Source organism: Urtica dioica, chromosome 11 (genome assembly GCF_054948205.1).
Source record: "Urtica dioica subsp. dioica isolate 48M chromosome 11, U.dioica_male_clone48M_v1_H2, whole genome shotgun sequence".
Classification (NCBI taxonomy): Eukaryota; Viridiplantae; Streptophyta; class Magnoliopsida; order Rosales; family Urticaceae; genus Urtica; species Urtica dioica.
In genome coordinates, this window is record NC_142766.1 from 23,879,101 (window position 1) to 23,943,975 (window position 64,875).

General features: G+C 40.2%; 13 protein-coding genes and 1 pseudogene across 21 annotated transcripts in view; 7 read left to right on the plus strand and 7 right to left on the minus strand.

The window, feature by feature from the left end:
* Positions 1-446, plus strand: part of LOC149382734 (leucine--tRNA ligase, cytoplasmic pseudogene) — a 2,901-nt pseudogene extending 2,455 nt beyond the window's left edge. The window contains exon 3 of the transcript XR_016293793.1: positions 1-446. This exon is cut by the window's left edge and continues 232 nt beyond it. The product of XR_016293793.1 is annotated as a leucine--tRNA ligase, cytoplasmic pseudogene (transcript).
* A 507-nt stretch (positions 447-953) lies between these two features.
* LOC149382735 (Leucine-rich repeat protein kinase family protein) lies at positions 954-3,913 on the plus strand. Of its 3 annotated transcripts, none has more exons than XM_089600964.1 (11): positions 954-1,278; positions 1,350-1,482; positions 1,545-1,616; positions 1,694-1,837; positions 1,922-1,993; positions 2,079-2,144; positions 2,231-2,301; positions 2,371-2,517; positions 2,593-2,934; positions 3,015-3,409; positions 3,509-3,913. In XM_089600964.1, exons 1-11 carry the CDS (start codon positions 1,182-1,184, stop codon positions 3,806-3,808), a joined length of 1,839 nt encoding a protein of 612 aa, XP_089457090.1. In that variant the 5' UTR covers positions 954-1,181; the 3' UTR covers positions 3,809-3,913. The 3 variants fall into 3 exon arrangements, with proteins under 3 accessions (XP_089457090.1, XP_089457089.1, XP_089457091.1); XM_089600963.1 differs by having other exon boundaries at positions 965-1,278; positions 3,494-3,913; XM_089600965.1 differs by having other exon boundaries at positions 966-1,278; positions 1,331-1,482; positions 3,494-3,913.
* Positions 3,914-3,967: 54 nt separating this feature from the next.
* On the minus strand, positions 3,968-6,223 carry LOC149382736 (MACPF domain-containing protein At4g24290-like). The gene is made up of 3 exons (XM_089600966.1): positions 5,552-6,223; positions 5,059-5,477; positions 3,968-4,968 (listed from the first exon to the last, which is right to left on the minus strand). Exons 1-3 carry the CDS (start codon positions 6,040-6,042, stop codon positions 4,121-4,123), a joined length of 1,758 nt encoding a protein of 585 aa, XP_089457092.1. The 5' UTR covers positions 6,043-6,223; the 3' UTR covers positions 3,968-4,120.
* A 172-nt stretch (positions 6,224-6,395) lies between these two features.
* LOC149382737 (Small GTP-binding protein) lies at positions 6,396-9,176 on the minus strand. The gene is made up of 12 exons (XM_089630213.1): positions 8,661-9,176; positions 8,288-8,593; positions 8,145-8,216; positions 7,903-8,057; positions 7,777-7,834; positions 7,618-7,698; positions 7,440-7,526; positions 7,278-7,349; positions 7,073-7,207; positions 6,931-7,004; positions 6,765-6,852; positions 6,396-6,691 (listed from the first exon to the last, which is right to left on the minus strand). Exons 1-12 carry the CDS (start codon positions 9,156-9,158, stop codon positions 6,401-6,403), a joined length of 1,917 nt encoding a protein of 638 aa, XP_089486339.1. The 5' UTR covers positions 9,159-9,176; the 3' UTR covers positions 6,396-6,400.
* A 5,993-nt stretch (positions 9,177-15,169) lies between these two features.
* LOC149382738 (ENTH/VHS/GAT family protein) lies at positions 15,170-17,269 on the plus strand. Of its 3 annotated transcripts, none has more exons than XM_089600781.1 (10): positions 15,170-15,283; positions 15,391-15,515; positions 15,603-15,681; positions 15,743-15,844; positions 15,921-16,034; positions 16,109-16,212; positions 16,292-16,367; positions 16,426-16,511; positions 16,584-16,730; positions 16,802-17,269. In XM_089600781.1, the coding sequence occupies exons 2-10, from the start codon at positions 15,415-15,417 to the stop codon at positions 16,995-16,997; spliced, it is 1,005 nt and encodes a 334-aa protein (XP_089456907.1). In that variant the 5' UTR covers positions 15,170-15,283; positions 15,391-15,414; the 3' UTR covers positions 16,998-17,269. The 3 variants fall into 3 exon arrangements, with proteins under 3 accessions (XP_089456907.1, XP_089456908.1, XP_089456906.1); XM_089600782.1 differs by having other exon boundaries at positions 15,279-15,297; XM_089600780.1 differs by lacking the exon at positions 15,170-15,283 and having other exon boundaries at positions 15,317-15,515.
* A 253-nt stretch (positions 17,270-17,522) lies between these two features.
* ABCD1 (peroxisomal ABC transporter 1) lies at positions 17,523-24,006 on the minus strand. Of its 2 annotated transcripts, XM_089600773.1 has the most exons (24): positions 23,621-24,006; positions 23,327-23,546; positions 23,033-23,257; positions 22,769-22,966; positions 22,229-22,683; positions 22,018-22,156; positions 21,867-21,945; positions 21,547-21,785; positions 21,174-21,478; positions 21,009-21,099; positions 20,781-20,942; positions 20,540-20,639; positions 20,367-20,475; positions 20,106-20,196; positions 19,725-19,849; positions 19,494-19,643; positions 19,348-19,420; positions 18,844-19,183; positions 18,616-18,759; positions 18,347-18,544; positions 18,135-18,280; positions 18,004-18,056; positions 17,844-17,922; positions 17,523-17,777 (listed from the first exon to the last, which is right to left on the minus strand). In XM_089600773.1, exons 1-24 carry the CDS (start codon positions 23,680-23,682, stop codon positions 17,691-17,693), a joined length of 3,870 nt encoding a protein of 1,289 aa, XP_089456899.1. In that variant the 5' UTR covers positions 23,683-24,006; the 3' UTR covers positions 17,523-17,690. The 2 variants fall into 2 exon arrangements, with proteins under 2 accessions (XP_089456899.1, XP_089456898.1); XM_089600772.1 differs by having other exon boundaries at positions 20,781-21,099.
* A 1,813-nt stretch (positions 24,007-25,819) lies between these two features.
* LOC149382740 (RING/U-box superfamily protein) lies at positions 25,820-29,073 on the minus strand. 2 transcript variants are annotated; one of them, XM_089600777.1, is made up of 15 exons: positions 28,727-29,073; positions 28,515-28,662; positions 28,333-28,430; positions 28,081-28,252; positions 27,897-28,014; positions 27,744-27,830; positions 27,586-27,673; positions 27,409-27,510; positions 27,243-27,334; positions 27,100-27,165; positions 26,928-27,015; positions 26,803-26,863; positions 26,665-26,728; positions 26,466-26,593; positions 25,820-26,345 (listed from the first exon to the last, which is right to left on the minus strand). In XM_089600777.1, the coding sequence occupies exons 1-14, from the start codon at positions 28,782-28,784 to the stop codon at positions 26,468-26,470; spliced, it is 1,368 nt and encodes a 455-aa protein (XP_089456903.1). In that variant the 5' UTR covers positions 28,785-29,073; the 3' UTR covers positions 25,820-26,345; positions 26,466-26,467. The 2 variants fall into 2 exon arrangements, with proteins under 2 accessions (XP_089456903.1, XP_089456902.1); XM_089600776.1 differs by lacking the exon at positions 25,820-26,345 and having other exon boundaries at positions 26,399-26,593; positions 28,727-29,072.
* PDF2.5 (Scorpion toxin-like knottin superfamily protein) lies at positions 26,058-26,364 on the plus strand. The gene is made up of 2 exons (XM_089600787.1): positions 26,058-26,135; positions 26,198-26,364. The coding sequence occupies exons 1-2, from the start codon at positions 26,063-26,065 to the stop codon at positions 26,362-26,364; spliced, it is 240 nt and encodes a 79-aa protein (XP_089456913.1). The 5' UTR covers positions 26,058-26,062.
* On the plus strand, positions 29,037-29,666 carry LOC149382742 (uncharacterized). Its single transcript, XM_089600786.1, has one exon. It carries the CDS (start codon positions 29,065-29,067, stop codon positions 29,572-29,574), a length of 510 nt encoding a protein of 169 aa, XP_089456912.1. The 5' UTR covers positions 29,037-29,064; the 3' UTR covers positions 29,575-29,666.
* A 67-nt stretch (positions 29,667-29,733) lies between these two features.
* LOC149382743 (uncharacterized) lies at positions 29,734-31,406 on the minus strand. The gene is made up of 4 exons (XM_089600784.1): positions 30,655-31,406; positions 30,129-30,591; positions 29,965-30,063; positions 29,734-29,883 (listed from the first exon to the last, which is right to left on the minus strand). The coding sequence occupies exons 1-4, from the start codon at positions 30,840-30,842 to the stop codon at positions 29,857-29,859; spliced, it is 777 nt and encodes a 258-aa protein (XP_089456910.1). The 5' UTR covers positions 30,843-31,406; the 3' UTR covers positions 29,734-29,856.
* Positions 31,407-31,593: 187 nt separating this feature from the next.
* On the minus strand, positions 31,594-34,025 carry SGS3 (XS domain-containing protein / XS zinc finger domain-containing protein-like protein). Its single transcript, XM_089600778.1, has 4 exons — positions 33,857-34,025; positions 32,178-33,384; positions 31,970-32,109; positions 31,594-31,900 (listed from the first exon to the last, which is right to left on the minus strand). Exons 2-4 carry the CDS (start codon positions 33,369-33,371, stop codon positions 31,711-31,713), a joined length of 1,524 nt encoding a protein of 507 aa, XP_089456904.1. The 5' UTR covers positions 33,372-33,384; positions 33,857-34,025; the 3' UTR covers positions 31,594-31,710.
* Positions 34,026-34,305: 280 nt separating this feature from the next.
* On the plus strand, positions 34,306-35,650 carry LOC149382745 (Peroxidase superfamily protein). Its single transcript, XM_089600783.1, has one exon. It carries the CDS (start codon positions 34,387-34,389, stop codon positions 35,290-35,292), a length of 906 nt encoding a protein of 301 aa, XP_089456909.1. The 5' UTR covers positions 34,306-34,386; the 3' UTR covers positions 35,293-35,650.
* A 453-nt stretch (positions 35,651-36,103) lies between these two features.
* LOC149382746 (Got1/Sft2-like vescicle transport protein family) lies at positions 36,104-37,664 on the plus strand. The gene is made up of 6 exons (XM_089600785.1): positions 36,104-36,563; positions 36,660-36,713; positions 36,779-36,852; positions 36,917-37,034; positions 37,103-37,161; positions 37,247-37,664. The coding sequence occupies exons 1-6, from the start codon at positions 36,375-36,377 to the stop codon at positions 37,323-37,325; spliced, it is 573 nt and encodes a 190-aa protein (XP_089456911.1). The 5' UTR covers positions 36,104-36,374; the 3' UTR covers positions 37,326-37,664.
* A 1,743-nt stretch (positions 37,665-39,407) lies between these two features.
* Positions 39,408-42,885, minus strand: LOC149382747 (DDT domain-containing protein). Of its 2 annotated transcripts, none has more exons than XM_089600775.1 (10): positions 42,721-42,885; positions 42,162-42,281; positions 41,913-42,085; positions 41,389-41,819; positions 41,280-41,307; positions 40,807-41,144; positions 40,385-40,722; positions 40,251-40,299; positions 39,924-40,174; positions 39,408-39,858 (listed from the first exon to the last, which is right to left on the minus strand). In XM_089600775.1, exons 2-10 carry the CDS (start codon positions 42,272-42,274, stop codon positions 39,714-39,716), a joined length of 1,866 nt encoding a protein of 621 aa, XP_089456901.1. In that variant the 5' UTR covers positions 42,275-42,281; positions 42,721-42,885; the 3' UTR covers positions 39,408-39,713. The 2 variants fall into 2 exon arrangements, with proteins under 2 accessions (XP_089456901.1, XP_089456900.1); XM_089600774.1 differs by having other exon boundaries at positions 41,271-41,307.
* Positions 42,886-64,875: the final 21,990 nt, after the last annotated feature.

A 64,875-nucleotide genomic window follows, 5' to 3' on the forward strand; every position in this document is an offset into this window, starting at 1 on the left:
TTGTGGGCTGTTTTCTGTATTTTTGTTAATCTTGCTTACATGTATTGAATGGAGACTTGTACTTGTTTTTGCTGGTTCTGAACAAGAAAGTGAAAATTGAGTGAAATATCTTTGCGATATCATACACTCGCAAAGATCTACTACTTTCCCAATTATATTCCAGGATTATATAAAAGAAGTTCGACAGACGAAGTTAAGATTTTAGTGTTTTGTTTATATAAGGAAAAAGGAAAGTGGTTTGACATTACCCATCTCCTTTTGCCTGTTGAGAATTGAGATGAATGTTTCACTCTGGAATTGCCAACACAACTCAACTTTACTACGCACTCAACTTCATCTTTCTTTCTTTATTTTACGATTGTCTTGTTTTCTTTTTTATTAAAGCAAATGCACCAACACAACACTGCCTCTTTTCTTTTCTATACCAGCCTAAACATGTGCACTTATTTCCGTTTCCCTCTTTTGGTAAACGTACTCTTCACGCATATACATATATGTAGAATGCTATTCGTACGTACGTACTTCATTGGATTGTGTTGAGAATATATATAATCATGAATTTAAATGCTGTTCATCGATGTTGGGAATCAATACTATTTCCTAATAATTTATGAAAGAGAGAGAGAGAGAGGGTAGTGATTCTCCGCAAAAAGCATATCGTATAATTCTCTCTCTCCGGAGACTCTACATATATATATGTTTATTTTATGCCGAGTGAGTGGGATTCTCATTCTCATTCTACCACCATGTATATTAATATCACTGGATACCCTACACCTACAATACACGTACATGTTGATGATATATATCAGAAACATTTCAACTTTGTCTCGTCACTCTCTCTCTCTCTCTCTCTCTATGAATATATACAATATTCGTGCCACTACCGTCTATGCTCAGTGGGACCTGACCCATCAAAGTCAGAGTTTTAGTTGATGTGGACTCTCACGATGAAGAAAGGTGTGAATATTATTGTCTTCTTCTTTTAAGCATCAACTCTTGAGCTTCCTTTTTGGTGTGGGACAGCAAAGGCCATTGAGCGTATACAAGGTTTCCAATTTTTTTTGGTCTCGTTCCTTGTTATCATCAATTTCCAGTTTCAGCTACACACTTCATATCTGTACGTATATATAAGTGGAGAGGCGGTTATATAGTTGTAACAAGTAAGTTATTAGGTAGTCATGTTGGGGCTCAAGCTAAACAGAAGAACCTGGATTCTGATATCTATGGTGTTGATAATCAGAAGGAGTGACGAATCCACCGAACCTGATGTGGAAGGTATGTGGTCGTAAATATCAAGGCGACTAATTTATGTTTGTGACTTGTAAAGCACGTAATAAGATGTGCAGGGGAAGCGTTGCTGGATGTGCTGAGGGCGCTCAACGACACGTACGGCCGCATTACAGACTGGAACTTCAACTTTGTCAGCCCTTGCTCCAGCTGGTCCCACATCACTTGCCGCGATTCACATGTCATCACTTTGTAAGTGCACAAAATACATATGATGATGATGATCACTACTCATTTCGTGCTTGCGTTTGCAGGAGCTTGGCTTCCATCGGCTTTTCGGGAACCCTTTCGCCAGCAATCACAAGACTTGAATTTCTGTCCAGCCTGTGAGTACTAACCTTGTGACCATTATGATTATATGTGTGTGTGCGCATATAATAGAGTTAGAGTTGAACGTGCGCAGCGACTTGCAAGACAACAGCTTAACGGGTAGCCTGCCCGATTACATTGCCAACATGACTCATCTTCACAATCTCAATCTCGCCAACAACCGTTTCACCTCCTCTATTCCCACCTCTTGGGGTCAACTTTCTTCCTTGAATCATTTGTAATAATCCCCTTTCCTTTTTTTCACTGCTCTCTTTCTGCCTGCAAGCATCATCAACCCCAACATATTGACCTTTCACTGCAGGGTCCTCCGTGAGAACCCCATCACTGGAATCATTCCCGATTCAATCACAAATATCTCTGGGCTGACACACCTGTATCCACTCTCTCTCTCTTCCTATCTATCAACTCACTCGCTCCGTTTCTCTGGGTTGACACCAACCTTTTCTGTATATTCACAGTGACCTCTCTTCAACTGGCTTGAGCGGAACCATCCCGTTGCAGCTCTATTCAGTTCTGAATTTCAAGTAAACTCACTGCTCTCTACAACTCCGTTTCTTTTTCTCTTTCCTTTCCTGGTGAGATGCTTACAAAAACATCATGTTGTGATCAGTTTTACAGGAACACGCCTTTCTTGCGGCGCAAGCTTGAGCCAACCCTGTGTGTCCAACTACCATCGTCAAGGTTTGTTCACTTCATTCAACCATTTTTTTTGCAGAGAGGGTGTTGTGGCTAATCTTGTTGTCTTGGCAGTTTCAAGCAGCAAAACAAAACTTGAAGCCATTATGACTTCTGCAACTTGTGGCACATTACTTGTTCTCTTAGTTGGGGCTGTCATCGCGTATCGCTACCATCGCCATTTGAGCAAACTCAAACATGATGTCTTTTTCGATGTTGCCGGTATTTTTCTTTCAATCTTTCTTTAAATGATGTCGTCGGACAGTGGTTGTTGGAAACTGAGCTGTTATGTTTCAGGCGAAGATGAGTGCAAAATCTCACTGGGGCAGCTGAGGAGATTTTCTCTGCGAGAAATCCAGATTGCGACAGACAACTTCAGCGAGGGCAACATAATTGGGCAGGGAGGTTTTGGGAAAGTGTACAGAGGAGAGCTGTTAGACAAGACGGAGGTGGCGGTGAAGCGTCTCGCAGATTGTTACAGCCCCGGCGGCGAGGCTGCTTTCCTCAGAGAAGTCCAACTCATAAGCGTCGCTGTCCACCGGAATCTGCTGTGTTTGATAGGCTTTTGCACAACCTCCACTGAGAGAATCCTCGTGTACCCTTTTATGCCCAATCTGAGCGTGGCGTACCGGTTGAGAGGTATGCACGTTCTTCTTTCTTATACGAGCAGTGCACAGCAACATGTTAATTATTCAAGGTAAGCGAGTTTGCAACGACAGATTTAAAAGCGGGGGAGAGAGGGTTGGATTGGCCAACAAGGAAGCGCATTGCCTTTGGGGCGGCCCACGGCTTGGAATATCTTCACCAGCAGTGCAATCCCAAGATCATACACCGCGACTTAAAAGCTGCAAACATCCTGCTTGATCATGACTTTGAACCTGTTCTCGGAGACTTTGGCCTTGCAAAGCCGGTCGATCCTAAAATGACCCACGTCACGACTCAAGTGCGAGGGACAATGGGCCACATAGCGCCCGAGTACTTGTCCACCGGAAAGTCGTCCGAGAAGACCGACGTCTTCGGATACGGGATCACGCTTCTCGAGCTCGTGACGGGTCAGCGCGCCATTGACTTCTCGCGGCTCGAGGACGAAGAGGATGTTCTCCTGCTTGATCACGTAAACTCTCTTCTAAAGTAGCAGTTGTTTCTTCTTGTTGTGTGAATGTTTAAAGTCGAAGAGGTGATTGTAATGGTTGGACAGATAAAGAAGCTGCAGAGAGAGAAGAGGGTTGAGGACATTGTGGATGGGAACCTGAAGAGCTACGACGGGAAAGAAGTGGAGACGGTGATTCAAGTGGCTCTGCTGTGCACCCAAACCTCGCCGGAGGACCGCCCGACGATGACTCAGGTTGTGAAAATGCTGGAGGGTGTGGGGCTCGCGGAGAGGTGGGCCGAGTGGGAGCAAGTTGACCAGCTCAGGCCTCCACCACACTTGTCTCTCTATTCTCACCACTTTGCCTGGGCCGACGACACCACCCACGACCAACAACCCATTCAATTGTCCAACCCGAGATAGCCTCTTGCTCTCTACATTCATAACTATTGTATATATATAGCTTGTGACAAGCTACAGAAATTTCAACTAGACAGTATTTATACTATTGTGCCAAGTATCACAGGACTTGCCTAATCATCCAAGTTATTCTTGAAAATATATAATAGCACTAGAATCAAATTTCCAGCAAAAGAATAAACACGCAAGTTGTCTCTCACACAAGGCCAACAATAAGAAACGACAAAAAAAAAAAAAAAAAAAACTGTGGGAGCACAACAAGAGCAAACTCTACAAGCAAAAGAAAAATTTACACATATACATGATTTGGTGGCTTCAGAAGTCCTGTGACGAGGACACGTCTTCATCGGGCAAGACGAGGGTGAGCAGCGAATACCTGACTCGAATGGAGATTTTACCCTTGTCGACCACCAGCCTTGCCCCCGAAACGGCCCAATATCCAGGGGAGTCCTGTGGGCCTCTGGTCATCTCTGTGGTGTCGACAAACTTGAGGAGCTTGGGCGTTTGGGTGTGGACGGGAGGGCCTCCCGGGTACACGGCGGAGTTGATGTTGACGTCGGAGGGGTTGGGAGGAGGCTTGTGAGCCGTGGAGAAGTGCGTGCTGATGAGCGTCGAGATGATTCCGGACTTGTGTGCGAGGCCCGGAGAGCCATCCCACTCGGGCCGCTTCACGGCGGTCGCGCCGGAGACTTTGGAGAAGTGGAGGCGGAGGACAAGGAGCTTGTTGAATGCGGAGTCGGAGACCTCAAAGTGGGCCCCGGTGACGACGGAGAGGTCGTCGGTGGGCTCGACGGGGGCGGTGCAGACGTGGGAGAAGCTCTTCCACTGCACCTTTTCGTAGTATCTGCGGTCGTTGGAGCGCTGGGAGACGGTGACGTGGGTGCTGAGCTGGAAGGTGGTGGGCATGGAGGAGAGGTGCTGGAGGTGGACGGCGAGGCAGTTGCTTCTTTTGCCCTCCAAATACAAGCGCAGGCCGGTGACTGGCCTGTTGCCCACCTCCACGGGGCTCGTGTTCACATACAGCTTCGGCCCCATGAAGCTGAACTGCAGCGACACCGGCCCCTTTTTGCTGGGCCCCACCGCCAGCTCCCCGAACACGGGCGCCCACTGCCGCGGCAGCTGGAAGTCCAGGAACTGGTGGAGCTCCTCGATGGGGGGCTTATCTGCCACCAGCAACCAGGGGTCGTCAGGTCAGTGTTCAGAGTTGTATATACATGGCATATGGAATGAGTACTGAGGAGTGAATGACTTACATCTCATGTACAGGTTGATGGCGTGGCTGAGAAAGCCGCTGCCGTTGATGCCGCTGAGCAAGGAGGAGATGGGGACGAGGGAGACGGAGATGAGGTCAGGGTCGGAGTAGACCGACTGACACCACTGGTCGTGGGACAGGTTGTTGCGCAAGCTTCCACCTTTGCGCTTGCACACGAACTTGGTGTCTTGGAGCTCCGTGGAAGAGTAGGAGGAGGAGGGGAGAGAGTCCATGAGACTCCAGTTGGGGCGCGACTGCACCGATTGCCGCTCCGAGAACATGCCGTCCGCCATCTCCTTCAGCCGCTGCTGCAGCACGTGGGGCGGGAGGCTGGACGAGTGCGCCTGCTTCACAAACACCGTGTCTCTGCCGCCCATTTTCAGGGCCACGATCACGTGGGTGCCGTACGTCTCGATGAACCTGCGCCACCAAACCACGAATGAGTGAACCAACCAACCAACCACATATGTCTGTATGTATGTACGTACAAGTACCTGGCCAGCGCCGGTGGGTCCCACGACGAAGGCACGGCCTGCCTCACGTGGTCGCGGAGGACCAGGGTGGGGTTGCGCAGCGCCACCGAGAAGAGCGTGAACGACACGCCGTCGAAGGCCAGGGCCTTGGTGGACGCCGCGTCCTTCTGCCACGCGCCGCTGAAGTCGAAGGCGGAGTTGAAGTGCCCGCTCGGGATCTTGCCGGACAGGCCCAGCTCCTGGTTGAACCGCTCCGACATCTGCTGGAACGACACCGCCTCCGCCGACGCTCTCACCCGCTCTCCCTTGTCGCAGTTTATGCACTCCGGCACGCCGCGGATGCAGATCCCCCCCGGGATCGAGATGTCCCTCACCACGCGCCGCTCCATCCCGATCAGCGCCGGTGCTTCCCGCTTGCAGTACTTCAGCCGGAGGTCCATCGTCACGTCGTATCCCGCTCCGATCGCCGATATCGCCGCCTCCGCCGCCGCCTTCTGAGCCGCAGCCGCCATGCTTGCTTGCTATTTGGTTGGTTGGTTGAACAAGAAGAAGAGAGAGGAAGGAACAAATGGAGTTCCGGAGTCGAGTCTCATATTTATTTTATTCTATTTAATAAAAAGCACGGAATGAGTCAAAGTCAAAGGTTGAGTGCTGATGGTCTAACTTGGCCTCGCAACAAACTTAGTTGACTCGCTCCCTCCTCGATAGATACCACTTACAATGTTTTGAATGTCGTAATTTCATATTGTTTCCTGAATTTGCGTCGCATTCATAATACTGGTGTGTATGATTAAATGTTTGAATTTATGGTCCAAAACTTGATCCGATAAATAATACAAAAAGAAGAAGCAGTGAAATGAATGAAGGTTGTCACAAGACTTCCTTTTCGAGTTTGAGCACAGCCATGAAAGCCTCTTGGGGAACGTCGACTTTCCCGATGGACTTCATTCTTTTCTTGCCCTCAGCCTGTTTTTTGAGCAATTTCTTCTTGCGGGAGATGTCTCCGCCGTAGCATTTGGCCAAAACGTCCTTCCTGATGGCGGACAAGGCTTCACTGGCAATGACTTTGGCACCGATGCACGCCTGGATCGGCACTTTGAACATCTGTCTCGGTATCAGCTCTTTCAGCTTCTGCGTCAGAGCCCTCCCAACCGCATACGCCTGCCCATACACACACTCCTTTTATCAACTCTCTCTCCCAAACTCGTCTTCCCAAACATCATCACTACATTACCTTGTCTCTGTGCACAATCGTTGACAAGGGTTCCACCGGATCACCAGCAATCTGAATGTCCAGCTTTATCAGATCACTTTCCCTGTACCTGCACTCACACACCACACTCTCTTTCTTTAGCAAATCAATCACTCGCTTCTGGCTTTCCATTCACGATTCCGCGTACCCGATCACATTGTACTCCATGCTCGCGTAGCCTTTGCTTCTGGACTTGAGCTGGTCGAAGAAATCACCAACCATCTGCAACACCCAACCATTTGATTACCCATTTGCAACTTGCACGATAACCACACAAAAAGGGAAACAACCTCTGCAAGAGGTAGTTCATAGGTGAGCGATGCCCGAATCTCCGTAATGTATTTCATTTCTTTGAACTCCCCTCTTCTTTCTTGAGCCAACTCCATGAGTGGACCAATATAATCCTTGGGCAGAAGCATCTCAATCTGTGCACATGCAAGTGCAAATAATATCATTGAGTTGAGACACAACCTTACTGCTGTAGAAGAGACTTACCTTGACATAAGGCTCTTCGATTGATTTTCTTTGTCCAGGTTCGGGTAAAAAGGACGGATTTGAGCACTCCACCTTCATCAAATCCAAGAGGACATTAGCCAAGGTACACGCATTGAATGGAACAGAAGAAAGCACGAGAGTCAAGGATTGAGAAGAAATTACAGTATCACCATTTACGCAGTTCACCCTGTAAACAACACTTGGAGCAGTAGTTATCAGGTTGAGGTCATATTCTCTTTCAAGTCTTTCCTGCGCGTTTATGAACTCCAACATGTTTGGTTAAACTGAATCAGCGAGTCAATGGGTTTGGGAGTAAATTTAAATAAATAAATAAAAAAACCTGAACAATCTCCATGTGGAGAAGACCCAGGAAGCCACATCTGAAGCCGAAACCCATGGCACTTGAGGTCTCGGGCTCAAACTGCGAGAAGGAGAGCAGATTAGAAAAGCAAGAGTAAGTATCACAGATTATGATGATAAGAATACAAGGATAGGTGACCTTGAGAGCGGCATCATTAAGCTGCAATTTCTCGAGAGCATCACGCAGATCGGGGAACCTGGGAATTACAGAAGAAGATGATTAAGATGCAGATTGAGGGGATTGAGGAGGAGTTGGGGTGGTTACTGGTCGGCATCGACGGGGAAGAGGCCGCAGAAGACCATTGGAGTGGCTTCCTCGTATCCGGGCAATGCCTTTTCTGCTCTTCTATTTGAGTGTGTGATCGTGTCCCCAACGCGCGCATCTGCGACCGACCTAATCGACGCAGAAAGATACCCAACCTGGCACACACACACACACACACACACAATCATCATTCAGAATGATATTCTCTGCAATGCATGAATGGGCGTACAAAGAGGCAGTACCTCGCCGGCAAACAACTCTTCCACTTGAATTTGGCCGGGGGAGAGGACTCCGATCTCATCCGCAAAGTATTCCTGACAAGTACAAATACAAGAGTGAGTGGAGTGAATGAGTGGAGTGAATGAAGAAGAAGATGAAGAAGAACCTTGTGACTGGCCATGAAGTAGATGCGGTCTCCTTTTCTGATGGTGCCGTCGATGACGCGGAAGTAGACAATGACGCCTCTGTAGGGGTCGTAGTAGCTGTCGAAGATCAAGGCGGCCAAGGGGCGGTGAGCAGTGTCGGAGGGCGGGGGGATCTTCTGGACCACCGCGTCCAGGATCTCAGAGATGCCGATGCCTTCCTTGGCGGAGCAGAGAAGGGCGTCGGAGCAGTCGAGGCCGATGACCTCTTCGATCTCGCGGACGACGCGGTCGGGGTCGGCGCCGGGGAGGTCGATTTTGTTGAGGACCTGAATCCAAGTGAGAGGAGTGAATGAGGAGCGAAGTGAAAGTGAAAGTGAAAGCAGAGGTGGTTACCGGAATGATCTCGAGGTCACTCTGGAGCGCTAAGTAGACGTTGGCCAAAGTCTGGGCCTGGACGCCCTGGGAGGCGTCGACGACGAGGAGGGCGCCCTCGCATGCGGCGATGGAGCGGGAGACCTCGTAGGAGAAGTCGACGTGGCCGGGGGTGTCGATGAGGTTGAGGCAGTAGGCGTCGCCGCCCGGCAGGAGGTGGCGCATGCGGGCGGCCTGGAGCTTGATGGTGATGCCGCGCTCGCGCTCCAGCTCCATGTTGTCCAGAAACTGCTCCTTCATCTCGCGGCGCTGGACGGTGCCGGTGCTCTCCAGAAGCTTGTCGGCCAGGGTCGACTTCCCGTGGTCGATGTGCGCTATGATGCAGAAGTTCCTGATCTTCGAGCTCCCCACCTTCTCCAGCCTGCTCGACTCCGCCCTGATTCCCGCCCGCCGCCCCGGCGCACCCATCGCCGGCCACACTCCGCCACACAACGCCATCCTTCCCATTCCCAGTGCCATATCCACTCCCGCCACTTTCACTTTCACTCTCGCTTCTCCCTCTACCACCTATTTCAACTTCTATCCACCCTTTTTACCAAAAATACCCCTCCATCATTCCCTTCTAAATTATAAGTTTTTTTAACAGACTAACCCACTTCTTCTAACATACTCGTTGGAATTTTCACAAACGTTTCGAATAAAGAGAAACACCGATCGCAGATCGGAGTCCGTCTCGGCCTTTTTTGAGTCGATCCTCAGAGCTAACTCGCTCAGAAACAGGTATCTAATCCGTTTGTTGCTTTTGGTTTGAACTTTGTAGTGCTGAGGATCACTTGTGAGTGTTTGGCTATGCGTTAGGATTTATGGCTTTTGAACGCTGTTGAAAATGAAATAGCAGCATGTGGTGTCAGCTCTTTTGTGCTCACATCGTTCTGGCTTAGGGTTTTTATTTATTTGTGTTTTATCTGAATTCTGATAGGAGGTTTCGATTCTGTGATGTTTTGGATAGTTCGTTTTTGTTGTGTTTGTAGAGTAGATAGAATGAGATTTGGCTACGTGTGATTTTTGTGTATGCAGTTTGGCGTGAAATTCATGACACACGTAGAATTTTGTGTAATGTAACTGTGATTGAGCATAAAGAACTACTCCGAGGCGCTGAGAATTTTTCAATTGGTAGTGTGTTATTTCACCTAGTATATGATAATGTTGATACAACTTTTGTAAGGCACAGTAGTTTTTCTCTACCAGCCGACGACCAAAACAGATTGCTCGTCACCAGTGTCATGCTCTCAGCCAAGTGCATGGACGACTTATCTTTTCTGCTAGGCATTTCGTCGAACAGGTAGCGATCTATCAGAAAGACATTGCCGTGAAAGTAAGAAGACAGCATTAGATTCATCACTACATATGATTAAAAACCCAGGTTCAATATTCTAACTCGTTATTTTTAGCAACGATATACATATATGAATGAATCCAGTTTTTGTTCGTTGATTTGTCTGTTCCATGGTTTCTTTCAAGATCTTTTTTCGAGTCCATCTAAGATCGAGCGTTTCATTTCATGTTTTAGTCTGACAAACGTATTTATCATTACTTTTTTTCAAATTATTTATAACCAACATTTTCTCTTTCAATTACGCCTTTTGACTTTAGCCATAGAGATCAGAATGCCTTCTTCTGTTTGGGGTTTTTTAGAACCTAGAGACCGGAAAGTCTTCCTCTACCCTTGACCTCTGAGAAGCCCTTTTCTTTACGCTTATCTATTTGGTTAGCTTTTTATCAAATTGTTCTATTTCCTCAACTGAATACTTTTTTTTTCCATATGAACTCTTTTTTGTACCCTCCGAACAAAGTTTAAAAGTGTTTATGGCTTTATCCTTTTGTTTTTCAAAGAAATATAATCACACAGTACATTAATCAATAGACTTCTTGAGAGATATGTAGAGACTTTTTTTCCGCTTTCAATTGCTTTGTCTTCTTTCCCTCTTTCCAGGTTTAACTTAGAAACTCAGCAGAATTTTTTAATTGTTTAGTTTAATTTATTAGGTTTCTTGAATTAGCGTCTTTCTATGTTTTTCTTGATTTGTTCTGTTTGTTTGAACCAGGTATCTGCTCAATGTTTCTGTAGATTATAGTTTTAACATTCTAGGATTAGTTTTTTTTGCCAAAGCATGTGCTATGCTCGTTTTTCTTTCATAAACTACTCTGGATATATGTAATCATGTTTCTTTAAGTTATTTTTGTCGAGAAATTTCTTTGTTACTCATTTACATAATTATATAAATATAAAACCCGAGATATACATTTTCTATTTTATCGGTTCAATTTGTAACCGCTTTTGTCTCCCTTTGTGGTAGTTTCGGTTCCTTATGTAACTGCCTCAAATTAAAATACCATTCATATGTCATTTAAAGTTTTCCTCAATTTCTTATAAAACATATGCAGTTATTGCCTATATAATTAATATAGTCTCTATTTTTTTTAAAAACTTTATACAGTTACACAATGTTTATCTGAAGACAATTATTTTTTTAAGATCGTGGTTGGTTACGAACTTACGAAAAGAATAACTACTGATATCAACCATGCAGTCCTTTTTTTTAGTTATAAATAAGCTTGCTTGCTTTATATAAACAACCATACATTTCATTGCTGACATCTTACATTCGGTCCAAAACTCTCTTGATAAAAAAGGCTTCTCTTATTCATTTGTATCTCATGGTCTTTTTGGAATGTTAGGAATAAAAGGCTCTATGAAAAATTAAGAAGGACCCTTACCAGATTACCTCGTGGACGTCATTTTTCTTCTTGAATTTCAGTCTGTCCAATCCAGACGGTCATCTACATATAGTTTGCCGAGTGGTCCTGAACCCAGACAGGACCACCCCCAAGCAAGATGGATACCTCTAAGTTGCGACCACTACAAGCTCAACGTCGATGCTTCATTTGCTTTGGAGTTGGAGCCGTGATTCGCAACTCTTCTGGACTGGTTATGGCTGCAATGGCTCAAAATCTTCCAGGCAAATTCACGGTCAAAGAAGCTGAAGCTCTTTCTCTACGCTATGGCTTATCTTGGGCTTTGGAAGTGTTTTTGCCTATTCACTTTGTGGAGTCAGATGCTACGACGGTGGTACAAGCTCTCGAGAAGCACGCTATCTTCAAGAATGAGTTTGGTTTCATTTTGTCGGATGTATCTAGTTTATTGTCTAACTTTCCAAGAGTAAAGTTGCCTCATATCTTTAGGGATGCCGACATGGTAGCTCATTGCTTAGCAACTTACGCTCTTTAGATAGATGATAAACTCATTTGATTGGAGGATTTCCCTCCTTCGATAGAGTCCGTAATTAATCAGAAACGCTGCAATTAATAATAGATTTCTATTTTTCAAAAAAAAAAAAAAAGAGAAACACCGATCAGACTCCCATTAAACTAAGGAAAATTCATTTTGTTCGTCCCTTGTCAAAAATCAATCAAAATTCAAATATTATATATCAATTACGAAGTACAATCACTTCATGATCAATGTGTCACACAATTAATTCGTAACCAATTTAATACTAAATATGTTAATATTTGAGTTTTGTATGAACAATTGATAACATTGATATCAATTTCCTTTAAACTTAACTTTTTTATCCTTTAAAAAATTGGATTTCGAGAAATGCCTTATCGAATCAAGCTGGCGTAAAGTGAAACACTCAAACGGACTCTGTCGAAGCTACACAATCTTCCTCTCGAGCTTGTCGTCCATGCAAATGGTATTGAGTCTGTCTGCAATGTATGTTTTAATTAGCAACTAAATTGAAAACTTAGCAAAACAGACTCCCTAAAATCCCGAACTAAATTTAACTACGTGAGACCATTACAGATGTAGCGCATGGACGTATTTGGCCCACTGATTGCTCGAAGATCCGAAAGTAGAATTACTTCTCGGCCCACCATTTTTCTTTCATCAGAAAACCTGTAATAATCGATCTCCAAGGTTTCCACGATAAGTAATAGGTACCCTGGTGGTGAGCATTCTTCTTGGTTGTTACCAACCTTATCAAATCCTTAAGGTACCCGGTGGGTGCTTAAGTGCACGTCAAGGAAGGCCATCTCTGCAAAGTTATGAAAGTGGTCGAGGAAGTTTGGTACAAGGTGACGCGCCTCGATCGCAACAAGAAAGTGATTGACACTTCTACTCTGATTGCCGATGATCTGCCGCATAAGAAGCGTCCTTTCAGCAAAAACTTATTCAAAACTTTTATCCACGTTACCTAGTGTTTCTCATTCTTCTTCTTTTTTTCTTCCCCAAAAGCTAGATATTGTTTTTTTCCATGTTGTGTTTTGTGAGAAATTTTATGATGATGTATGTTTTCTTCAGATAACCCTCATCACCTGGGCCGAATACTTGTGTGATATGTTACAAATGATAAAAAGTAGTGAAATAGGGGATCACATATCGACAATTAAGAGGGGCATTATGGGATGTTAGATGCTGAAGCAAAGTTAGGAATATTGCGAGAGTTCGTGAAGCTTGCTGTGGAGAGTTATATATTTAGAAAGAAAATGGACGAGTGCATTGAAGAGAGGCATGCGTTATTGTCCACAAGGCGCGGGGAAGCCATAGAAGAAGGCAGGAAGAAAATGGAAGAGAAACAACAGTCGAAAGCCGAGTCATATGGCATCGATGATGCAATAAAAGTGTGAGTGAGTTTAGCCCACCCAAAGTGTGAATTCTTTCTCTTTTTTATTTGTATGATAGTGAGGGCAAGAAAGCAGCCACGTCGTCGAACAAGGCAGAGGAGAGAAAAGTTTATCCGGAAAAAAAAAAGCAAAGAGCAAATAGTGAGTGGGTGGTGCTTGCATAAATACAACGTAAGGGGATGCCTCTCCCTTGCTTTCCATCAATTAGTAACTAATACCAAGAAATCAAACATTGCTACCCAATTTTGGACCTTCAATTTCATAATCATATCTCCACTTACCTCTTAATGTAGAAATTATACGCATTTTTTATTAATTATTTTGCACAAGAACAAGTTATAATAATTTATATGTTCTTTTACTTCCTTCTATTTTCTCCCTCTCACCGTCGCTCTCTTACTATTGGAATATTAAAGAGGAAAATGGACAATATTGAGTATTTATTGTCTATTAAGCGATTGTTTAGGCAAAGTCTTGAGTGAGGTCCACTCAATGGAATTTGATAACTCTTTCGTATTATTCTTCCTTGCGGAATGAGGTATAATATCGATTATAATTTTGCCAAAAACGGAGCTAGAATGAATGAGAAATTGATGTGTGGAGTATGCTTTATGTCACATTGAGAATGGACGAACTGACTAATTCAGTCCAGCTCGATTGGACGAGGCGAGCTCAATTGGATGAGCTCGACTGGACGAGGCGAGCTCTACTAGACGAGCTCGACTGGACAAGCTCGACTGGACTTAGTGGCAAAGTCAGTTCGACTGGACGAGCTGGACTGGAAGAGCTCGACTGGTCTAAGTGTCGAAGTCATTGGACGAGCTGGACTGGAAGAGCTCGACTGGTCTAAGTGTCGAAGTCTCTCCAGCTCGACTGGACGAGCTCAACCGGACGAGCTCGACTGGACTTGATGACGAAGTCAGTTCGACTGGACGAGCTCGACTAGACGAGCTCGACCAGACGAAGAGACAAAGCGTACGTTTGAGACTTAAAGCCAACAGTTTGGATTCTTCAATCCAATGGTTCTTTGAGCATTAAGTATTCTTTATGGCTGTGTAATAATGCCATTAAGGCTGAAAACGTTTGACTGTTCATTTGGCCGTGAGTTCAAGACCGTGTATTAAATGGTTGCAATAACCTGCATGTAATTGCCTTTAAGGCTGGACAGTTTTGGAACCTCAAACAACTCAGCCTTGGCCTTTATATATTGAGGCTTGATTTTCTCATTCGAAAATACAGAAAATTCACAAGTGTTTTTACTGCTCCTCTCAGTTCCTTATCTCTCCCAGAAATTGTTTTTTCTTTTGTAGTCGGTGTTCAGTTCTGTTACAGGTTTAGTTCGTCGGGGAAGTTAGTTTGGTGCAACCTCTTCTCATTCCGCCGTTGTATATTGGGAGGTAAATTGCTCGTCGTTTTCGGCACCCACGGGGAGGGCAATTTTACTTTAAGGAGACCGTCGAACGGTCCTCGGCGTGGCTTCCTTTTGTTTGTATTCTTTATTCATAATAGTGTTGTGTTGTATTTCTTTTCCTTTTCTTCAAGCGGTCAGTTTTTTATTTTCCAGAAAAATAAATATTTTTCTAGTAATATATCTAACACTTCCTTCCAAATGTATTATCGGTTCAATAAGTAGAGTGTATTATCGGTTGCTTTCTAATACACGATGGTTGGCGACAGTTTGCGACTTAGAATAGAATAGAAGAGAGGGTCCGACTCCGACACAGAGAAAAATATTAAAGGTTGCAGCTAGTTTTGCGAGATTAAAAAAGAAACACTTTGTATATGTTACGAATATATTAGAGTACTGTATAATACCAAGGGAAGGGAATACAAATTTGAGGTACCCATAATTGTAGAGTAAAAAGAGGAAAGAGAAAAGATAATATCCCCTGCGGGTGTAGGGAGGCAGAGCAACGTGGCGCGAGGTGAGAGAGGGAGAAAAAGGAGCAGAGCGGGTGAGAGAATCATGGCATGTGTTGTCTTCCCTTTTTCCTCGCATTCACATTGCTGGGCTGTGTCTGTGTTGTTATGGTCTTTGTGTGAGCTGGGTTTGCTTTTTTAGGGTTTGTCCGTGTGAGGATCGACGATGGCGAGCGAGATGGTGAATTCCGCGACGAGTGAGAAACTGGCGGAAATGGATTGGGAAAAGAATATCGCCATCTGCGAATTAGTGGCTCGCGATCAAAGGTCATCATCTGAATATTGATCTCTGTTTGTGTTTCTCTGTGTATGTGATCCTTGATGAATGAACAAGTTATGGTTGTTGTTTGTCAGCCAATGTAAAGCAGTGGTGAAAGCCATAAAAAAGCGGCTGGGCAGCAAGCACGGCAACACCCAGCTGTATTCGGTTCTGGTGAGTATGCCAACACTCTCACTTGTCTTCTCATTTCTGATTTCTGATTTTTGATGCGCAGTTGCTGGAAATGCTTATAAACAACAACATCGGTGACCACGTTCACAGGCACGTCGTCGATTCCGGGATTCTTCCCATTCTCACTAAGATTGTCAAGAAAAAGGTACCAACCCCAATCCATCCACTCTTCACTCTCAGTAATTAGTTTTGATTAGTTAGCGTCTTTTGTTTGAATTCAGTCGGAGTTGGCGGTTCGGGAGCGCGTGTTTCTCCTTCTGGATGCCACACAGACGTCTCTGGGCGGTGCTTCTGGAAAGTTCCCGGAGTACTACGCTGCCTATTATGACTTGGTGGTCCGTATCACTCATTCCATTCCCCCCTAAAGCCCTAAATGAATCATCAAGTTTTGAAGAGATTTTGTTTGCAGAGTAGCGGAGTCAAGTTTCCGGAGAGGCCGCCTCCTGTGCAGGCAAAGCCGGAAGCACAAGAGAAAGCGAGCATTCAATCGAATGGCCAGCCACCCGAGTCAAGGTAAAGCTTGTAGCCATACATACATACATACATACATACATACATATCATCTCGCTTGATTCTTGTGTTTTGCACGCAGTATCATTCAAAAGGCCACCAACGTGTACGAAGTTTTGAAAGATGTTCTCGATGCCGTGGAGACTCAGCGTTCTCAGGTATATTCCAAATTCCAAGGGTTTGGGTCGTGTTGATTTTGATGAATGGGTGTTTTAGGGAGCAAAAGAGGAGTTCACGCTTGACCTTGTGGAGCAGTGCTCCTTCCAGAAGCAAAGGGTGATGCATCTCGTCATGGCATCGAGGTCTGTTTCTCCGACTTTGTAACCAAGCTCTGCCTCTTGTGAGCGACTCATCACCATTGCTCTTGCTCTCAGGGATGAAAAGGTGGTTTCTCGGGCAATCGAGCTCAACGATCAGCTGCAGAGGCTTCTTACTAGGCACGATGCTCTCCTCTCTGCCACTCCCGCTTGGGCAGAAGAAGCCGACGAGGAAGAGGAGGAGCCCGAACAGCTTTTCCGTAGGTCTGTCTCTCACTGCAATGTTGTGACTTGTGATTGGATTGCAAATAGTATTTAAACAAAAAACTGGTCAGGCTACGCAAGGGAAAAGCGTGTGCGAGGCCGGAGGACGAAGCGCCTGTCATTCATCGGCCGCTCATACGCCCGCTGTGCTTGGATGGCATTCCGCCCCCACCAGCAAAGCAAGTGGAGAGAGAGAAATTCTTTAAAGAAAACAAGGCACTCCACAGCAGAAATGCCAGCAGTTCTCGCAGTGACAGCAGCGACTAATTCCACATTTCATGCACTGCTTTTCTTTTTTTCCTTTGTTAACATGAGAATGAGTTTCTTATACGCGTCGCTTCTTCTTCTACTACTATTCTTCAGACTAATTATTTCCCACTCCCTCCCTTGCATATATGTAGGGACGGCTGTAAAGAATATCTATATTTTATTTATTTATTTATTAGTTGAGAGAGAGTGTGTGTGGGTCTTCCTTGTAAAGAAAGACTTGTTGTATACGTGACAATGGGTTTTAAATGGATTTAGTTTCTGAGCTACAAGTCACTGTCGACGAAGCCAAGCTTGACCCGTTACGTTGACTTTCTCTGTAATGTTGATCACAACTGGAGATTTTGACATCGTCATGGAGGAGGGGACTCTCAACTTGGTTTCTTCTTTCAAGTTTTTAGTCTCTAACCACCCAATTGAGCTTACCAATAACACAAATGCCGGCAAGAAAAATGACTCGGCTTTTTTTTTTTTTTTTTTTTTTTTTTTTTTTTTTTTTTTTTATATAAGGGGCTGATGAATATATATATAATTATGAAAAGAATTATTACAAGTTCAAAAAAGAGACACCTGTACTGTATGTACACAATAATGAAACTTGTAGACGATGCTAGTATTATTATTTATGCGGCCCGCCCCATCATGACTTGGTATTATTGGCTTTGTGTTTATTATTTATTTTATGAGAAAAAGTCACTGTCTGATTGATCGGAGCTGCCAGTTACCCTCGCCATCAATAAGCCGCAACTCCAGTGAATGAAACGGAATGAGAGCCGGTCGCTGAAAAGAAGAGCACACATTAGTTTGTGTTTGTGTTTGTGTTTGTAAATGGGGAAAGTGACATGCCTGTGACGATGTAATGACTGTAATGCCCATCTCCGCGGCCAGCCTGTAGAGATGCTCCTCCACGTCAACGCTTGTAGCACTGCACCAACAACACATGACCACATCATATCACTGCTTTCAACCAAACCAAACCAAACCAAACTCAAATGACGGTTCATACTTTGTACACTCGTCTAGGATCCCAAACTTGGGCTTGTGGAAGAACAACCGTGCCTGCTCAAACAATCAGACGAAACAAAACATGGTCACACAACGCTCATACTTAAACATCACCGCATTAGCTTTACGTACCATGCCCAATCTCTGCTGTTCTCCAAGAGACAGAATGTCCTCCCAATTTAAATTCGCATCCCAACCCTTTTCGTCTCTTTCCAACAGATAATTCAACCTCACGTTCTCTAGAATGCCTTTCAGCTGCCTCTCCAGAACGCTCTCGCCTGAATTGCACCGATAGTCGTTTAAAATACACTCAAATCAAGATCAGTGTTGAGCCCTGAGATTACCTTGTTCATTCAACGCCCTCGCTTCTGCTTCCTTTTGGGAGAGAGGGTATATGATTTGATCCCTAAGCGTTCCCAGGCACGTATACGGCCGCTGAGGAACATAGAACACAGCGCCATCTTCCGACAGACTCCCGCTCAGGACGGGCCAAAGGCCTCTCAGAACTCTGAAAACAGAGCTTTTCCCGCTTCCGTTCGGACCTAGAGACAAGAAGCGTATTTGTGAGATGTACAATCAGGCTATTCACGAATACAAGTGTTGAGAAGCAAACCGGTAACGAGCAGGCTCTGCCCCGGCACTATACGGCACGTCAATTGCCTGGCCAACAACTTCTGCCCGGGAGTCACGATATCAACATCCGAGAAGCTTATGGAATCCTCCGAGTACGTGTGCCTCCTTGACGTATCGCCGATCTCTGTCAACAACAAAAACCAATAACATGAAACGCTGCTACTTTGTAATGACTAAGGCAGAGAGAGACGAGACTTGCGGTGCTTACCAGACTGCGCAGCAGACAGAAGCTCTTCGAGTTCAAATATGCGGTTGATACCCCCTGAGAGTTCCATGAACTTCCTGTTGAGTTCTAGAATGTCACCGAAAGCAAGAAAGCTCTGAGACACGACAGAGGCCAAGAAGCGCAGTGCATGGGCGAGCTCGCCTTGGGTAGAGACCAGCGCCCGGTCTCCTCTGTGTTCCATCGCATATAGCAAGCTCAATCCCCACGTCACATTATGCGGAAGTTGCTTTGTTATGAAATCGTCCAGTATCCCAAACAGCCATTTCTTCTTCAAATGAATCAACGAATGGTCTAGAAGCTCTCTGAACTTTGTCTCAACCATCTGTTTAATATATTGATAAACCATTTAAATCAGAATGATACACAACACTCCAGGGGTAGAAACTTTTTCCCAACAAAATACATGTCTACTCATCCACATCTTATATTCTCAGGGGAATTATGTTTAAATAATCAACAGAAAAGATGGGGGGTTTCGTATCATACAGCTTTTTCTCGAGCACCACCTCCGAAGAAAGCAACGGATTCAGCATGAGTGCGCAGCCTTTCATGCATAAACCTAAATTTGGACAAACATGTCAAAAACCAGAGTCCAGTTTAGCAGCAGAGCCAATCTGAAGCAAATTTCTTACCTGAAGGTTCCTTCAAGCTGTTGTTCTCGACTTGCCAGATCACCGAATTCAGGGGTAACAGCCCTAAGAAAACCGAGCCCCAGTAACATGTAAGTGTACAATATGAGAACTCCTCTCCGACCTGTCAATAGCTTCATTCTCCAAGTGAACCTTCAGTTCACAGCACCGCTGAGAATTAGAAATGTGAATAATATATAACACAAGAAAATTAAACTAGTTCCAACAGCTCACCATAGAATGTCCACAGTAGGCTTTACCATTCCGGTAACGAGCCCTGATAAATCACTAGTTAATTTTTCCAAGTCATGAGTTATTCTTTGATCAGCATCCATACTTTTGTTTGACATGTTGAAGACCTACAAAATAAATAAATAAATAAAATCCTAGTACATCAATGGGCAGTATTATACGCCAAAAATGAAAAACAAAATAAATAAAGGGAAGTAGAGAAGAGCAGGGAAAGTAGCTGCTCTCGACTTGGAAACAATTCAAAATTATATCAACTACACGAGAAAATAAATCTATTGAAGAGTTTAGGCAAAACAATTCCTAAGAAAGCTTAAGCAAACAACGTAGAGGAAGATAATGATAACTATCTCCAATTTTAGGCACCTTGTAAAATGCATTATTTCGCAAATAGTTCTCTAACAAGTGGTTAGTCAAACGAATTCTCCATCCCAAAGCGAGTCTGGCCGTCAAGTGCCTGCAAAATATTCAAAAAGTTTCTTAAATCATGAAGTAGCCTCGGTCATTTATTCTTCTGATACGAAAGCCTAAAAACCCTAAGGACAGCCAAGAAGAAGCATATAAGACTTGAACATGGCAGAGAGAAAGCGGATAAACCTGAAATGAAGAGAGCAAGAGTAGGATTACCTCAAAGAAGGAGCAATGAAGGAAGATGCACCGCTCTGAAGAACACTTATACCAATCAATCGCATGAATGCAGCCTTGTCCTGCTCCAAAACGTATCTCACCGTGGTTCCTGTGACGACATTACAGCTTCTCAATACTTGCTTAATGCTTGCTTAAGAAGAGAAAATAAATACCATTCAGTGATGCGATGCGATCTGAAATCCACGTCCTTGCTACTACAAGAAAAGCAACCGCAACCAATTGTGCTCCTTGTTTATCAAACACGGTAGGAATCTGAAAGATTATTTAAGTCGAGGTAAAAAATAAGGATACTTGGGTTTCTCCTCATATGGGTAAGTCAGAATAAGAATTCATTACAGATAACACAAATTCAACTGGTAAAGCTGAAGATGAGCAAGATTAAGAGTGGGTCACCAGTATTCTGAACATGGCAGCTACTCGGATTGGCAATGGCCTCGGAGATCCATGGAGTAGCGGGAAAACTGGGGTGGGCGCAAGTTTCATATCCAACGATGGAGAAGAAGATATGATGTCTGCAACGTACGATTCTGTCTTTGAGATCGAGGACGCGGACCCCTGAGGAGATGCAGCCACACGATAAGTTTGCCACAAAACAACAAACGAGGATCTGAAACTAACTACCTTTCTATTAGAGGCAAACGCTCGCTTGACTACCATTGCATCGCTCTGGCGATCTGTCCCCAGAGGTGCATGAACGGGCGGCGAATCGTCCCTGTGAGTTTGAAGCAGCAAAGATTAATGATAAATATGGAGTAAGAGGATAAAGAAGCAGCGGCGGTGAGAAACCTCTTATATTGAACGCTCCAGCCTCCTTCGCCATCCAAGGAGAGGACGAGGTCGTGAAAGGCAACGAGGGCGGGGCGGTGCGAGATGGTGATGCACGAAGTTCCCATGGCTCCCACTTTGGCACAGAAGCGCTCTTCCATGTCAGTTGTGACGGCGCTGGTGCACTCGTCAAGAATCGCAAACTTGGGCTTGTGGTAGAACAGCCTCGCCATTCCCAACCTCTGCTGCTCCCCAAGCGACAGCTCGTCCCCCCAGTTGATCTCTTTCTCTGCCGGGTACCGCTCCAGCAGATACTCCAGGTCCACCTACCACCCACAAATCATATATTTCAGACCAAAAAGCCTCGCCAACAACAAAGCCACAACAAGCTTACGTTTCTCAACAGCTCCACCATGCCTTCGTGGGTCAGCGGCTCCGCTTCCTGGTCCTTGGTCAGCGGATAAATCAGCTGGTCCCTCAGTGTTCCTACAGCTGTATATGGCCGCTGTGGCACATAAAATATCTCCTTGTTCAGATCCGTCCCCACACCGGGTTTGGCTATGTGGCCTGACACCAGGGGCCACAGGCCTCCTAATACTCTGAACAGTGAGCTCTTCCCACTCCCATTTGGACCTTCCACAACATTAGTATAACCACTTTCATTTTTCGTACAAAATACAAGAAACTAGTTTCAGTTGGGTCTAAAACAAGTACCTGTGATCAAAAGATTGGATCCGGATTCAATTCTAAGCGTCAAATCGTCCACCAAGACGTTACCAGTTGGGGTCACAACCTGAAAGACCCAAACGCTATTAGAACGTAAATGCAATTTGATAAATAGATTGGCTATGGAGATTTTACACACCCGAACCCCAGCAAACTCGATGTAATCAGCTTCACTAAAGCAATTTCCACTCTGAGAATTTTTTATCAAAGAATTGTGGGTGCCAATATTGAGCTCTCTCGACACGGCCAGCAACTCGTGGATGCGGTCTGCATAACCGCTGAGATGGGGAAGAGAGAGAGAGAGTCATGAAAAGAAAGATTCTTGTGTAGGAAGGGAAGGGAAGTAGTACCTGAGACGGTTAAGCTTGCGTGCGCTTACGGAGAGCGTTCCGAGAGACTGGAAGAGAGAAATGATGACGCTGGTGTGGTATCGGAGGTTGCTGAGCATCTCGGCGCGGGCGAGAGTGGAGGTGTCGGGCCTGAGGTTGCCGGAGAAGAAAGGCTCGATGATGAGGATGACAGCCACGGTGGCGCCCAGGTACTTGAGCAGGAAGTCCTGAACCATGCCGAACCACCAGTGGTCGTGGTGGGCCACTCTGAGGTGGTCGACCAGGGACCGGAACTTGGCCTTGATGTGGGACTCCTCTCTGCTCTCTCCGCCGTAGAACGCGATGCTCTCTGCGTGCGTCCTCAGCCGCGACTGCACCTCCCGGTACTCCCCTTCCAGCTGCTGCTCCTTCGACATCAGCTTCCCAAACGACGGCGAAAACTTCCGTATCATCGTCCCCGCTCCCACCACGTACGCCTGAGTTCACCCACACCCCTATTATGTCAGTCGAGAGTCGAGAGTCAAGAGTCGAGACACACACACACACACACCGCTTACTCACCAATATCCACAAGACGTATTTAGGGCTGGCGTAGGAGCAGAGCCGCCAGGTGTACAGCAGCCCGTCCGTCACTGCAATCAGGTCATCGTGCACAATTTCGCTCAGCTCCGAGCAGAACTTGGGGATGTCGCTGGAGATCCTCTGTTCAGGGTTGGTGATGCGACCGTCTACGTGGGACAGTTTGTAATATGCCATGTTCTACGTGGGAAGAGAGATTAGTGAGTGATCAAAGAGAGAGAAAGAGAGAGAGAGATATATCTATACCTGAAAGTAATGAGAATGGATGAGCTTGGTGAGGATGTCGCGGAAGTGGAGGCTCAAGGTGCCGGTGACGTACTTGGAAGTGGAGTGAATGGCGGAGAGAAGAAAGCAGAGAAGAATGTTCTCCGAAATCAGCCGCAGAAACAATGGCGGCCGCCGCAGAAAAGCCGCTCGGAATAGAAAGCCCTGCACTTTGGCCAGCCTGTTGCTCAGAGAGGTTCGCAGCACCTGGGAGACACAACCGTCACTGAGACTCTGTTTTGCCGCTGAGCAAGTTAGTTAGGAAAGATGACTCACCACGATGCCGAGGAGGGCGAACAGGTCTCTGGCTCCAATCTTGCCCATCTGAGACAGCAGAATCGCCGCCAGCAGTTTCAGAGACTTCAAGCTCCCACCTTTCTTCGCCTCCGATTCTGCTCTGCCGTTGCACTGCCCCAACGCCTTCTCCGGCTTGCGCCGCCATCGAAGATACGCCGCCGTGCCGCCCGCCACCGCGATCCCCACCAATAAACTCTTCCTGTTTGTTGGTTCGTTTGTATTACGTAAACAGATAAAATAAAATAAATAAATAAAAGGGCGGTGAATGTAGACCTCCTTGTGGCCAGAATGGAGCGACCGTGCTCCGTTAAGTGCAGAAGTTGCCGGGAACCCATTGGCAATCTGTAACTGATAAGCTCTCTCTCCTTATTCGATAATTATATTAATCCATTGGATTGGAACCAAGCCCTAGCATGGAGGATCAAATTTTGTTAGATCCTGGGCTCATACGAAAACGCTGATTTCGGAAAATTGAGGTGACGTATACCAATATGATTCTGTGTTTGTTTGCTTGAGATTAGAGCCTCGAGAATCGCGACTTACTCGATTCTGTTTGATTCCCCCTTTCGTTTCCTAGCAATTTGTTTCTCTAAATTTACTTTGGACCAGCAAATCAATCGTCAACCCTATGCCATTAATTATTTTTTTAACTTACCACTAACTGTGATATTTATTAGTTCTGCTTCTGCTGCCAACAAAGTCGTGCTATCGTACCACAAAACTAGTTAATGAAATAACCGCAGACGTACGTAATGAGTAAGATTATCATACAAAATGCATTAAAATTTAAAGATTATGATGCAAATTTTGATATTTTCTTCAAAATTTCATAATTATAGAACAGTGATGATCTAGATAATTCTTATTTATAGATGCATATATATTTTTTAAATCATTCTCGAACCCTAATGTATATATTTTATGCATATTTTTAATATAATTGCTGAAATAACTAAGCGAATATAAAGATTTAAATATTTTATTATCAAATACTTTAATTCAAATACAATCTATACACTAACAAAATTAAAAATACTTCAATAAATCCACAATATTATATACGATTGAAATAAAAATAACAAAAATATCTATATATATATATATGAATATATATATATATATATATATATATATATATATGAAGTCATATATATATTTCAATGGGAAAATATTTAAAAATGTGTTAGAGGTAGAATACACTATTCACTTATGCAATGGTGAATTTTGTATATAAAAAAATGTGCATCATGGATTAGTATTTTATATAAGCTAAATCAATTTTAATCTTAAATTTTTATTTGAAGTTAATCTCGAGTAAAATATAAATAATAAAAATTATCAAAATGACATAGTTTGGTCACTCTACGAAATGGAAATGGCAATGATTCACTTACATTAATCATTAAAGAGGTGGGCCCACTCAAGTGGTCATCGTTAACAAAGAACGACACCCACGACACGTTTATCAGATCATGAGACATAAAGAGTTGTGACTATAGTCCCTTTATATATTTCTCGAAAAATAGAATATTAGAATTTGATCTTTCAAGACTCGGAGCAAAAATCGTTTAAATACTCGAAGTCTTAAAGTCACTACGTAAATATACATTCATTATTATCTCAATCTTTAAGTGAGATATAACTTCTTATAACTTATTGTGTTTATTTGACTTGTATATAAGCAAAGTTTAAATGACAGACTAGTGACTTGAGAGTTGGTGAAATGAGTTAGACGTGTTGGAGTTATGAGAATTAACTGATATGGAATTTATGAGCTAAACTGATGAACTTCAATGTAGATCATCTCATACTTTATTATTTTTACAGTGTGACTAAATAAGTCGAGATTGGTATTCCGTGAATGATTTTTATTGATTAAAGCATAGTGACATGATAGCTACATCACATTGACATTGTCTTTCTTATTTATAATATTCATTGTATTATAAATAATATTTATTTTCTTATTCGTAGTTAGTATACTGTTCGACTCGAATCTTATTGACGAAATTTGAGACTTTATTCGAAATTTTGTAACTATACGGCGAGATGCTTACCGTGTGAACAATTGTGTAACGAGAAACGATAATTAATTTATTATTTATGTCGAGTCTTATGCAAGACTAGCTTTTTAGAAATAAAGATCTAATTACGGGGCCTAATATATATCTTTTGAAATGAAGACAAAGTCCTACACCAAACAATTACTAGTCAACCTCTTTTATTAGTGATTAATATTAACTTAACCCATTCTTAAATCCTATTGTCAGATAATTGCAGGAAACATGAATATATAAAAAGAGGATTCAGAAAACAGGAGACATAAATAAGGTCGGCACGATGAGTGAAGAGTGATGTTACACCTAAAACAATGTATCTGCTCATCTCACGGCGTATACGACATTTGAAGAATACTATGTAAGGAGAAACAACAATCAATTTATTTTTGTTTATAAATTCTTATTATGTGAAGTTGAAAAGAAGACATGTTGATGGTTTGGTTTGGCTGTATATTAGACCGAGTGTGAAGAATTAAAGTGACAAATGTTATGAGAAATTGAAAATGTGGAAGTCAGTTGGTTTGTGTGCCGGACACGGGTGTCCATGTCCCGGGACACTTGCTGCCTTATTCTTCACAGCACACAACACATATGATATCATATATGAAATGTATATACTTATATGTATATGTATACGCATATCACATCAGTGGAGATGAAAATGGAGATGGAGAAGAAGAAGTGGGTTGGGGCTGTGTTGGTGCTCATCGTCCTGGTCTCGGCTTCCAGTGAGTCGTTAGTTGATCAGAAAAAAAGATTTGGTGAATTATAATATTGGTTGGTTGTGCAGATGGGGGAATGATGGTGGAAGGAAGGTTGTGCGAGTCGCAGAGTCACGGGTTCAAAGGTCTGTGCTTTAGCGACTCCAACTGCAGTCTCATCTGCCACCGCGAAGGCTTCACTGCTGGCAAATGCCGTGGCTTTCGTCGCCGTTGCTTCTGTACTCGTCATTGTTGATCATATCATCCAATGTACTCCACTCGATAATAAATAATAAATAATAAATAATAATAATAATGTGGTGTCGAAATGTCATATGGAGCGAGTGCAAAACAGACATTTAGGTGATAGAAGGCCTGGTGGGAGGGCAAACGTGGTTCCTTCTGCGGGCGTGTTGCTCGTTGTGGTGCTGCGTGCGACACGCATGTCCGTACCAGCAATCTTCTCTCCCCTCCAACGCCTCAACCTGCGTTCACATCTCACATCTTCATTCTTGTGTTATGAATAAACAAATAAATATATGTATAAACGGCTTACGTGTTTGGGAAGTGCGACCCGGAAGCAGTACAAGAGGAACGATACCAGCTTCTCATAGCACTCGCTGCATCATTGAAACTACAATCAATGCCAACACCACACATAGCAACAACAAGATCACAAATATTCATTACATACTTGCACACATGTGTCTCAGATGTTATGGTCTCCACGTGATTGAGTCCCAGCCCCGTTCGATCTGAAACCACCACCAAATTTAGCCACTAGCCTCCAATGCACAGACAAAAGAGAGTGTTGTGTACCTATCTCTCTCTTCTCCAGCTTTGTAACCCATTCTGCAACAACATCTTCCAATCTTCTCCCCATATCCCCTATGCATTTTGCTGTTATCTACATTTTTCAAATTTATATGTAGATATATCACTTGTCTAAAGAAAACTCGTCAACATCCAAAACACTAGTTGATAACCTTACATCCTGCTCGTGCCGATTCTTCTCGTGTGCCGAGAAGGGGATTCTAGTCACTATGCGTTCCGAGATCTGCACAGCCATTAGATTCCTTTTTTTATCAAACAAGTTTTGAGTCGTATGTAGTAAATACAGCAACAAAGACATACTGGTTTAAAAGTGTGGGGGCTGCACGTTGCATGTGAACCGACCCCTTGAGCGTGCCAATACGCACCACAAAACGCCCTGTCACATCCTATGCCTACAACCGCATCAAGTTTTAAATTAATAAACACAAGACACACAGATGAGGAAATCATTGAGAACGGTAGATACAGTGTTGTGGCAGGGGTGGGCGGGAGGGCATCATTCCTCCGCATGCTTGACATTGCAAATGTATGGTGTTTTCATTACAGCGGAAACCACCGAACTCCGCACCTGAAAACGCCAACGCCGATCATACATCATTTGGATCATGCAAGACATCGTCATAATCAAAATGTATGTTTTTACCACATTGAGGACACATGGCGTGACTCTCCTCGTCCGATTGGGAATGAGGCCTTTTCCGGCGCTGATTCCTATTCCCAGTCTTAATGACCTACACAATATCATATCATAGATGGGATCAGGGATAGGGTGAAGTGAAGTGATGTGATTAGAAAACTCACAAGGTTAGACTGTATGGATGCGGTGGCATCCAAGGTGGCAACTTCGTCGGAGGAGCGCATGAGAGAAGGGTCCGCATTCAGAATCTCCTACAGAAAGAAAATATTAGTAAATGAGAAGATGAATGGACAAGAGATATGTGTGTGTGAGAGTACGCGTGCAATGTTGTGGAGGAAGTGGTTTCTGCCGGCAAATTGGACGAGGGCGCGGCAGTGGGGGCAGAGGACGCGGCTGGAATGTGAGCGCCTCAGCCACTCCGAGAAGCAGCCGTTGCTGCGACAGTACATAATTCAGATATGATAGTGTGAAAATGGACAGAGGAGAAGAAGGGAGAGAGACCAGAAGTTGTGAAAGCAAGGGGCGAGAGTGACAGCGTCGTGCCACACGCTCAAGCAGATGCCGCATTTGGCCTCGTCAGCGTCCACCGCTATCCGCAATTGCTGACTAGGATGCTGATGAGGCCTCAGCCGCAGAGGCGGCGGCATCACTTTGAACCGGTACGTCACACCGCCTGAAACACACACACACAACCTCGGTTACGTCACATATTTTATATATACTGAATAGAAGAACGATGAGACTTAGGCTTGCGTTGGGAATGCGGAGCCGCAACAATCTCGGTTCCGCACCGCACCGCCCCTTCCTCTCCCTTCTCCACAACACCGCCGTCCACCACAATCACACTCCAACTGAACCACACACACACGCGCGTTAAGTCTAACGAAGCAACCACAAAGACACAATTACCAAATAGGTCTCTGACAAAGTCTAACCTCACGTTCTGGATTGTGGCCGATGACCTCTCCGAATTCCTTATGATTTTGCACCACTCCCTCTCAACTCCATCGTCCTCCGTCGCCGATTTCACCACCGTCTCATCCAACTTGATCTCAACATCACACAATTTCGAATCGATTGGAACTGCAGTGCAATCACAAAGCCTTTCAATACAGAAAAACAAAAAAGAAATGATATATTGGCGTACCCAGCTTTGCCCACGGCAAGGACGACACTGAACAAGAGCCCTCTGCCGCTTCCTCCATCTGCTCTACTTCCTCTTCCCAAAACCAAAAGCGTGCCTCCCAAGATTCTCCTTTACTCACCACGTTCTTCTCTCAATATCAAATATTTTTAATGCACTTTGTTGTTGTGACTTTGCTTCCCTCATTTACTCTCTCTCTCTCGCCTGCCTCTTTTCCCTTTTTATTTTTTAATTTTTTTTTGTATTTGTATTCCTTTAGTTCTCTAGTTAACTTATAATAAGAAACAAACAGGCCTTGGTTTGGGCTTTTGCGATGGGGTAAAGCCCATACGGTGTTTAGAATGTCGTGGAACTTGATATTGATCAGGAGAGGCAGGCGATTGGTGGAGAAAGTGGATTTGTTAAGAAGAAAAGAAAGGGAAATGGGGTCGGAAGGGGTGAAGAAGTCGTCAATGGAGGAGGAGACTCGACTGTTCGAGAAATTGGTGATGAGTGGCCTCCAACTCGACGCCGTCGAAAGCGGCCGCGTTGTGTGCTCCTTCCGAGTGCCCGATCGCCTTCTCAACTCCGGGAACTTCTTGCACGGCGGAGCCACCGCCACTCTGGTGGACCTCGTGGGCTCGGCGGTGGTCTACACGCTCGGGGCTCCCATGACCGGCGTCTCCGTCGAGATCAACGTCTCGTACCTGGACGCGGCCTTCCCCGGTGACGACATCGAGGTGGAGGCCAGGGCTTTGCGCGTCGGCAAGGCCATCGCCGTCGTCAGCGTCGAGCTTCGCAACAAGGCCACTGGCAAGCTCGTCGCCCAGGGCCGCCACACCAAGTTCTTGCCCGTCACCAGCAAAATGTAGACGATGATCTCGTGTCTTGGTTTGATTTTATATCTGATTCGATAAAGAACAAGTTATTGTGTGTTTTTTCATGATTTAGTCCGTTCCCTTCCCATTCCATTGTCACTATAGTGGATACTGATATTGTAGCAGTAAAGATTGATAAGAAATGTGAAGACGTTGTTGATCGAGATAATTGATATACAGGAAGTGGAGGATTAAGCAAAAGTAAAGTGCGAAACATTGGAGTGTGGATGATGCATAAGTTAAAGTGTTGAGTTACAAAATGTGAATTATCTTCTACTACTCCGGCTTCCCGTTAAACAGTTGCTGCAAGCAAAAACAGAGAGAAATGTAGTGAGTAGGAGAAAGAGGGGAAAGTAGGGAGCGAGTGAACGTGGTGGGGCCCACCTGGGATGGGGAGGAGGAGTCGAAGCCCAAGTCCAGCCACTGTTCCCACGGCTCACAAGGCTGCTGCTCCACTTTGGCCATCACTTGCTCGTACATGTCCTGTTCATCCTCATCAACATCCAAACATCCTTTACAAAGTTAAAAAGACAAGAGAGAGACGAGACCTGCATGGTCTTCCAGGAAGAGAGCACGAGTCGGAGGTGCTTCTCCGTCTCGGCTTTCCACTTGATGACATCCTTGAGCATCTCGGCCACCTGGCGGTGCTGCTGGGACTGCACGGCGGCGCTCAGCTGCTTCACTTGCTCGCGCAGCGCCCTCACTTCTTCCGCGGTTGTCGCTGTCTCTGCTGTCTCCTGTTGCTGTGTCCAGAAGTGGCCTTTGGGGGCGAGGTGGGCGTCCTCGAGCCAGTACTCCATCACGCCAGCCGTGTTGAACCAGCGCTGGAAGCGGTGGGTCCCGTCCGGGGCCACCTTCCCCTCAATGTGCTTCAGCAGGTGGTCCAGCAGGCCGGTGTCCCCAATGAGCTTCCGGGCCGCCACGCGCAGGGCCGCCCGCGAAATCCGCCTCTCGAAGCTGGCCCCTTCCCGCTTCATGATCTCCAACAGCCTCTGCTCAGCACCGCTGTACCTGCAGCAACACACGCTCTATCACATTCACACACCACACTGCAAACTGCAGCATATCATTTACCTCTCCGCCGACCATCTCGCAACCACACTCCTCTTTTTCTTCGTCTTCTTCGCCTCTGCTCGCCTCACCCGCTTCCTCTTCGAACCCTCCTCCGCCAATTCACACCCCACCTTCCAACAACCATCTTCTTCTTCCGTTTTCACAGACACCACTTCTTCTTCTTCTTTGACGCTGTCCCACACTGCCATCCCCACAAAACCCTACACCAACGCCCCTCTCTCTCACACCGCTTTCCACTTAATAAATTAACCCTAGAATCATTTGCTTTCTCTTTTCTCTGCTCGCTCTAAACGTAAAACCCTCCCTCTGCTCTCTTTTGTCTTCTTATACGCTCTTATACCCAACCAATCAAGTAATCCCTTTTACTACAGATCACTTATTTATTTCTTGTTTTTTTAATAATTCATAGGCCGCAAAAGTAAATGTTAAATTAAAAGGAAAAGAGGACCCACCATTGCTCCTGCTCCGACCCGAAAGCCTCACCCTGACAGCCCGATGGGTAAAAGTGATTGATGATGGTCTGGGATTAGTTTTGTAACTTGCAAATTGTGGGTTTTCTTGGTTGCTCACAATGTCACAAAATCAGAATGTCAACCCACTCGTTTAATCTCAATATTAGTTTCGGTTTATAGTTTTAATTATTGTGTTTGCTTTAGTTTAATTTATTGAGCTGTGATCAAGTCACTATCTGGTTGGATAGTTTTGTTGGTTGGATTTTCACATTTATAAGAAAACTTTGTTGGGGTGTTTCAGCCCTCCACATTTATAAGAAAGCTGGTGGGCCCCATCGAGGTAGCATGACCAAGTCGACCAGTCATCAGCCAGCTCCGTCGAGTTCCGGAAGATAGGCAAAGCCATGCATAATCATATGCATTGTTGAATAAGCGTAACTAATCAATTTTTGGTTGTGTAATTTAAAACATAAATCTGCTAACACCATTAAAGACAAAACATGTATCATCAACTAGAAAAGCATTAATTGTTGTTAAACATGTCAATAACAGAAGAATTAAAAAGTGAAAATGTAAACATGGGGGGGATGGAAACAGGCGATTCTCAGGCCTTGGGGTTGTACTTGTTCATCAGACGAGTCAAGTTGGCACTGAGCTCCTCCTCGAGGCCCAGCTCTTCTTCCCAGTGGCGCTTCTTCATCGCCTTTTTCTTCTCCTCGTGCTCCTTCTCCAGACTCTCCCTCTGCGCCGTGTAGTCTTCCATCTCTTTGTTCTGGGACTCTATCTTGGCGCTCCTGCAAATCACTCACATATACAAATGATACCATTTCTTTCGAGTTTGAAGAGAGCCAGTGGGAGTGTACCTCTTGCGCGCATTTGTGCCCGAACTCTCCACCTTGGCCCGCTCTTCCTGTTGGAGCTGCTCGAAGCTTTCATCATTTGCGTCCCTTGTTTCGTGGATTATCTTGATTTGCTCCTTGAAGAACTCTTCTTGCAAGTACATCTGACAATATATGATGTTTAGCAAAGCAAAGCACACACACACAATATAATCTAGTTGAGAGTTGAGACCTCCTCTTGGTTCTCTTGGTGCTGCAGCTTTGTCCTGAGCCGCACAATTCTGCTTTCCTCCTCCTTGAGCTGAAGCTTGGCAGAGACAGTGTGCAGAGACTCCTCGACAGCTTTAGAGTATCTCTTTTCCTGGGCAAATTTGTCCTTGAACCAGCTGAGCTGTTGGTTGTCCTCGCTCATCTGCCTGATTTCCTTGACAACCATCTCGTGGTAGGACTTGAGCTCGAATTTGAGCCGGGACTTGCCCTGACAGTGCTGGTTGAAGAGATCAATGTCTGGTTTGGTGGCGAGGAAGCCGTAGAGCTGGCGCTTGCCGCCGGGGTAGAAGAGGACGGGGCGGGTCTGCCAAGCGTGTCGGTGGGTGCCCTGAGAGAGGAAGTGCTTGTGAAGGCGCTCGGCCTCGACGTAGCCGCGGGCGGAGGCCTCGAAGATGAGCAGGCTCATGCCGCGGTGGCCCTGGGGCCCGTAGGAGTGCCGCGCCCGCTGCGGAGTGTAGTCCCCGAAGTAGGCCAGCAGCTCCGGGTTGCCCATCCCGGTCCACACCCTCGTGTCGGGGTCCTGCTCCAGCTTGGTGTTCATGACCACCACCATGGGGGGCCACACGATGTCGTGGTCCTTGCCCTCCTCCACCAGGCCCTTCCACCGCCCAAAGGCCTCGCTGCCGGGGCCCACCGCCGTGCCCTTGTGCTGCAGCTCCACCTCCAGCAGCCGCGCCAGGGCGCGGTGGTGCCGCATGCGCCCCCCGCCCTTGGTCTTCGCGTGGGCCATCAGCGGCTGCAGCCCGTGGTACCACTCGATGGCCCCCGGCCCGCCCTGGCACGCCGCGCAGTGCCACTGCCTCTCCGGGTCGTTCACCTCCTCCACCGTCAGCTCTTCCACCGTCCTCACCAGCTTCTCAAACCACTTGCTCTTCCGCAGGCTGTTGTGGCTCCTTTGGCTCGAGTCCGAGTCGAACTCGTCGCTCTGGAGATCGTCGTCGTCGTCCGAGCAATCCTCCTCCTCCACGTCATCCTCCACATCATCCTCCTCCGGCGGTTCCACCGGGACGGGGGCCCGAGACGCCGGCCTGGACTGCCACTGCCAGCCCTTCTCCAGCGGAGGGGGAATGGCGTTTCGCCTCGGCTTGCCGGACATTACCTGCCAGTCGCTGCTGCCGGCGGAGGAAGAAGAAGCCCTGTTCCTTCTGGAACTCATACCCACTCCCCTACTACAAGTGCGATCAATACAATAATGCATAGCGAGTTACACACACAACAATTAATGTAAACACGTATGACGGAATGTTATTCAAATTTTATAACATTATTATTATTAATCATTATATATAAGAGGTATCCAGGCATCATAATATCATTGAGCGTGCTCGGATCAAATTCTCAGTACAGGCTCCAGGAGAAATCCCTTATGACGGAATTTACTATGATCCACCAGAAGAGGTATGATATAGATGTTCAATAAATTTTGATGGTTGGATTCCGTAGTTTGGATGGATACCCTATTTAAAACACCCGTGTATGTGCAAGTTCAAGATGACCATGTTGATTTCATGAGGTTTAGTGCGTTGAATGTTCATAACTATTGGTTTTAGCTAATTGTATTCTTTCTTGTTTCCTTTCAGGAAAAAGTATGTGCGCAACAAGAAAAACCTGAATCACTTGGGAGAGAGAGAGCGTGCTTACCGATGGGATCGCTGTCGGAGAGGAGAGAGTGGTTGGTTGCGTTGGAGTAGTTCACTGGAACTGCGATGGAATGTAAAAGCAGAGAGGGTGACAGTGAATGGAATGGGCTTGGGCTTGGGCCAGGGCAGGGCCCAAATAGATGATATCCAGAGAGAGGTGACGTGTTTTTTTCTTTTTTAAAATCTAGGACTGAGAGAGTGGGCTTTGTCCAAGTGAGAGCCCAGAGTGAGAGAGTAGTTGCAGCCGCGTTGGAGGCACTAATGAGTATATATAATAAAAGGGAAAGAGGAAGACGCACGCGTGTCCACTATAGTACCACCACCATCACTCTTATACTTACGTACCTAGCTAGTAATCTAATCTTTGTATGTAAATGGAGGCCAGCTGAATTGCATTCTTCTTCTTTCTTTTTACCTAATAAATAAATAATTTCCTTAATCCATAATAACTTGTCCCACATATAAATACATGCACAATTAATGTGTTGTTTGCAAGGTAGCTAGAAGGAAAGGAAAGAGGTGAGTGAGTGCATGCACGTAATATATACGACGATGATGAGGTGGATGGCGACGGTGATGGTGGTGGCGGTGATGGCGAGTGGCAGCGGTGGTGTGAGCATGGATTACTACATGATGAGTTGCCAGATGGCGGAGATGACGGTGAGGGACACAGTGAGGGAGGCGGTGCAAGGAGACCCGAGCCTGGCGGCGGGGCTGTTGAGAATGCACTTCCACGACTGCTTTGTGGAGGGGTGCGACGCGTCGGTGCTGATAGACTCGACGGGGGAGAACAAGGCGGAGAAGGAGTCGCCGGCGAACCTGAGCCTGCGGGGGTTCGAGGTGATCGACGAGGCCAAGGAGAGGGTGGAGAGGGCGTGCCCCGGGGTGGTGTCGTGCGCGGACATCCTGGCCATGGCCGCCAGGGACGCCGTGTTCTTCTCCGGCGGGCCCTTCTACGCGGTCCCCACGGGGCGCTTCGACGGGGCGCGCTCCCGCATCGAGGACACGCGCGCCCTCCCGCCCCCCTTCCTCAACGCCACCCAGCTGGTGGCCCTGTTCGGCTCCCACGGCCTCAGCCCCCGCGACACCGTGGCCCTCTCCGGGGCCCACACCCTCGGCACCGCCTCCTGCGCGGCCTTCCAGGACAGGCTCGACCAGCTCCCCCGCATCGTCTGCCCGCCCGACCGCCACCCCTTCGACGCCTCCGCCGACGACTTCGACAACGCCTACTTCGACGCCCTCATGCGGGGCCAAGGCCTCCTCACCTCCGACCACGCGCTCTACGCCTGGCCGGGAACGCGCCGCACCGTGGCCGCCTACGCGCAGAACCAGGCCATGTTCTTCTACGACTTCCAGCAGGCTATGCGCAAGATGGGCCTCATCTCGCTCAAGGACTCCTCCCAAGGCAACATCCGCTCCCACTGCCGTCGCCCTTAATTAATTAATATATTAATTCTCTCTCCCTCTGCTTTCTCTCACTTTATCCAAATACTACTCCTACACTATTACTACGTACTCCATATTTGTTTGATACTCGATATTGCAACGATTTATACGTCGTTTTCGATAACCCTCCTTTCAATGTGAATCAATAAATGTTAATCTGAAAACATTATCATATTTTTCAGCAGGAAAACGACAAGCCGATTGAAAACCCCACAAAAAACTTTGTCTAAGAATAACATAATTTTTAGATATATGAACCACACTCACTATCACTACTACAATGAGTAATATTAATGGTGCCTCTTGTTCCAAATTCTTCATTAATATTAATAAGATGGAATCCTCTATCCCTCCGATCAAATTAAGCCAATTTAATCATTTTAATTTATTTTTAAATAAATATAAACAAATAATTAAATAAAATGATGACATGGTTTATTTCGAATTGTAACTCTAAATCCTTGATTCTCTGTTCTAATATGCGATTTTGATGATTATCAACTATTGATTTTTACTCATTTGCCTCTTTCTGTGTTCTTCACGATTAAGAGACGGTTGTTTATTTTTTTAGTTTTTAAATAAATTACATATATGGCGCGAATGAATAAAGATAATTGGTGTTTATATATAAATATTATAGTCAACGTCAATGAAAAGTCAATAAAAAGAATATTCGTGACACTGTTGTCTATTTCAGAGTATAATTTTGTCATTTTTGTTAAACAGAAGGTATAATTTCGTCATTTTAGTTAAACAGAGGGTACGAACTCGACATTTTTGAAAACCGAAGGTTAAACTCGACATTTCACTAAAACACAGGGTATAAATGTGTTATTGTCCCAAAAGTTTATCATTATTGAAATAGTTTATATTTTGTGGAAAAATAGGTAATGGCGAATTGAAGAGTTTAGGGGGATGGAAAATTCGTATATTTAAGAATTTAGGAACATATTTCAGAGATATTAAAGTTGAAAAAATCTATAACTAGGTGCACTTCCTTTTAGGCCCCTGGTTTCAGTAACTCCATTGGGCTTTAAGTGAAGTGGGCCCGAGGCCCATCTAGTGTGACAGGGATGAGTATTTGCCTATTTGGTAAAGAGAGAGCGAGAGAGAGAGAGAGAGAGAGAGAGGAGATGGAGAAAATGAAGAGCGCAGTGGAGAAAATGAAGATGATGGTGGGGATGGAGGTGGAGGAGGCAGAGGAGCAAGAAGAGTCGCTGATTGACGACTTCAATCGCAACTGCACTTTATCAACTCAGCAGGTGTGCTTTCTTAATTTGATTTGTCAAATTGATTGGGATCGATCGATGACGTAATTGGAATTGGAATTGGAATCGGAATCGGAATCGGATCTCCAGAGGCTTTACGGGTTTTGCATTTGCTTTGCTGCGGGATTGAGCTGTACGCTTCTGGTAAGGCCATCTCGCTCCTCTTTTGTTTGTAGCAAAAGCTGATTGATTTGTGTGACTTTTGGCAGTCAATGCTGGTGTTCTTGAAACCAATCAAGTTCGGAATAACATTCACGCTTGGGAATCTGCTTTCGCTGGGAAGGTGAGTTGTGATTGATTGATTGATTTCACGAATGCTGGTGATGTGACTGTGACTGTGACTGTAGCACCTCGTTTCTGATCGGACCGAAACGGCAAGTGACCATGATGCTGGACCCGGTTCGAATCTATGCAACCGCCGTATTCCTGGCCAGTATTGTCGTTGCTCTCTTCTGTGCGCTCTATGTATGATCTCTCTCTCTCTCACTATCACTGTCTTTGTTTCTTAACTAATAAGTGCCACATTTCAACAGCTTCACAACAAGCTTTTGACACTTTTAGCCATTGTTTTGGAATTCGGAGCATTGATATGGTGAGTGAGTGCAATGTAGATATGAGTTGCTGGTTTGTTTGTATACATATATGAATGTTTTGTTACTGCCGTGACTCTCTCTCAGGTATAGCTTGAGCTACATCCCTTTTGCAAGGTCGATGGTGTCAAAGGTGGTGTTCGCTTGTTTTGACACCGAGTTTTAGGCCTTCATTGCCGCCACGAAATTACCAAAATAACGTTTTTTTAACTTGCTTTCAAAAGATGGAAGAAGAAGTTCCACAACCTACTCCCTTTTAGATGGAAATTAATAGATAGTTTTGCACTTGGGAAAGATATCGCTAAATGAAATAAATTGTGAGCAAGTATAAAAAAAGTTATATTTGAGGAAAATACTATCGAAGATATTTATAGAAAGATTACACTACATTTTGAAATTAACTTTTATAAATTCCACCTTATAAATCTATCATCCATCACTTTTCCTACCATAAGCTCGTCCACTAACTTCCCATTCCATTACACCGCCACGCCCTTCTCCTTCTAAAAATTTATAGTTACATGAAATAATAATATATAAGTTTATAATTATATGTATTAATAATAATAGTTTGTTAATTACATAAAAAAATAACATTGGTAAGGTAAAGAGAATTAATGGAGTTTTTATCACAATTTGAAAAATTTAAAATTGGTGTCTTTATTTTGGATAAAATTAGATATTGAATTCGAAAACAAATGGATAAGTCATTTTACTATAATTGAAGTCAAATAAAATTGAATGCGTTACAAATAAAATTGAATGCGATACATTATTATAAAAATATTGTTATCGAGATTGTGAATTGTGATTGTTCGATACCAATTGAATTAAATTGAAATCAAATAAAATTGAATACGATACGTTATTATGAGACTATTGTTATTGTGATTTTGAATTTTGATCCGTGGTTTGATATGAATTGAATTAAACTGAAATCAAATAAAATTAAATATGATACGTTACTATGAGACTATAGTTAGAATGTGAATTGTGATTATTCGATATGAACTGAATTAAAATAAAATAAAATTGAATATGATATGTTATTATAATACTATCATTATTGTGATTGTTCGATATTAATTAATTTAATTGAATTGAAATAAAATAAAATTGAATATGATATATTATTATGAAACTATTGTTATTGTGATTGTTCGATATAAATTGAATTAAATTGAAATAAAATAAAATTGAATAAAACACGTTATTATGAAACTATTGTTATTATGATTATGAATTGTGATTGTTCGATATGAATTAAATTGAAATGACATCAAATAAAAATGAATACACTACGTTATTATGAGATTATTGTTATTGTGATTGTTCGATGTGAATTGAATTGAATTGAAATAAAATAAAATTGAATACGATATGTTATTATAAAACTATTGTTATAGTGATTGCAAATTGTGAATTATGAGAACACCACTAAACATACTAGTTAAATTAATAATTAAAAATAACTAATCTGATAGATTATTATTGCTCTCGTGAAGTCATTTGGTATACTATTGAATATATGTTATCATACGTGAATTGATATTGATACGAATATACCTTATTTTATTTCATCATATTTTATAATATCAATTTTATTTTTATAATTATAAATTAATAATTTTACATATATAATATTAGTCGTGTTTAACTGGGTCGTAATCGCACTATTACTCGTAATCGTATTAATTGGGTCATATTCGTGTGGGTCGAAATGTGTCGATCATTTAATAATCGTGTTAATCTGATTTTAAATGTGTTATCGTAATCATGCCGTTTTGACCAATTATTTAATCGTATTAGCGTGGTCGACCCAATTAAGAACCGATCCATTTATTGAGATCCAAATCCGCTTTGAATCGTATCGTAATCATTTCGTGTCTCGTGTTTGGACCAAATTGCTATCACTAATCGCCAGCCACCAATTCGCAGATGGCGATAATCTTCTTCCAATCCATTGATTCTTTTTTCTATGCCCAGTTTTTACAGAGCACACAAATGGGAATGTGTTATGAGTCTCTCACCTCGCGCCACGTTGCTCTGCCTTCATTCATCGCCACCGCACACTATCTTTTCTCTTTCATCTTATTTACTATCCATCTAAATTCGTCTCACAAAAATATCTGTATCGCCGACCATCGCAGCAACCCACTTTGAGTTGAGCGAGCCTAATTATTCAATCCATAATTATTTCTGATTGTGATTTTATATTTCCCGAGGTGAAAGAAATATAGACTTTGCGAGGGTGGAAAGAAAGGAATGTGAATTATTATAAGTTACTATGAAAGGGGAAAAAATTGAATTTGATAATCCTAAATGGTTAATAATTTATGGAGAAGAAACCCTTTACACGGTAGAGTGCAGCTAAGCTCAGCAAGTGCAAAATCATTTCCTTGTTAGAAATTAATTGGTGATTAATTAATCGGTGGCTGTAAAGGGAATCCAAAAATATCATCGCCATCTTCATCTTCATCTTCATCTTCATCTTCATCTTCATCTTCATCTCGTACCTAATAGTAGTTTTGTTTACAAAAATAATGGTCTAAAGTCAGTCTTCCTTGAAGTGGTTAACGTAACTGAGGAAGGCAAGCGCGGGATTGTGGCCGTTGGTCGGAGAAGCTCTGACTCGAGTTGATCGCCGCACCACCGCCTCTTCCAGCTCCTTCTTTTTACTCCGCTTCTCCACCTCACACCTGCCCCACATTCACATTTACAGTTACTATTCACTGTTACTATTCACTAACAGTTACACATATACCTGATTTTAGGGTACATTCGATCGAGTTGTTGTCGCAAAGCGCACTCCCTCTCGCCCTTGCAATTGAGGGATCCCAGGAAGGCATCAACTTCTTTCATGGTGGAGTAGTATCCCCAGTGGTCGGAGTCGGTGCTCTCGACAAACACTTTGCCAGCTCGCCGGAACCACCAATAACGGTTGTAGTCTCTGTCTTTCCCCAACGGGCTAGTCCGCACAAACCGCTTCTCCATCTCCTTTTCGTAGTATTCCTTCTGCACCTCATACCAAACCAAATCAGTTTCAACCATCATATCTACCCAAACCAAACAAGTATATATATGCACTCACTCTTTGCTCTTTGCTTTTCTTTGTCGACGTGTCTGATTTCTTGTCCTCGCTATCACATACAAAAGAAATCAATGGAATGAGAAAGCACATATTTGGTTTGGGTTAAAACCAAAATCACGCCACAACTCACTCACATCTTGCCCATTGCATCGCCATTTTCTGCGGTGCCGTTGTTGGATTCCGGTTTCAGCACTTCTTTCTCCGCTCTTTTCTTCCTGGCTTCCTCTATAGCTTCTTCCCTTCTCGTGGCACCTAATGCGTGCCTCTCTTCAACGCACTCGTCCATTTTCTCTCTGAATGTGTCACTCTCCACAGCGAGATTAACCAATTCTCGGAAGATTCCTAACTTTGCTTGAGCATCTAGAAGCCCATAATGCCCCCTCTTAACCGTCGATATGTAATCCCTTATTTCTGAACTTTTTACCATTTCCAACACATCGCACAGGTAATCGGTCCAGCTGACGAGAGTTATCTGAAGAAAACAGACGTCGTCAGAAAAATAAAAATCTCTCGCAAAACAGCAATGAGAAACACTAGATAAATATCGGGCATTAACCTTTTGAGTCCTATATTGTTTCTGAGTGGCCAAGAAATATTCTTTCTTGTCTTTCATAAGCAAACGGATAAGCGAAGAATGCGTTTCCACAAGAAGAGCCACGTTCCCTTTCTTGTGGCAGACGGCACTTTCCAAATCTTCGAGAGAGTAAGGCGACAATTGTAAGAGCCTAGCAAAAGACGAGCAAAAATCCCAAACCATCAACAGATCTCCAACACATTCCATCGGAACGTTAAAGTCCGTTGATGGAACAGGTCGCTCAGTGAAAATTGGATCATCCACACCAGGTTTCACCAACAGATCGTCAATCGGATATCTGATAGCTTCCTCCTTTACCTCTGCAAATCCATAAAACGAAAAACCCTCACAAAAATCATGAAATTATCGAAAGGAAAGGAATAACAAATGACAAGTAGCATGCTTGGATTTAAGAGGAAAGGAATATTGATGGTTAAAAGAAGTACCAATCTTACCCTGCTTGCCATTTACAAACCCATCCTCCTGGAACACGTAAAAACGTCATTCACAACTATCACAATTTCACCGAGCAACGAGAAGCAAATCACAAGCAATTAGACATACCTCGCCTTTTTTTCTTTTGCTACCGCAGAGCACAAGTCCATCGTGCAACACAAATCTGCCTCGCAAAGCGGAAGGAAGCTCGGTGACGATGCCGTGCTTCTGAGCCAACGCGCCGTGGACGACCCAGGGCGCACTTCTGTACGTGGACTCCCGAATAAACGACTTCAACATGTTCCTACTGAAAGGGCGCTTCTTTTGCACCAAATCTCCGCAATTCACGGTCGAAGTGTCAACCACTTTCTTATTGCGGTCAAGCCGCGCAACCTTGTATCGAATTCGAACTCCCTCGCCTTCTTCTTCCTCGATTACTTTCAGAACTCTGCACGGAAACTCGCCTTTGTCTTCCTTGGCGTGAACTTTGGCACCCACGAGGACATGCTGTTGCAGCTTCGCACCGATTGCGTCCGCCAGATCTTTCAAGGAAAGCATACCTGTCCACATCACATCGTTGTTGATTGGCAAAAACAATATATAAGTTATAACTATCGAGAAAGAAGAGGAGTCAAAGGTTATTTGTTTCTTACTAAATTGTATGATTCGAAGTGCAGGTCCGATGAGTTCTTTGGGAAGCTGCTGAACCCTTTCGGCAGCGTGCTTTTCTGAGACGAGGGCCTCTTCGTATGTCAAGTTGGTTTTTCCGGTGACCTTGCAACCCCAAACCCTCTGACGATATAGATTGATTCTTTTCAGGTACTCTCTGATTGCATGGTTGTTTACCAGAGTCAATCATCTAATCACAGCAAAGAGAATGAAAGAGAGCAAAGCATATATACCCGTAATCCGTGAAAATCTCTTTGGTGAAGCGAAGTTGGTAGACCAAGTCTTTGGGGTCCAGATCCTTTGGAGGCTCGGCCAATGAGAATGGCTTCTTCTTCAACAGAGGCATCGTTAACCTGAAACACAAGAGCAAACCCTAAATGCTCAAAGACCAAGCTCAACGACTGTTAACTGTAGCGAAAACTCCGGGAGAAGCAAGTAATTCTGTAGAGAATGCGACGTCGAAGAGAAACGATGAATTCGGGTGAAATCGAAACCCTAGACAGCGACGGAGAGAGTGAATTTTAAAAAGACGGAGTGATTAGGAAACACGAATGGGAAATAAGAGACGCGTGGCATTGGAAGAGACATTCAGATTCATGGAACACTGAAATAGCTCATCCATTGATCGAGCAGACCTAAAGAAACAGAGAAAGAAAGAAAGAAAGAAAGAACGGAAGAGGGAAATAAAAGAACGGCTGTGGAGCGTGGCAGCCTTGGCGGAGAGGATTGACGGAGGAGCGAATGTGGAGTGAAGAGGAAGAATGCGAAGACGACGATGGTGAGAAAACTTACAGAGATATCGAGAGCGTCTCTCGGAGGAGTCGGAGAAGAAGAAAATGAAGAATACGAAGAGGACGATGGTTGCGATGAAGCTGGCGTGTTGAATGTTTTTTTGGGGTTTGGTTTCCGAATCAAAGAGAGGGAAGCGAGTCGTTTTATTTCTTTATTCTTTATTTCACAAGTTTGCTTGCCGCTTCCAAATTTATTTATTTTTATTATTTTACTTTGAAATATTTCTCTATTTTTCTTTTTAGATTTGTAATATGTATTATAAATGATCGTGTTTCAATTACAATTACACACTATTAATGGACTAGGAATCTTTTCCGCCTTGAGTTTATTATCTATAAGAATTACAAAAGTAATCGAGAGTTTTCTTATATATCAATACAAACAATATATTTCTCACGCGGAGGAATAATTAATATATTTTAGTTTGAAAGAAGAAATATATAGAGATATGTTTATAAATCTTTCAAAAAAAAAAAAAAGATATTGAAAAAAATGTATTTAAAGTTTTATGAAAATATTTTTATCTTTCTGATAATAAAAAATTGGTACGAATGAACACTACTTGTGTTTATGGTCCAATCTCTTATTTAAATTTTTTTTTTTCAAAAAAACTATTAATGGACTAGGAATCTTTTCCTCCTTGAGTTTATTATCTATAAAAATTACAAAAGTAATCGAGATACGAGTTTTCTTATATATCAATACAAGCAATATATTTCTCACGCGTTACTGCGGAATAATTAATATATTTTAGTTTGAAAGAAGAAATATATAGATATATGTTTATAAATCTTAAAAAAAAAGATATGTCTATAAATATTTAGATTTGAAAAAAATGTATTTAAAGTTTTATGAAAATATTTTTATCTTTCTGATAAGAAAAAATTGGTACGAATGAACACTACTTGTGTTTAGGGTCCAATCTCTTATTTAAAAAAAAGTTTTTCAAAAAAAAAAAAAAAACCACGGAACACTGTTCAATTTTTATTTTGGGTCCAGAGTTCTAGATTTAGTGTCGTAAGTTTTTAAATTTGGGGTCCAAAGTTCTAGATTTAGGGTCTTGATACTCTAGATTTGGGGTTCAGAGTTCTACATTTGGGGTCCAAAGTTCACGATTTGGGGTCCTAGAGTTCAAGATTTTTGGTTTAGAAGTCTAGATTTTGGGTCCAGAGTTTAAGATTTTGGGTACTGAATTTTTGGAGGTCAGGAGTCTCAAGACAATGGCTTCACAAGTCTCTCATAGAGTTTTGATTCACGAAATTTACGCTCGATTTACACACTCCTACTTTGCTAATCACGCTCACGTTAATAAAATTTCTAAATCTCTCTCAAGCATCTAACAACATAAGAATATACCAGAATGTCATCTCTCGATCTTAACTCCTAAAAGCATGGCTAGCATTAAACACAAGAACGTACACACGACTCCGTAACAACCTAGCTATCTGTAGCCTATGAATGTATTACGGTAATTTAAAGAATTTAAGAGCACAATCAACCTAATATTTCTCAAGCATCAAGTCAATTCTAATATCATGAACAAGATAGCTAATCGCATTCAACCATTACGATCATAATTAAATTAAACAAAACAAGATGGAGTAAAAATAAATACTTTAATTAACTAAAAAGAATCTATAATCATAATCAAAAGGTTTGCTACATCATCACCTTCTCGGAGTTTAGTTCATGGCGTCGACAAGAACAAATAGATAAGATAAATAAAAATAAATCATGAAACTAAAGTAAAACAACTCATAATAAATGAGTGTTTCAGAGTTAAAGAGAAGTAGATGGAAAAATGCTGATTTCAGTGGTGGTAGTGATGGTGGTGATGAATGGCCTCTTCTCCGTCTTTCATTAGGGGCCATTAGATATGATCCAATGGCTGAAATGGAACTGGCGTGGTACGCTATAACCCGCGTGGAACACACAAACTGCTCTGGAGGCGAAAAATTTCAGGGCGACGCGCGCCTAGTTTATGGCACGGCACGCCTCTTATTATGCAACGCGCGTCGTTTTTGAAACAATCATAACTTTTTCCGCTAATGTTCGATTTTCGAAAATATATATGCATTATAAAATAAGAGACAAATCTATTCAATTTTTGAAAGAATTAATCCAAAATAATTAATATAGATTCTTAAAATTGTGCAGAAAGTGATGACGTGCTTCTTGTTTCGCTCTAAGTTGCCCAAAAATATCTGAATTGTGCAGAAAGGATTTTCAATATTTTTTCTTTGATCGAAACCCCATCTTAAGCCTACTCACATTAAAAAATAGAGTAACCATCAATGTAACAAGACAAAAATCTTATAAATCGAGCATCATTTTTAAGAGTTAGTATTTTCTAGTTTTGTAAGTTTTTCGTGTACTAACTACTTTCGTTCCAAATTAGTTTTCGATATTTTTTTACTGGATCGAAACCCCATTCTAATCCTACACACATAAAAAAATATTTTAACCATCAATGTAACAAGCCAATAATATTATAAATCGCGCATCATTTGAAAGAGTTATTGTTTTCTAGTTTTATAAGTTTTTCGTGTACCAACCCCTTTGGCTTCACAAAGAGTTTTTCAATATTTTTTTCCAGGATCGAAATCCCATTCTAATCCTACTCACGTTCACAAATACTATAACCATTAATGTAACAAGCCAAGAATCTTATAAATCGGACATCATTTAAAAGAGTTAGTATTTTATAATTTTGTAAGTTTTTTTGCATACTAACCCCTTTGACTTCAAAAAAAGGTTTTTCGTTTTTTTTCCCCCGGATCAAAACCCTAGTATAGGCCTACTAACATTAAAAATTGTTGTAAATATCAATTTAATAATCTAAGAATCTTAAAAACGGGCATCGTTTTCAAAGAGTTGGTATTTTCTAGTTTTATAAGTTTTTCGTGTCCTAACTCCTTTGGCTTTGAAAATGATTTTCAAGATTTTTTTTTCTGGGACCGAAACTGCATCCTAAAACTACTCACATTTAAAAATATTGTAACCATGTAACAAGCCAAGAGTCATATAAATCGCGCACCATTTAAAAGAGTTAGTATTTTCTACTTTTTTAAGTTTTTCGTATAATAACCCCTATGACTTCAAAAAAAATATTTTCGATTTTTTTTTTCCGGAATTGAAATTTATAGGCCTACTAATGTCTAAAATATTGTAAATATCAATGAACCACACAAATACTTTAAAAGGGCATCACTTGAAAGAGATAGTATTTTCTAGTTTTATTATTTTTTCGTGTATCCTTTGGCTTCGAAAAGGATTTTCGATATTTTTTTTTTCTGGGATCGAAACCTCATTCTAAGCCTACTCACATTCAAAATATTGTAACGAGCCAATAATCTTGTATATCGCGCACCATTTTAAAGAGTTAGTATTTTTTAATTTTGTAAAAATTCCGTGTACTCCCTTTTACCTCAATTAAAAGAAATTTTGATTTTTTTTTTCCGGGATCGAAACAACAATATAGGCCTACTAACGTTCAAAAATCTTGCAAGTATCATTGCAATAAGAAAAAATGGATGTACAAAACGGGCATCCTTTGAAAGAGTTGGTATTTTCTAGTTTTTGTACCGTTTTCGTGTACTAAACCCTTTGGCTTCGAAAATGATTTTTATTATTTTTTCCGGGATCGAAACCCCATTCTAAGCCTACTCACATTTGAAAATATTGTAACCATCAATGTAACAAGCAAATAATCTTAAAAATCGGGCACCATTTGACAGAGTTATGGTAGTTTCAAATTTATCAAGTTTTTCGTGTACTAACTCATTTGACTTAGATGAGGGTTTATGAAATTTTTATAAGGTTCGAAAACTAATTATACACATAATTATTCTCAAAAATATGGTAACCATCACCCTAACAAGCCAAGAATCTAAAAATCGGGCACCATTTGAAAGAGTTATGGTAGTTTCAAATTTTGCAAGTTTCTCGTGTACTAACCCATTTGACTTTGAAGAGGATTTATGAAATTTTTATAGGGATCGAAAACTAATTAAACACCTATATAGTCTCTTAAATATAGTAACCAACATAGTAAAAAGATAAGAATCTTAAAAATATTGCACTATTTGAAAGAGTTTTGGTAGTTTCAAATTTTGCAAGTTTTTCATGTACTAACAACCCCTTTGGCTTTGAAGAGGGTAGATGAAAATTTTATCGGGATTAAAAACTAATTATACACCTACTTATTCTCGAAAATATGGTAACCATCATCCTAACAAGCCAAGTATCTTAAAAATCGAGGAAAATTTGAAAGCGTTATGGTACTTTTAAATTTTGTAAGTTTCTCGTGTACTAACCCATTTCGCTTTGAAGAGGATTTATGAAATTTTTTAGGGCTAAAAACTAATTAAACACCTATTTAGTCTCTAAAATATAGTAACCAGCAACGTAAAAAGATAAGAATCTTAAAATGTAGCACCATTTGAAAGAGTTACGGTAGTTTCAAATTTTGCAAGTTTTTCGTGTACTAACCCCTTTGGCTTTGAAGAGGGTTTATGAAATTTTTCGGGATAAAAAACTAATTAAAACCTATTTATCCTCTAAAATATTGAAACCAACAACGTAAAGAGATAAGAATCTAAAAAATGACGCATCATTTGAAAGAGTTATGGTAGTTTCAAATTTTGCAAATTTTTCGCGTACTAACACATATGGCTATGTAGAGGGTTTATGAAATTTTTATATGTTCGAAAACTAATTATACGCCTACTTATTCTCGAAAATATGGTAACCATCATCCTAACACACTTAGAATCCTAAAAATCGGGCACCATTTGACAGAGTTATGGTAGTTTCAAATTATTCAAGTTTTTTGTGTACTAACCTCTTTGGCTTAGATGAGGGTTTATGAAATTTTAATAAGGTTCGAAAACTAATTATACGCCTACTTATTCTAGAAAATATGATAACCATCATCCTAACAAGCAAAGAATCCTAAAAATCAGGCAACATTTCAAAGAGTTATGGTAGTTTCAAATTCCCAAGTTTTTCGTGTACTAACCCATTTGGCTTTGGAGAGGTTTTATGAAATTTTAAAACCATCGAGAACTAGTTATACGCCAACATATTTAAGAATATATGGTAACCATCATCCTAACAAGCCAAGAATCTTAAAAATCGGGCATCATTTGAAAAAGATATGGTAGTTTCAAATTTTGTAAGTTTTTCGTGTACTAACCCCTTTGGCTTTGGAGAGATTTTATGAAATTTTTAAAAACATTGAAAACTAGTTATACGCCAACATATTTACAAATATATGGTAACCATCATCCTAACAAACCAAGAAACTTAAAAATCGGGCACCATTTGAAAGAGTTATGGTAGTTTCAAATTAGGCATATTTTTCGTGTACTAACCCCTTTGGCTTTGAAGAGTGTCTATGAAATTTTTTATAGGGATCGAAAACTAAATATACGCCTACTTATTCACAAAAATATGGTAATTATCATCCAAACAAGCCAAGAATCTTAATAATCGGACACCTATTGAAAGAGTTATGGTAGTTTCAAATTTTGCAAGTTTTTCGTGTACTAACCCCTTTGGCTTTGGATAGGTTTTATGAAATTTTTAAAAAGATCGAAAACTAATTATATGCCTACATATTTATGAATATATGGTAACCATCATCCTAACAAGCCAAGAATCTTAAAAATCGGGCACCATTTGAAAGAGATATGGTAGTTTCAAATTTTGCAAGTTTTTCGTGTACTAACCCCTTTGGCTTTGGAGAGGTTTTATGAAATTTTAAAAAACATCGAAAAATAGTTTTACGCCAATATAATTACGAATATATGGTAACCATCATCTTAACAAGCCAAGAATCTTAAAAATCGGGCACCATTTGAAAGAGATATGGTAGTTTCAAATTTTGCAAGTTTTTCGTGTACTAACCCCTTTGGCTTTGGAGAGGTTTTATAAAATTTTTAAAAACATCGAAAACTAGTTATACGCCTACATATTTACAAATATACGATAACCATCATCCTAACAAGCCAAGAATCTTAAAAATCGGACACCATTTGAAAGAGATATGGTAGTTTCAAATTTTTAAAAAGATCGAAAACTAATTATACGCCTACATATTTACGAATATATGGTAACCATCATCCTAACAAGCCAAGGATCTTAAAAATCGGGCACCATTTCAAAGAGTTATGGTAGTTTCAAATTTCTCAAGTTTTTCGTGTACTAACCCCTTTGGCTTTGGAGAGGTTTTACAAATACATGGTAACCATCATCCTAACAAGCCAGGAATCTTAAAAATCGGGTACCATTTGAAAGAGTTATAATAGTTTCAAATTGTGCAAGTTTTTCGTGTACTAACCCCTTTGGCTTTGAAGAGCATTTATGAAATTTTAAAAAACATCAAAAAATAGTTATACGCCAATATATTTACGAATAAGTTGTAACCATCATCCTAACAAGCCAAGAATCTTAAAAATTGTACACCATTTGAAAGAGTTATGGTAGCTTCAAATTGTGCAAGTTTTTCGTGTACTAACCCCTTTGGCTTTGGAGAGGTTTTATTAAATTTTTAAAAAGATCGAAAACTAACTATACGCCAATATATTTACGATTATATGGTAACCATCATCCTAACAAGCCAAGATTCTTAAAAATCGGGCACCATTTGAAAGAGTTATGGTGTACTAACCCCTTTGGCTTTGGAGAGGTTTTATGAAATTTTTAAAAACATCGAAAACTAGTTATACGCTAACATATTGAAGAATACATGGTAACCATCATCCTAACAAGCCAAGAATCTTAAAAATCGGACACCATTTGAAAGAGATATTGTAGTTTCAAATTTTGCAAGTTTTTCGTGTACTAACCCCTTTGGCTTTGAAGAGTGTCTATGAAATTTTTTATAGGAATCGAAAACTAAATATAAGCCTACTTATTCACGAAAATATGGTAATTATCATCCTAACAAGCCAAGAATCTTAATAATCTATTGAAAGAGTTATGGTAGTTTCAAATTTTGCAAGTTTTTCGTGTACTAGCCCCTTTGGCTTTGGAGAGGTTTTATGGAATTTTTAAAAATAACGAAAACTAATTATACAGCCACATATTTACGAATATATGGTAACCATCATCCTAACAAGCCAAGAATCTTAAAAATCGGGCACCATTTGAAAGAGTTATGGTAGTTTCAAATTTCGCAAGTTTTTCGTGTACTAATTCCTTTAGCTTTGGAGAGGTTTTATGAAATTTTAAAAGCATCGAAAACTAGTTATACGCCAACATATTGGAGAATATATGGTAACCATCATCCTAACAAGCCAAGAATCTTAATAATCGGACCCCTATTGAAAGAGTTATGGTAGTTTCAAATTTTTGCATGTTTTTAGTGTACTAACCACTTTGGCTTTGGAGAGGTTTTATGAAATTTTTAAAAAGATCAAAAACTAATTATACGCCTACATATTTACGGAGATATGGTAACCATCATCCTAACAAGCGAAGAATCTTAAAAATCGTACACCATTTGAAAGAGTTATGGTAGTTTCAAATTTTGCAAGTTTTTCGTGTACTAACCCCTTTGGCTTTGGAGAGGTTTTATTAAATTTTTAAAAAGATCGAAAACTAATTATACGCCAATATATTTACGATTATAAGGTAACCATCATCCTAACAGCCAAGATTCTTAAAAATCGGGCACCATTTGAAAGAGTTATGGTAGTTTCAAATTTTACAAGTTTTTCGTGTACTAACCCCATTTTGATTTGGAGAGGTTTTATGAAATTATTAAAAACATCGAAAACTAGTTATACGCTAACATATTGAAGAATATATGGTAACCATCATCCTAACAAGCCAAAAATCTTAAAAATCGGACACCATTTGAAAGAGATATGGTAGTTTCAAATTTTGCAAGTTTTTCGTGTACTAACCCCTTTGGCTTTGAAGAGCGTCTATGAAATTTTTTATAGTGATCGAAAACTAAATATACGCCTACTTATTCACGAAAATATGGTAATTATCAACATAACAAGCCAAGAATCTTAATAATCGGACCCCTATTGAAAGAGTTAGTAGTTTCAAATTTTGCAAGTTTTTCGAGTACTAACCCCTTTGGCTTTAGAGAGGTTTTATGAAATTTTTAAAAAGATCGAAAACTAATTATACGCCAACATATTTACGAATATATGGTAACCATCATCCTAACAAGCCAAGAATATGAAAAATCGGGCACCATTAGAAAGAGTTATGGTAGTTTCAAATTTTGCAAGTTTTTCGTGTATTATCCCATTTGGCTTTGGAGAGGTTTTATTAAATTTTTAAAAACATCGAAAACTAGTTATACGCCTACATATTTACAAATATACGATAACCATCATCCTAACAAGCCAGGAATCTTAAAAATCGAGCACCATTTGAAAGAGTTATCGTAGTTTCAAATTAGGCATGTTTTTCGTGTACTAACCCATTTGGCTTAGAAAATGGTCTACGAAATTTTTTATAAGGATCGAAAACTAATTATACACCAACATATTCACGAAAATATGGTAATCATCATTTTAACAAGCCAAGAATCTTAAAAATCGGGTACCATTCGATAGAGTTATGGTAGTTTCAAATTTTGCAAGTTTTTCGTGTACTAACCCCCTTTGGCTTTAGAGCGGTTTTATGAAATTTTTAAAAAGATCGAAAACTAATTATACGCCCACATATTTACGAATATATGGTAATCATCATCCTAACAAGCCAAGAATTTTAAAAATCGGGCACCATTTGAATGAGTTGTGGTAGTTTCAAATTTTGCAAGTTTTTCGTGTACTAACCCCTTTGGCTTTGGGAGGTTTTATGAAATTTTGAAAAAGAACGAAAACTAATTATACACCCACATATTTACGAATATATGGTAACCATCATCCTAACAAGCCAAGAATCTTAAAAATCGTGCACCATTTGAAAGAGTTATGGTAGTTTCAAATTTTGCATGTTTTTCGTGTACTAATCCCGTTAGCTTTGGAGAGGTTTTATGAAATTTTTAAAAACGTCGAAAACTAGTTATACGCCAACATATTGCAGAATATATGTTAACCATCATCCTAACCAGCAAAGAATCTTAAAAATCGTGCACCATTTGAAAGAGATATGGTAGTTTCAAATTTTGCAAGTTTTTCGTGTACTAACCCCTTTGGCTTTAGAGCGGTTTTATGAAATTTTTAAAAAGATCGAAAACTGATTATACGCCCACATATTTACGAATATATGGTAACCATCATCCTAACAAGTCAAGAAAATATGGTAATCATCATTTTAACAAGCCAAGAATCTTAAAAATCGGGTACCATTCGATAGAGTTATGGTAGTTTCAAATTTTGCAAGTTTTTCGTGTACTAACCCCCTTTGGCTTTAGAGCGGTTTTATGAAATTTTTAAAAAGATCGAAAACTAATTATACGCCCACATATTTACGAATATATGGTAATCATCATCCTAACAAGCCAAGAATTTTAAAAATCGGGCACCATTTGAATGAGTTGTGGTAGTTTCAAATTTTGCAAGTTTTTCGTGTACTAACCCCTTTGGCTTTGGGAGGTTTTATGAAATTTTGAAAAAGAACGAAAACTAATTATACACCCACATATTTACGAATATATGGTAACCATCATCCTAACAAGCCAAGAATCTTAAAAATCGTGCACCATTTGAAAGAGTTATGGTAGTTTCAAATTTTGCATGTTTTTCGTGTACTAATCCCGTTAGCTTTGGAGAGGTTTTATGAAATTTTTAAAAACGTCGAAAACTAGTTATACGCCAACATATTGCAGAATATATGTTAACCATCATCCTAACCAGCAAAGAATCTTAAAAATCGTGCACCATTTGAAAGAGATATGGTAGTTTCAAATTTTGCAAGTTTTTCGTGTACTAACCCCTTTGGCTTTAGAGCGGTTTTATGAAATTTTTAAAAAGATCGAAAACTGATTATACGCCCACATATTTACGAATATATGGTAACCATCATCCTAACAAGTCAAGAATATGAAAAATCGGGCACCATTTGAAAGAGTTATGGTAGTTTCAAATTTTGCAAGTTTTTCGTGTACTAACCCCCCCTTTGGCTTTGGAGAGGTTTTATTAAATTTTTAAAAACATCGAAAACTAGTTATACGCCTACATATTTACAAATATACGATAACCATCATCCTAACAAGCCAGGAATCTTAAAAATCGGGCACCATTTGAAAGAGTTATCGTAGTTTCAAATTTGGCATGTTTTTCGTGTACTAACCCATTTGGCTTTGAAGAAGGTCTAAGAAATTTTTTATAAGGATCGAAAACTAATTATACGCCAACATATTCTCGAAAATATGGTAATCATCATTTTAACAAACAAAGAATCTTAAAAATCGGCCACCATTTGAAAGAGTTATGGTAGTTTAAAATTTTACAAGTTTTTCGTGTACTAACCCCTTTGTCTTTAGAGCGGTTTTATGAAATTTTTAGAAAGATCGAAAACTGATTATACGCCAACATATTTACGAATATATGGTAACCATCATCCTAACAAGCCAAGAATCTTAAAAATCGGGCACCATTTGAAAGAGTTATGGTAGTTTCAAATTTTGCAAGTTTTTCGTGTACTAACCCACCTTTGGCTTTGGAGAGGTTTTATTAAATTTTTAAAAACATCGAAAACTAGTTATACGCCTACATATTTACAAATATACGATAAACATCATCCTAACAAGCCAGGAATCTTAAAAATCGGGCACAATTTGAAAGAGTTATCGTAGTTTCAAATTAGGCATGTTTTTCGTGTACTAACCCATTTGGCTTTGAAGAGGGTCTACGAAATTTTTTATAGGGATCGAAAACTAATTATACGCCAACATATTCACGAAAATATGGTAATCATAATTTTAACAAGCCAAGAATCTTAAAAATCGGGCACCATTTGAAAGAGTTATGGTAGTTTCAAATTTTGCAAGTTTTTCGTGTACTAACCCCTTTGGCTTTAGAGCGGTTTTATGAAATTTTTAAAAAGATCGAAAACTATTTATACACCAAGATATTTACGACTATATGGTAATCATCATCCTAACAAGCCAAGAATCTTAAAAATCGGGCACCATTTGAAAGAGTTATGGTTGTTTCAAATTTTGCAAGTTTTTCGTGTACTAACCCCTTTGGCTTTAGAGATATTTTATGACACTTTTAAAAAGAACGAAAACTAATTATACACCCACATATGTACGAATATATAGTAACCATCATCCTAACATGCCAAGAATCTTAAAAATCGGGTACCATTTGAAAGAGTTATGGTAGTTTCAAATTTTGCAAGTTTTTCGTGTACTAATCCCTTTAGCTTTGGAGAGATTTTAAGAAATTTTTAAAAACATCGAAAACTAGTTATTCGCCAACATATTGGAGAATATATGGTAACCATCATCCTAACAAGCCAAGAATTTTAAAATCGGGCACCATTTGAAAGAGATATGGTAGTTTCAAATTTTGCAAGTTTTTCGTGTACTAACCCCTTTGGCTTTAGAGCGGTTTTATAAATTTTTTAAAAAAGATCGAAAACTGATTATACGCCCACATATTTACTAATATATTGTAACCATCATCCTAACAAGCCAAGAATCTTAAAAATCGGGCACCATTTGAAAGAGTTATGGTAGTTTCAAATTTTGCAAGTTTTTCGTATACTAACCCCTTTGGCTTTGAAGAGCGTCTATGAAATTTTTATAGTGATCGAAACTAAATATACGCCTACTTATTCACGAAAATATGGTTATTATCATCCTAACAAGCCAAGAATCTTAATAATCGGACCCCTTTTGAAAGAGTTATGGTAGTTTCAATTTTTGCAAGTTTTTCGTGTACTAACCCCTTTGGCTTTGGATAGGTTTTATGAAATTTTTAGAAAGATCGAAAACTAATTACACGCCTACATATTTACGAATATATGGTAACCATCATCCTAACAAGCCAAGAATCTTAAAAATCGGGCACCATTTGAAAGAGTTATGGTAGTTTCAAATTTTGCAAGTTTTTCGTGTACTAACCCCTTTGGCTTTGGATAGGTTTTATGAAATTTTTAGAAAGATCGAAAACTAATTACACGCCTACATATTTACGAATATATGGTAACCATCATCCTAACAAGCCAAGAATCTTAAAAATCGGGCACCATTTGAAAGAGTTATAGTAGTTTCAAATTTTTCAAGTAACCCTTTTGGCTTTCGAGAGGTTTTATGAAATTTTTAAAAAGATTGAAAACTAATTATATGTCAAAATATTTATGAATATATGGTAACCATCATCCTAACAAGCCAAGAATCTTAAAAATCGGGCACCATTTGAAAGAGATATGGTAGTTTCAAATTTTGCAAGTTTTTCGTGTACTAACCCGTTTGGGTTTGAAGAGCGTCTATGAAATTTTTTATAGGGATCGAAAACTAAATATACGCCTACTTATTCATGAAAATATGGTAATTATGATCCTAACAAGCCAAAAATCTTAATAATCGGACACCTATTGAAAGAAATATGATAGTTTCAAATTTTGCAAGTTTTTCGTGTATTAACCACTTTTGCTTTGGAGAGGTTTTATGAAATTTTTAAAAAGATCGAAAACTAATTATACGCCTACATATTTACGAATATATGATAACCATCATCCTAACAAGCCAAGAATCTGAAAAATCGGGCACCATTTGAAAGAGTTATGGTAATTTCAAATTTTGCAAGTTTTTCGTGTACTAACCCTTTTGACTTTGGAGATGTTTTATTAAATTTTTAAAAAGATCGAAAACTAATTATACGCCAATATATTTACGATTATATGGTAACCATCATCCTAACAAGCCAAGAATCTTAAAAATCGGGCACCATTTGAAAGAGTTATGATAGTTTCAAATTTTGTAAATTTTTCATGTACTAACCCCCTTTGGCTTTGGAGAGGTTTTATGAAATTTTTAAAAACATCGAAAACTAGTTATAAGCTAACATATTGAAGAATATATGGTAACCATCATCCTAACAAGCCAAGATTCTTAAAAATCGGGCACCATTTGAAAGAGATATGGTAGTTTCAAATTTTGCAAGTTTTTCGTGTACTAACCCCTTTGGCTTTTAAGATTGTCTATGAAATTTTTTATAGGGATCACAAACTAAATATACGCCTACTTATTCACGAAAATAAGGTAATTATCATCCTAACAAGCCAAGAATGTTAATAATCGGACACCTATTGAAAGAGTTATGGTAGTTTCAAATTTTTCAATTTTTTCGTGTACTAACCCCTTTGGATTTGAAGGGGGTTTGTGAAATTTTTTTAGCGATCGAAAACTACTTATACGCCAACATATTCTCGAAAATATGGTAACCATCATCTTAACAAGCAAAGAATCTTAAAAATTGGTCACCATTTGAAAGAGTTATGGTACTTTCAAATTTTGCAAGTTTTTCGTGTACGGCCTTTGGCTTTGAAGGGGGTTTGTGAAATTTTTGTATTGATCGAAAACTAATTATACGCTTACATATTATCGAAACTATGGTAACCATCATCCTAAAAAGGCAAGAATCTTAAAAATCGGGTACCATTCGAAAGAGTTATGGTACTTTCAAATTTTGCAAGTTTTTCGTGTACTACCCCCTTTGGCTTTGAAGGGGGTTTGTGAAATTTTTGTAGGGATCAAAAACTAATTATACGCTTACATATTATCGAAACTATGGTAACCATCATCCTAACAAGCCAAGAATCTTAAAAATCGGGCACCATTTGAAAGAGTTATGGTACTTTCAAATTTTGCAAATTTTTCGTGTACTAACCCCTTTGGATTTGAAGGGGGTTTGTGAAATTTTTTTAGCGATCGAAAACTACTTATACGCCAACATATTCTCGAAAATATGGTAACCATCATCTTAACAAGCAAAGAATCTTAAAAATCGGTCACCATTTGAAAGAGTTATGGTAGTTTCAAATTTCGCAAGTTTTTCGTGTACTAATTCCTTTAGCTTTGGAGAGGTTTTATGAAATTTTAAAAGCATCGAAAACTAGTTATACGCCAACATATTGGAGAATATATGGTAACCATCATCCTAACAAGCCAAGAATCTTAATAATCGGACCCCTATTGAAAGAGATATGGTAGTTTCAAATTTTGCAAGTTTTTCGTGTACTAACCCCTTTGGCTTTAGAGCGGTTTTATGAAATTTTTAAAAAGATCGAAAACTGATTATACGCCCACATATTTACGAATATATGGTAACCATCATCCTAACAAGTCAAGAATATGAAAAATCGGGCACCATTTGAAAGAGTTATGGTAGTTTCAAATTTTGCAAGTTTTTCGTGTACTAACCCCCTTTGGCTTTGGAGAGGTTTTATTAAATTTTTAAAAACATCGAAAACTAGTTATACGCCTACATATTTACAAATATACGATAACCATCATCCTAACAAGCCAGGAATCTTAAAAATCGGGCACCATTTGAAAGAGTTATCGTAGTTTCAAATTTGGCATGTTTTTCGTGTACTAACCCATTTGGCTTTGAAGAAGGTCTAAGAAATTTTTTATAAGGATCGAAAACTAATTATACGCCAACATATTCTCGAAAATATGGTAATCATCATTTTAACAAACAAAGAATCTTAAAAATCGGCCACCATTTGAAAGAGTTATGGTAGTTTAAAATTTTACAAGTTTTTCGTGTACTAACCCCTTTGTCTTTAGAGCGGTTTTATGAAATTTTTAGAAAGATCGAAAACTGATTATACGCCAACATATTTACGAATATATGGTAACCATCATCCTAACAAGCCAAGAATCTTAAAAATCGGGCACCATTTGAAAGAGTTATGGTAGTTTCAAATTTTGCAAGTTTTTCGTGTACTAACCCCCCTTTGGCTTTGGAGAGGTTTTATTAAATTTTTAAAAACATCGAAAACTAGTTATACGCCTACATATTTACAAATATACGATAAACATCATCCTAACAAGCCAGGAATCTTAAAAATCGGGCACAATTTGAAAGAGTTATCGTAGTTTCAAATTAGGCATGTTTTTCGTGTACTAACCCATTTGGCTTTGAAGAGGGTCTACGAAATTTTTTATAGGGATCGAAAACTAATTATACGCCAACATATTCACGAAAATATGGTAATCATAATTTTAACAAGCCAAGAATCTTAAAAATCGGGCACCATTTGAAAGAGTTATGGTAGTTTCAAATTTTGCAAGTTTTTCGTGTACTAACCCCTTTGGCTTTAGAGCGGTTTTATGAAATTTTTAAAAAGATCGAAAACTATTTATACACCAAGATATTTACGACTATATGGTAATCATCATCCTAACAAGCCAAGAATCTTAAAAATCGGGCACCATTTGAAAGAGTTATGGTTGTTTCAAATTTTGCAAGTTTTTCGTGTACTAACCCCTTTGGCTTTAGAGATATTTTATGACACTTTTAAAAAGAACGAAAACTAATTATACACCCACATATGTACGAATATATAGTAACCATCATCCTAACATGCCAAGAATCTTAAAAATCGGGTACCATTTGAAAGAGTTATGGTAGTTTCAAATTTTGCAAGTTTTTCGTGTACTAATCCCTTTAGCTTTGGAGAGATTTTAAGAAATTTTTAAAAACATCGAAAACTAGTTATTCGCCAACATATTGGAGAATATATGGTAACCATCATCCTAACAAGCCAAGAATTTTAAAATCGGGCACCATTTGAAAGAGATATGGTAGTTTCAAATTTTGCAAGTTTTTCGTGTACTAACCCCTTTGGATTTAGAGCGGTTTTATAAATTTTTTAAAAAAGATCGAAAACTGATTATACGCCCACATATTTACTAATATATTGTAACCATCATCCTAACAAGCCAAGAATCTTAAAAATCGGGCACCATTTGAAAGAGTTATAGTAGTTTCAAATTTTTCAAGTAACCCTTTTGGCTTTCGAGAGGTTTTATGAAATTTTTAAAAAGATTGAAAACTAATTATATGTCAAAATATTTATGAATATATGGTAACCATCATCCTAACAAGCCAAGAATCTTAAAAATCGGGCACCATTTGAAAGAGATATGGTAGTTTCAAATTTTGCAAGTTTTTCGTGTACTAACCCGTTTGGGTTTGAAGAGCGTCTATGAAATTTTTTATAGGGATCGAAAACTAAATATACGCCTACATATTTACGAATATATGATAACCATCATCCTAACAAGCCAAGAATCTGAAAAATCGGGCACCATTTGAAAGAGTTATGGTAATTTCAAATTTTGCAAGTTTTTCGTGTACTAACCCTTTTGACTTTGGAGATGTTTTATTAAATTTTTAAAAAGATCGAAAACTAATTATACGCCAATATATTTACGATTATATGGTAACCATCATCCTAACAAGCCAAGAATCTTAAAAATCGGGCACCATTTGAAAGAGTTATGATAGTTTCAAATTTTGTAAATTTTTCATGTACTAACCCCCTTTGGCTTTGGAGAGGTTTTATGAAATTTTTAAAAACATCGAAAACTAGTTATAAGCTAACATATTGAAGAATATATGGTAACCATCATCCTAACAAGCCAAGATTCTTAAAAATCGGGCACCATTTGAAAGAGATATGGTAGTTTCAAATTTTGCAAGTTTTTCGTGTACTAACCCCTTTGGCTTTGAAAGGGGTTTGTGAAATTTTTTTAGCGATCGAAAACTACTTATACGCCAACATATTCTCGAAAATATGGTAACCATCATCTTAACAAGCAAAGAATCTTAAAAATTGGGCACCATTTGAAAGAGTTATGGTACTTTCAAATTTTGCAAGTTTTTCGTGTACGGCCTTTGGCTTTGAAGGGGGTTTGTGAAATTTTTGTATTGATCGAAAACTAATTATACGCTTACATATTATCGAAACTATGGTAACCATCATCCTAAAAAGCCAAGAATCTTAAAAATCGGGTACCATTTGAAAGAGTTATGGTACTTTCAAATTTTGCAAGTTTTTCGTGTACTACCCCCTTTGGCTTTGAAGGGGGTTTGTTAAATTTTTGTAGGGATCAAAAACTAATTATACGCTTACATATTATCGAAACTATGGTAACCATCATCCTAACAAGCAAAGAATCTTAAAAATCGGGCACCATTTGAAAGAGTTATGGTACTTTCAAATTTTGCAAATTTTTCGTGTACTAACCCCTTTGGATTTGAAGGGGGTTTGTGAAATTTTTTTAGCGATCGAAAACTACTTATACGCCAACATATTCTCGAAAATATGGTAACCATCATCTTAACAAGCAAAGAATCTTAAAAATCGGTCACCATTTGAAAGAGTTATGGTACTTTCAAATTTTGCAAGTTTTTCGTGTACTAACCCCTTTCGATTTGAAGGGGGTTTGCGAAATTTTTTTAGCGATCGAAAACTACTTATACGCCAACATATTCTCGAAAATATGGTAACCATCATCTTAACAAGCAAAGAATCTTAAAAATCAGGCACCATTTGAAAGAGTTATGGTACTTTCAAATTTTGCAAGTTTTTCGTGTACGGTACCTTTGGCTTTGAAGGGGGTTTGTGAAATTTTTGTAGGGATCGAAAACTAATTATACGCTTACATATTATCGAAACTATGGTAACCATCATCCTAAAAAGCCAAGAATCTTAAAAATCGGGCACCATTTGAAAGAGTTATGGTACTTTCAAATTTTGCAAATTTTTCGTGTACTAACCCCTTTGGATTTGAAGGGGGTTTGTGAAATTTTTTTAGCGATCGAAAACTACTTATACGCCAACATATTCTCGAAAATATGGTAACCATCATCTAAACAAGCAAAGAATCTTAAAAGTCGGCCACCATTTGAAAGAGTTATGGTACTTTCAAATTTTGCAAGTTTTTCGTGTACGCCCTTTGGCTTTGAAGGGGGTTTGTGAAATTTTTGTAGGGATAGAAAACTAATTATACGCTTACATATTATCGAAACTATGGTAACCATCATCCTAAAAAGCCAAGAATCTTAAAAATCGGGCACCATTTGAAAGAGTTATGGTACTTTCAAATTTTGCAAATTTTTCGTGTACTAACCCCTTTGGATTTGAAGGGGGTTTGTGAAATTTCTTTAGCGATCGAAAACTACTTATACGCAACATATTCTCGAAAATATGGTAACCACCTTCTTAACAAGCAAAGAATCTTAGAAATCGGGCACCATTTGAAAGAGTTATGGTACTTTCAAATTTTGCAAGTTTTTCGTGTACTACCCCCTTTGGCTTTGAAGGGGTTTTGTGAAATTTTTGTAGGGATCAAAAACTAATTATACGCTTACATATTATCGAAACTATGGTAACCATCATCCTAAAAAGCCAAGAATCTTAAAAATCGGGTACGATTTGAAAGAGTTATGGTACTTTCAAATTTTGCAAATTTTTCGTGTACTAACCCCTTTGGATTTGAAGGGGGTTTGTGAAATTTTTTTTAGCGATCGAAAACTACTTATACGGCAACATATTCTCGAAAATATGGTAACCATCATCTTAACAAGCAAAGAATCTTAAAAATCGGGCACCATTTGAAAGAGTTATGGTACTTTCAAATTTTGCAAGTTTTTCGTGTACTACCCCATTTGGCTTTGAAGGGGGTTTGTGAAATTTTTGTAGGGATCGAAAACTAATTATACGCTTACATCTTATCGAAACTATGGTAACCATCATCCTAAAAAGCCAAGAATCTTAAAAATCGGGCACCATTTGAAAGAGTTATGGTACTTTCAAATTTTGCAAATTTTTCGTGTACTAACGTTACCCTTTGGATTTGAAGGGGGTTTGTGAAATTTTTTTAGCGATCGAAAACTACTTATACGCCAACATATTCTCGAAAATATGGTAACCATCATCTTAACAAGTAAAGAATCTTAAAAATCAGGCACCATTTGAAAGAGTTATGGTACTTTCAAATTTTGCAAATTTTTCGTGTACTAACCCCTTTGGATTTGAAGGGGGTTTGTGAAATTTTTTTAGCGATCGAAAACTACTTATACGGCAACATATTCTCGAAAATATGGTAACCATCATCTTAACAAGCAAAGAATCTTAAAAATCGGGCACCATTTGAAAGAGTTATGGTACTTTCAAATTTTGCAAGTTTTTCGTGTACTACCCCCTTTGGCTTTGAAGGGGGTTTGTGAAATTTTTGTAGGGATCGAAAACTAATTATACGCTTACATATTATCGAAACTATGGTAACCATCATCCTAAAAAGCCAAGAATCTTAAAAAAAGGGAACCATTTGAAAGAGTTATGGTACTTTCAAATTTTGCAAATTTTCGTGTACTAACCCCTTTGGATTTGAAGGGGGTTTGTGAAATTTTTTTAGCGATCGAAAACTACTTATACGCCAACATATTCTCGAAAATATGGTAACCATCATCTTAACAAGCAAAGAATCTTAAAAGTCGGCCACCATTTGAAAGAGTTATGGTACTTTCAAATTTTGCAAGTTTTTCGTGTACTACCCCCTTTGGCTTTGAAGGGGGTTTGTGAAATTTTTGTAGGGATCGAAAACTAATTATACGCTAACATATTATCGAAACTATGGTAACCATCATCCTAAAAAGCCAAGAATCTTAAAAATCGGGCACCATTTGAAAGAGTTATGGTACTTTCAAATTTTGCAAATTTTTCGTGTACTAACCCCTTTGGATTTGAAGGGGGTTTGTGAAATTTTTTTAGCGATCGAAAACTACTTATACGCCAACATATTCTCGAAAATATGGTAACCATCATCTTAACAAGCAAAGAATCTTAAAAATCGGCCACCATTTGAAAGAGTTATGCTACTTTCAAATTTTGCAAGTTTTTCGTGTACTACCCCCTTTGGCTTTGAAGGGGGTTTGTGAAATTTTTGTAGGGATCGAAAACTAATTATACGCTTACATATTATCGAAACTATGGTAACCATCATCCTAAAAAGCCAAGAATCTTAAAAATCGGGTACCATTTGAAAGAGTTATGGTACTTTCAAATTTTGCAAATTTTTCGTGTACTAACCCCTTTGGATTTGAAGGGGGTTTGTGAAATTTTTTTAGCGATCGAAAACTACTTATACGCCAACATATTCTCGAAAATATGGTAACCATCATCTTAACAAGCAAAGAATCTTAAAAATCGGGCACCATTTGAAAGAGTTATGGTACTTTCAAATTTTGCAAATTTTTCGTGTATTAACCCCTTTGGATTTGAAGGGGGTTTGTGAAATTTTTTAGCGATCGAAAACTTCTAATACGCCAACATATTCTCGAAAATATGGTAACCATCATCTTAACAAGCAAAGAATCTTAGAAATCGGGCACCATTTGAAAGAGTTATGGTACTTTCAAATTTTGCAAGTTTTTCGTGTACTACCCCCTTTGACTTTGAAGGGGGTTTGTGAAATTTTTGTGGGGATCGAAAACTAATTATACGCTTACATATTATCGAAACTATGGTAACCATCATACTAAAAAGCCAAGAATCTTAAAAATCGGGCACCATTTGAAAGAGTTATGGTACTTTCAAATTTTGCAAATTTTTCGTGTACTAACACCTATGGATTTGAAGGGGTTTTGAGAAATATTTGTAGGGATCAAAAACTAATTATACGCTTACATATTATCGAAACTATGGTAACCATCATCCTAACAAGCCAAGAATCTTAAAAATCGGGCACCATTTGAAAGAGTTATGGTACTTTCAAATTTTGCAAATTTTTCGTGTACTAACCCCTTTGGATTTGAAGGGGGTTTGTGAAATTTTTTTAGCGATCGGAAACTACATATACGCCAACATATTCTCAAAAATATGGTAACCATCATCTTAACAAGCAAAGAATCTTAAAAATCGGGCACCATTTGAAAGAGTTATGGTACTTTCAAATTTTGCAAGTTTTTCGTGTACTAACCCCCTTTGGATTTGAAGGGGGTTTGTGAAATTTTTTTAGCGATCGAAAACTACTTATACGCCAACATATTCTCGAAAATATGGTAACCATCATCTTAACAAGCAAAGAATCTTAAAAATCGAACACCGTTTGAAAGAGTTATGGTACTTTCAAATTTTGCAAATTTTTCGTGTACTAACCCCTTTGGATTTGAAGGGGGTTTGTGAAATTTTTTTAGCGATCGAAAACTACTTATACGCCAACATATTCTCGAAAATATGGTAACCATCATCTTAACAAGCAAAGAATCTTAGAAATCGGGCACCATTTGAAAGAGTTATGGTACTTTCAAATTTTGCAAGTTTTTCGTGTAATACCCCCTTTGGCTTTGAAGGGGGTTTGTGAAATTTTTGTGGGGATCGAAAACTAATTATACGCTTACATATTATCGAAACTATGGTAACCATCATCCTAAAAAGCCAAGAATCTTAAAAATCGGGCACCATTTGAAAGAGTTATGGTACTTTCAAATTTTGCAAATTTTTCTTGTACTAACCCCTTTGGATTTGAAGGGGGTTTGTGAAATTTTTTTAGCGATCGAAAACTACTTATACGCCAACATATTCTCGAAAATATGGTAACCATCATCTTAACAAGCAAAGAATCTTAAAAATCGGGCACCATTTGAAAGAGTTATGGTACTTTCAAATTTTGCAAATTTTTCGTGTATTAACCCCTTTGGATTTGAAGGGGGTTTGTGAAATTTTTTAGCGATCGAAAACTACTTATACGCCAACATATTCTCGAAAATATGGTAACCATCATCTTAACAAGCAAAGAATCTTAGAAATCGGGTACCATTTGAAAGAGTTATGGTACTTTCAAATTTTGCAAGTTTTTCGTGTACTACCCCCTTTGGCTTTGAAGGGGGTTTGTGAAATTTTTGTGGGGATCGAAAACTAATTATACGCTTACATATTATCGAAACTATGGTAACCATCATCCTAAAAAGCCAAGAATCTTAAAAATCGGGCACCATTTGAAAGAGTTATGGTACTTTCAAATTTTGCAAATTTTTCGTGTACTAACACCTATGGATTTGAAGGGGTTTTGAGAAATATTTGTAGGGATCAAAAACTAATTATACGCTTACATATTATCGAAACTATGGTAACCATCATCCTAACAAGCCAAGAATCTTAAAAATCGGGCACCATTTGAAAGAGTTATGGTACTTTCAAATTTTGCAAATT

What these genes read in the sequence shown, in the direction of transcription:
- PDF2.5 (XM_089600787.1), top strand. Translation starts at nt 26,063, where the DNA reads ATGAAAATGGAGATGGAGAAGAAGAAGTGGGTTGGGGCTGTGTTGGTG. An exon ending in CGTCCTGGTCTCGGCTTCCA is followed by an intron (nt 26,136 to 26,197) that starts GTGAGTCGTTAG and finishes TTGGTTGTGCAG; the next exon opens with ATGGGGGAATGATGGTGGAA.
- LOC149382738 (XM_089600781.1), top strand. Translation starts at nt 15,415, where the DNA reads ATGGCGAGCGAGATGGTGAATTCCGCGACGAGTGAGAAACTGGCGGAA. An exon ending in CATCTCGTCATGGCATCGAG is followed by an intron (nt 16,512 to 16,583) that starts GTCTGTTTCTCC and finishes TCTTGCTCTCAG; the next exon opens with GGATGAAAAGGTGGTTTCTC. An exon ending in CCCGAACAGCTTTTCCGTAG is followed by an intron (nt 16,731 to 16,801) that starts GTCTGTCTCTCA and finishes AAAACTGGTCAG; the next exon opens with GCTACGCAAGGGAAAAGCGT.
- LOC149382745 (XM_089600783.1), top strand. Translation starts at nt 34,387, where the DNA reads ATGCACGTAATATATACGACGATGATGAGGTGGATGGCGACGGTGATG.
- LOC149382740 (XM_089600777.1), bottom strand. Translation starts at nt 28,784, where the DNA reads ATGGAGGAAGCGGCAGAGGGCTCTTGTTCAGTGTCGTCCTTGCCGTGG. An exon ending in GCCCCCACACTTTTAAACCA is followed by an intron (nt 27,166 to 27,242) that starts GTATGTCTTTGT and finishes ATGGCTGTGCAG; the next exon opens with ATCTCGGAACGCATAGTGAC. An exon ending in AGAATCGGCACGAGCAGGAT is followed by an intron (nt 27,016 to 27,099) that starts GTAAGGTTATCA and finishes TGAAAAATGTAG; the next exon opens with ATAACAGCAAAATGCATAGG.
- LOC149382737 (XM_089630213.1), bottom strand. Translation starts at nt 9,158, where the DNA reads ATGGCACTGGGAATGGGAAGGATGGCGTTGTGTGGCGGAGTGTGGCCG. An exon ending in TTCCCCGTCGATGCCGACCA is followed by an intron (nt 7,835 to 7,902) that starts GTAACCACCCCA and finishes TGTAATTCCCAG; the next exon opens with GTTCCCCGATCTGCGTGATG. An exon ending in ATGAACTACCTCTTGCAGAG is followed by an intron (nt 7,005 to 7,072) that starts GTTGTTTCCCTT and finishes TGGGTGTTGCAG; the next exon opens with ATGGTTGGTGATTTCTTCGA.
- LOC149382743 (XM_089600784.1), bottom strand. Translation starts at nt 30,842, where the DNA reads ATGGCAGTGTGGGACAGCGTCAAAGAAGAAGAAGAAGTGGTGTCTGTG. An exon ending in GCGAGATGGTCGGCGGAGAG is followed by an intron (nt 30,592 to 30,654) that starts GTAAATGATATG and finishes GTGTTGCTGCAG; the next exon opens with GTACAGCGGTGCTGAGCAGA. An exon ending in ACTCCTCCTCCCCATCCCAG is followed by an intron (nt 29,884 to 29,964) that starts GTGGGCCCCACC and finishes TTTTGCTTGCAG; the next exon opens with CAACTGTTTAACGGGAAGCC.
- LOC149382735 (XM_089600963.1), top strand. Translation starts at nt 1,182, where the DNA reads ATGTTGGGGCTCAAGCTAAACAGAAGAACCTGGATTCTGATATCTATG. An exon ending in TATTCAGTTCTGAATTTCAA is followed by an intron (nt 2,145 to 2,230) that starts GTAAACTCACTG and finishes TGTTGTGATCAG; the next exon opens with TTTTACAGGAACACGCCTTT. An exon ending in CGTGGCGTACCGGTTGAGAG is followed by an intron (nt 2,935 to 3,014) that starts GTATGCACGTTC and finishes TTGCAACGACAG; the next exon opens with ATTTAAAAGCGGGGGAGAGA.
- LOC149382746 (XM_089600785.1), top strand. Translation starts at nt 36,375, where the DNA reads ATGAGTATTTGCCTATTTGGTAAAGAGAGAGCGAGAGAGAGAGAGAGA. An exon ending in GCACTTTATCAACTCAGCAG is followed by an intron (nt 36,564 to 36,659) that starts GTGTGCTTTCTT and finishes TCGGATCTCCAG; the next exon opens with AGGCTTTACGGGTTTTGCAT. An exon ending in GATTGAGCTGTACGCTTCTG is followed by an intron (nt 36,714 to 36,778) that starts GTAAGGCCATCT and finishes GACTTTTGGCAG; the next exon opens with TCAATGCTGGTGTTCTTGAA.
- LOC149382736 (XM_089600966.1), bottom strand. Translation starts at nt 6,042, where the DNA reads ATGGCGGCTGCGGCTCAGAAGGCGGCGGCGGAGGCGGCGATATCGGCG. An exon ending in GACCCACCGGCGCTGGCCAG is followed by an intron (nt 5,478 to 5,551) that starts GTACTTGTACGT and finishes TTGGTGGCGCAG; the next exon opens with GTTCATCGAGACGTACGGCA. An exon ending in CATCAACCTGTACATGAGAT is followed by an intron (nt 4,969 to 5,058) that starts GTAAGTCATTCA and finishes TGCTGGTGGCAG; the next exon opens with ATAAGCCCCCCATCGAGGAG.
- ABCD1 (XM_089600772.1), bottom strand. Translation starts at nt 23,682, where the DNA reads ATGGGTTCCCGGCAACTTCTGCACTTAACGGAGCACGGTCGCTCCATT. An exon ending in TCTGTCTGCTGCGCAGTCTG is followed by an intron (nt 18,760 to 18,843) that starts GTAAGCACCGCA and finishes TGTTGTTGACAG; the next exon opens with AGATCGGCGATACGTCAAGG. An exon ending in GCAGAGCCTGCTCGTTACCG is followed by an intron (nt 18,545 to 18,615) that starts GTTTGCTTCTCA and finishes TCTTGTCTCTAG; the next exon opens with GTCCGAACGGAAGCGGGAAA.
- LOC149382747 (XM_089600774.1), bottom strand. Translation starts at nt 42,274, where the DNA reads ATGCCTCTGTTGAAGAAGAAGCCATTCTCATTGGCCGAGCCTCCAAAG. An exon ending in TGGCAAGCAGGGTAAGATTG is followed by an intron (nt 41,145 to 41,270) that starts GTACTTCTTTTA and finishes ATGGATTTGCAG; the next exon opens with AGGTAAAGGAGGAAGCTATC. An exon ending in AGAAAAGCAAAGAGCAAAGA is followed by an intron (nt 40,175 to 40,250) that starts GTGAGTGCATAT and finishes TATGAGGTGCAG; the next exon opens with AAGGAATACTACGAAAAGGA.
- SGS3 (XM_089600778.1), bottom strand. Translation starts at nt 33,371, where the DNA reads ATGAGTTCCAGAAGGAACAGGGCTTCTTCTTCCTCCGCCGGCAGCAGC. An exon ending in ACCAAGAGAACCAAGAGGAG is followed by an intron (nt 32,110 to 32,177) that starts GTCTCAACTCTC and finishes ATATATTGTCAG; the next exon opens with ATGTACTTGCAAGAAGAGTT. An exon ending in GGCACAAATGCGCGCAAGAG is followed by an intron (nt 31,901 to 31,969) that starts GTACACTCCCAC and finishes AGTGATTTGCAG; the next exon opens with GAGCGCCAAGATAGAGTCCC.
- LOC149382742 (XM_089600786.1), top strand. Translation starts at nt 29,065, where the DNA reads ATGTCGTGGAACTTGATATTGATCAGGAGAGGCAGGCGATTGGTGGAG.